We start from the raw sequence: 72,089 nt of genomic DNA, 5'->3' as shown, positions 1-72,089 counted from the left end.
TATCGAACATGTAAATCTCAATATCTGCAGTAACATTTACATGTTGAATTAAATGCGTGCACTCCGTAGTTTGTAACTAATTTATGTCTTTTTTCATATAGTTCAATAATTATTGAACTGTATGAAAAGAATTATAACTGCCACCCTGTATGTATCATCCACACCTCTTCCTAAACTGCCTTACGTATTTCAACTAAACTTGTTACACGTATCACTTACTGTCTGAAATCATTGCTGTGCTGGTAAGAACCACCTACCTGTCAAACAGGTGTGGGTGAAACAGCAGTGTAGGCCAAGACGTCCGAATACCCATACTTTATTTATCCATTACTTGAGAGGGAGAGTAATTAGTGACAAACTTTAGGCATAATTTTAAACTTGTACATTTTTTCAAGCTGACCACCCCCATGAAATGATGAAAGGAAAATAGTTCACCGCCGTTCATGCAGTAAAACTGCCGCATGAAGCATGACGTTTTAATTTATTATTATTTTACTACTAATTGTATTCGCGACACGTTTTTTGGATTGTTCACAAATACCACTACATACACCACCATAATTATGTCGTTTTGCTACTTATAGATCAAGAGACATGGCATCATAAACACTGACATGCTTGAATAACAAAGACGCTTTAAATTATCACTTATTTACTACTAACTGTATTTACAGAACATTTCTCAGAGGATAGCCACATAGACCATTGGATGTATCTGCAGAATTATGTCATTGTACAACACACAGTTCAGGAGTTCGACGTGGTCAGTATTAAGGTGCGTGAAAATGAAATTGCTTGGCGGAATACGCTAGAGATGCCACTGAATAATGTGTTCAATTACGTGTGAAATATATTTAACATATATTAATGACAGTGACATGTGCGTACTCGAATAAAAGCATGGGTAAAATGCCCATAATAAAGCTTTGGAATGATTTCAACCGAAATTAGTACATATATAAGTTACGACCTGAAAACAAATACTGTGAGAGTAAGAACCAACAGCGTTTTCTTGGGGTGAGAGAGATAACGTGGAGAGAGGAGAGGGGATGAGATAATGGACAGACTGCGACGGGGAAGGGGAGATGGCGCAGATAGATGGGTGGAGGAGGTAGACAGAGAGAGAGAGACGGAGGAGACCACCAGAGAGTTAAACGGAGGGAGCGAATAGAGAAATGAAAGAGGGAAACTGGCCACAGACGTGGTGAGAAAGAGATAGTAGTGAGGACGCGATGAACAGAGAGCTGAGGGAGCAAATGGACAGAGAAAGGAAAGAAGACGGACAAAGAGAGGGGTGAGAAGGAGATAGACAGAGAAAGAAAACAGAAACAGGGAGAGGGGGCAGAATGAAATAGACAAGAGGGAGGAAGGAGGAGATGGAGTAACAGAAGACCGGATTAAATACACATCGTGGCAACGCCGGGTACTCGGCTAGTAAATAAGTGTATGTTACCAGTAGCTTATCGTAAAATGATCTTTTTAAAAAGAGCTGTAGGCGCCACCTGCAGGAAATTTGGTTCTCTTCTGTGAGAGAGCGCGCTTCTTTTCGACCTTACTGCCAAGCATCCAGTGAAGTTGGGTAACTGTAGCGACTGAAACCCAGAGCAAGCTTCGACTTTGCGTCCCACGCTCTGTTTCTTTATCGTCCTCTTTCCCATTTGTCGTTAAATTCTCATCGTTACTTAGCATAAATTACTTATTTATTCTAATAAATGCGTCATTGCAACGAATCAAATGCTCTCACATCCATAATCTGCGTCTTCATTTGTCTTAATCCCTCGCTAGCCTCCTTACGGTATACTGTGAAGAGTACTTCTGGTAGCATTATCTGTTCCCTCTTTCCCTGTTCCACTCGAAAATTAGTCGCGAGAATAACGATTATACTCAAATCACTGAATTAGTTGTAGTTTCTCGATCTTTTGTTGTATCATTTCAGAAGCCGTAAATGGGGAGAAGCAAATGTTGTCAACAATTACGTGAATGTACTTTCTCGGAATTTCAACTGCGAACCCCTCCGTGATGCACACCGAGTCTGTTGCACCGGCTGCCACTGCAGTTTGTTGAACATCTCCTTAATACCTATTCGACGACTAAACGATCTCGTAGCCACACTCGCCCTCTTCGCTCAATTTTTGTCTTCCGTGAATCCAACCTGGTACGGATCACAGAATGATGAGTGATACCCATGAATCAGCAGAACAACTGTTCAGCATGCGATTTCCTTCGCGGACGAATTTCGTGTTGCTAAGATTCTTCCCATGAATCTTAACCCGGCCTCTGTTTTTCCCATTATTTGTTTTATGTGGTCTTTCCACTCTAGATCGCTGTAGATATTTTACGGCTGCGACTGTTTCTAGTAATTTGTTACGCCTGTTAAGGCGCGCTGTTTTATGTTTATTGCCGTTTACGTTCAACTGACAGACTCCATAACTGTCACAAATTCTCTGTAAGTCTTCTTGCAATTCGCTACAGTCTTCGGGCGTTGCTACCTGCTTATAGAGAAACACATCATCTATGTAAACCCTGAAGTAACTTCCGACATTTTCCGTTAGACTAGAGTCTTTGTGTATATTGCTAAAGGTAACGCTTCTACCTCACTTTCCTCGTGTATTCGTGATTTTAACTTCACAGTTGTTGATTTTGTTCCAACCCTCCAGGTTAGCCGAGAGAGCTAACGCGCTGCTTCCTGAACTCGGGTAGGCGCGCCAGCCCCGGATCGAATACGCCTGGCGGATTAACGACGAGGGCCGGTGTGCCGGCCAACCTGGATGTGGTTTCTAGGCGGATTTCCACATCCCCCTAGGTGAATACCGGGCTGGTCCCCACGTTCCGCCTTAGTTCCACGGTTCGCAAACATCTGAACACTTTCGCACTATTCCATGGATTATACTAGTCGCAGACAGTTGGGGTACACTAATTCCTTCCCGGGGGGTGCGGGGAGGCGGCAGGAAGGGCATCCGGCCACCCCTTAAACTAACATTGCCACATCCGATTCACCATGCCGACCCTGTGTATCAGCGGGAAAATAGGCACAAGCAGAGGAAAGAAAGAAAAGAAAAGTTGTTGATTTTGTTCCGTTAAGAGTAATTTACACTTCTCGATTTTGTTCCGCTAATAGTAACGTGTAGAACTCTAACTGCAAGGAAGTCCTGAATCCAGGCGCAAGTGGTACAGTTAAGGGTAAGCTCGTATTTTTTCGATAAACTCAACTGAGTAACCGAAGACATCTGTTTGCGAAAAACTTCAATTTCGAATAGTGGCTACCATTGGCTGTAGAATGGAATGACAATAATGAAAATTTGTGGCGGACCGGGACTCGGAACCGGATTTCATGCTTATCAAAAAAAAAAAAAAAAATGGTTCAAATGGATCTAAGCACTATGGGACTTAACATCTGTGGTCATCAGTCCCCTAGAACTTAGAACTACTTAAACCTAACTAACCTAAGGACATCACACACATCCATGCCCGAGGCAGGATTCGACCCTGCGACCGTAGCAGTCGCGCGATTCCGGACTGAGCGCCTAGAACCGCGAGACCACCGTGGTCGGCTTTCATGCTTATCGCTCGCGGTCGCCTTACCATTTTTTTAATCTCATTTTGTTCGTTATTGGTAGCTGTATTAGTTCGGAGCGGACGTCTCATGACGTTGTGAAAGTTCGTTGTTGATCCATTAACTCATTATTTTTATTACAGAGGGCAGCTAACCCTTGACCGAATACGCTGAGCTACCGTGCCGGCTATCTTTCGCCTATCCGTGCACGACTCACGGCTAGACCCAGACGATGGTAGGCATTATTCGCAATTGCGAATTCATCTGATGTAAAGCTATAAAATCTGTAAAGTGAAATACAGAGGTCCAATATGTATGTAGTAGGAGAGTGTAAAGTGAAATGCAAAGAAGACAAGGTTTTCTGGTCGGATGAATATAGGGTAATATCAACAGCAGCAAAAAAATGGAAACCCGGAGTAGGATTTGTTATGAATAGGACAGCAAAAGACAACGCCGAAAACGATTGATCATGCATAGATGCCAACGGCGCAAATAGCATATTAAGAGGTAGAGCAGGTATATGATGATACTGAATAGGTAATTCAGTATGTAAAAGGCGATAAAAATCGAATGGTGATATAGGATTTTAACGCGGTTGTAGGGAACGGATGGAAGGAAAGGTTACGAGAGGATGTGTTCTTGGCAGTAGGAATGAATGAGGCAGAAGTCCTGTTTCCTATGGTAATAGCGAACACTGTGTTCAGGAATCATAAGATGGGGAGGTATACTTGGAAGAGATCCGAAGATCCGGGAGGGTTCCAGCTTTTTCTAGATCGACAAATACTATTACCGGATCTTGATTTTTCTTCCTTGTAGCTTCCTTTATCAAACATTATGTCAGGACCGCCTCTCTGGTGTCTTTGCCTTTCCTAAAGCCAAAGTGATCGTCGTTAAAGAGATCCTCAAGTTTATTTCCCATTGTTCTGTACGTTATTCTGGTCAGCAACTAGTATCGATGAACTTTTGAGCTGATTGTGAGGTAATTCTCGCAATTGCCAGCTCTTACTATCTCCGGAATTGGGTGAATGGCATTCTTCCGAAAGTCAGTGTTCTATTTTCACGTATCCGCTCCGTTGTCTACGGTTAACACTGAAATTTGCATTGCACTCTTAATGTTGCCACCCTTGCTTTTAATTTCACCGAAGGCTGTTTTTAGATTACGGTCAATGGTCGAGATCTAAATAATATTTCTTTAGTTACCGGTTTCGGCTCATGTTAAAGCCATCTTCAGACTTTTTGGTCCCCTATGGCTGGTGCTTGCGGCTAGTCGGTTTTCTCCTGATACCACTATCCTACGCTGGCCGTGTGGGGACAAAAATTCTGAAGCCTAAACCGATAAATAAATAAATATCATTGAGATATCGACTGTTGATTGTAACCTAAATATTGCAGCAGATCGCTGCACTCCATAGACAATGTTTCTAAATTTAGAAGCTGTTTTGACATTTCTATATGCTGAATCAGTCCTGATGACAATTTAGTTTTAAATTTCTTCACATTTTTCCTGCAGCCATTTTGTTCTTGGCTTCGCTTCACTTCCTATTTATTTCACTGCTGAGCGATTAACAATGCTGTATTCTTGTATTTTCCTGAATATTTTTGTACAGCCTTCTTTCGCCAATCAATTGACCCCTTTTCCTGCTCTAAGTGGCACATACCTAACAAAATATAAAACATGGAACAATACAACTATTTCTCACGTACCTAAAATAATGTTAGTAACCTTAGATGGAAACTAGAGGCTGGAAGAAAAAATACAACATGCAATACTTCCAAATACCTGGTCGTGCTATGGACAAGTTCCGTCTTCAACACATGTGAATTGTTGGAACAAAGTCATTCATCAACAGGGCAACTCTCAAGCAAGTAAGTTCGTGGAAATAACTTTTACAGTGATCCTATATTCTCAAATTATGTCTGTATGACAGCAACGATGCAAATACGATGCAAGAGGGATATGTAAATTCAAATTACAGTCGAATTACGGTAATAGATAAACAACTCTCCACATTTTCTTTTTCACGAAATCACATTTACCGCGAGTTTGTATTAAATTACACAACAACCACAGAATCAGTAAATAGATACTCCAAGTACCTATAGGCAGCCTGTCTCCAAAATTTCAGGTGTTACATACGAACGGGTGAAGAAAAAATCCAGCAGTCCTCAGGAATAGTCATTCGAACTATCCAGAGATTATCTTAAAACAACTATCAGTTCCTACACATTCCAGAAGAACATCCGTATTACATCGAGGTTACACTTTTTTACGTTTCATTACACACAAGCTGACGTGACTAGTCTATCAGCCATTAAAGTCATTAAGGTAGTCTTGAATGACCACGAGGTGCGCAATCTACACTGCTCAAAATAATTTAAGGATTACATTTTTGAAACCCCGTCGTTTCTCGCCGTTGTGACGCAGGCAGCCTACAATCTTCTTGCGTAACGGAGCAAAAGCTTGACGCGTTCCGCCCTCAAATTCGAGATCGCAAGCCAAACCTCAAAAGTTCGTGTGAGTTCTAAGGAGAGTTAATGATGTTACATTGGCACCAAATTTCACCAAAATTATGCTCGCTGCCACTGTGGATGTGTCTCGTGGTGGGAAGGTTCTCACACGTCCCATTACCAAAATTTACCCCATGTCTTGACGCCTCTGCAGTGGAGGACATAACAGAGACTCCTAGTGTTGACACCCCGCCGTTTTCTTATTGACGGACGAGAGAAGCATTTGAGACACACTAACGCTCAGGATCAACAACAAAGGACTCAGGGGATGGCATTAAGGGCATTAGTGAAACCACCCCTTCCCTCGAAGCATTGATTTACACACATTTCGCGGTCGGAACCGAGAGTTTTCAGTTCGATGCGCGACGCAACTACGTTCTTGGCCAGTTTTCATTCTACTGACTTCCCCAGGACGATACAGCATTTTTATATCATAGGGATGCAACCACCTTGAACATGATCTCATCCCTTTGGATTGTAGCAAATTTTGCTTTCCTTTACATCTACATCTTCATCTACATATACATATACATATACATGACTACTCTGCAATTCACATTTAAGTGCTTGGCAGAGGGTTCATCGAACCACAATCATACTATCTCTCTACCATTCCACTCCCGAACAGCGCGCGGGAAAAACGAACACCTAAACCTTTCTGTTCGAGCTCTAATTTCTCTTATTTTATTTTGATGATCATTCCTACCTACGTAGGTTGGGCTCAACAAAGTATTTTCGCATTCGGAAGAGAAAGTTGGTGACTGAAATTTCGTAAATAGATCTCGCCGCGACGAAAAACGTCTTTGTTTTAATGACTTCCATCCCAATTCGCATATCATATCTGCCACACTCTCTCCCCTATTACGTGATAATACAAAACGAGCTGCCCTTTTTTGCACTCTTTCGATCTCCTCCGTCAATCCCACCTGGTAAGGATCCCACTCCGCGCAGCAATATTCTAACAGAGGACGAACGTGTGCAGTGTAAGCTGTCTCTTTAGTGGACTTTTTGCACCTTCTAAGTGTCCTGCCAATGAAGCGCAACCTTTGGCTCGCCTTCCCCACAATATTATCTATGTGGTCTTTCCAACTGAAGTTGTTCGTAATTTTAACACCCAGGTATTTAGTTCAATTGACAGCCTTGAGAATTGTACTATTTATCGAGTAATCGAATTCCAACGGATTTCCTTTGGAACTCATGTGGATCACCTCACACTTTTCGTTATTTAGCGTCAACTGCCACCTGCCACACCATACAGCAATCTTTTCTAAATCACTTTGCAACTGATACTGGTCTTCGGATGACCTTACTAGACGATAAATTACAGCATCATCTGCGAACAACCTAAGAGAACTGCTGAGATTGTCACCCAGGTCATTTATATAGATGAGGAACAGCAGAGGTCCCAGAACGCTTCCCTGGGGAACACCTGATATCACTTCAGTTTTACTCGATGATTTGCCGTCTATTACTACGAACTGTGACCTTCCTGACAGGAAAACACGAATCCAGTTGCACAACTGAGACGATACCCCATTGGCCCGCAGCTTGATTAGAAGTCGCTTGTGAGGAACGGTGTCAAAAGCTTTCCGGAAATCTAGAAATACGGAATCAACTTGAGATCCCCTGTCGATAGCGGCCATTACTTCGTGCGAATAAAGAGCTAGCTGCGTTGCACAAGAACGATGTTTTCTGAAACCATGCTGATTACGTATCAATAGATGGTTCCCTTCGAGGTGATTCATAATGTTTGAATACAGTATATGCTCCAAAACTCTACAGCAAACCGACGTCAATGATATGGGTCTGTAGTTCGATGGATTACTCCTACTACCCTTCTTAAACACTGGTGCGACCTGCGCAATTTTCCAATCTGTAGGTACCGATCTATCGGTGTGCGAGCGGTTGTATATGATTGCTAGGTAGGGAGCTATTGTATCAGCGTAATCTGAAAGGAACCTAATCGGTATACAATCTGGACCTGAAGACTTGCCCGTATCAAGCGATTTGAGTTGCTTCTCAACCCCTAAGGTATCTACTTCTAAGAAACTCATGGTGGCAGCTGTTCGTGTTTCAAATTCTGGAATATTCCATTCGTCTTCCCTGGTGAAGGAATTTCGGAAAACTGCGTTCAATAACTCCGCTTTAGCGGCACAGTCGTCGGTAACAGTACCATCGGCACTGCGCAGCGAAGGTATTGACTGCGTCTTGCCGCTTGTGTACTTTACATACGACCAGAATTTCTTCGGATTTTCTACCAAATTTCGAGACAATGTTTCGTTGTGGAACCTATTAAAGGCATCTCGCATTGAAGTCCGTGCCAAATTTCGCGCGTCTGTAAATTTTAACCAATCTTCGGGATTTCGCGATCTTCTGAACTTCGCATGCTTTCTCCGTTGCCTCTGCAACAGCGTTCGGACCGGTTTTGTGTACCACGGGGAATCAGTTCCATCTCTTACCAATTTATGAGGTATGAATTTCTAAATTGTTGTTGCTACTATATCTTTGAATTTGAGCCACATCTCGTCTACATTTCCATAGTCAGTTCGGAAGGAATGGAGGATGGGTTCGCTAATCTTCTATCAAAACCATTCGAGTATACCTGAAAATAATCTGAAGCAGCAAAGGGTGTTTACCACTGTTCAACACTCTCGTTTTATGCGGTGGGTGTGGAGTGTTCCCATCGGTCACTCGTAATAAAAGCACCTAATCCCGAAACTGGGCGTCACGGTTCTGCTCTCCATGACAGAGGAGTCAAATGAGGGGATGAGATGTGGCTGAGGGGAGCTGTGACGTCCTTCGCATCTTGTAACGCGTCTACGATTGAACAGGCCAGAATTGTGTGGAATTTTGGTGCCGACGTGACGTCATCAGCTCATGCTGCGCCTCACTTGATCTTCACCTTTTATTCGCTTGAGATGACACCTTGGTGTCTGAAGCGTCACAAAGCCCGAAATACTAAATGTCTTTTTCCAACGCTGTTTCACAGAGGAAGACTGCACTGTAGATTGTCGCACATGTGACAAAATGGCAGATATCGAAATAGATGGCAGAGGGATAGAATAACATTTTAATCGCTCAAAAGAGGATAGGCCGCTGGATCTGATGGGATACTAGTTCGATTTTACACAGAGTACGCGAAAGAACTTCCCCCCTTCTTGTAGCGGTGTACCGTAGGTCTCTAGAAGAGCGTAGCGATCCAAAGGATTGGAAAAGGGCACAGACAATCCCCGTTCTCAAGAATGGACGTCGAACAGATGTGCAGAACTGTAGACCTATATCTCTAACGTCAATCAGTTGTAGAATTTTGGAACACGTATTATGTTCGAGTATAATGACTTTTCTGGAGACTAGAAATCTACTCTGTAGGAATCAGCATGGGTTTCGAAAAAGACGATGGTGTGAAACTCTGCTCGCGCTATTCGTCCACGAGACTCAGAGGGCCATAGACACGGGTTCTCAGACAGATGCCGTGTTTCTTGAGTTCCGCAAGGCGTTCGATACAGTTCCCCACAGTCGTTTAATGAACAAAGTAAGAGCATATGGACTATCAGACCAATTGTGTGATTGGATTGAAGAGTTCCTAGATAACAGAACGCTGCATGTCATTCTCAATAGAGAGAAGTCTTTCGAAGTGATTTCAGGTGTGCCGCAGGGGAGTGTCGTAGGACCGTTGCTATTCACAATATACATAAATGACCTTGTGGATAACATCGGAAGTTCACTGAGGCTTTTTGCGGTTGATGCTATAGTATATCGAGAGGTTGTAACAATGGAAAATTGTCCTGAAATGCAGGAGGATCTGCAACGAATTGACGGATTGTGCAAGGAATGGCAATTGAATCTCAATGTAAGTAAGTGTAATGTGCTGCGAATATATAGAAAGAAAGATCCTTTATCATTTAGCTACAATATAGCAGGTCAGCAACTGGAAGCAGTTAATTTTATAAATTATCTGGGAGTAGGCATTAGGAGTGATTTAAAATGGAATGACCACTTAAAATTAATCGTCGGTAAAGCAGATGCCACACTGAGATTCATTGGACGAATTCTAAGGAAATGCAATCCGAAAACAAAGGCAGTAGTTTACAGTACATTTGTTCTCCCACTGCTTGAATACTGCTCACCGTTGTGGGATCCGTACCAGATAGGGTTGACAGAAGAGATATAAAAGATCCAACGGAGAGCAGCGTGCTTCGTTACAGGATCATTTAATAATCGCGAAAGCGTTACAGAGATGATAGATAAACTACAGTGGAAGACCCTGCAGGAGAGACGCTCAGTAGCTCGGTACGGGCTTTTGTTGAAGTTTCGAGAACATACGTTCACTGAGGAGTCAAGCAGTATATTGCTCCCTCCTACGTATATCTCGCGAAGAGACCATGAGGATAAAATCAGAGCCCACACAGAGGCATACTGACAATCTTTCGTTCCACAAACGAGACTGGAATAGGAGGGAGAACCGATGAGGTACGCAAGGTACCCTCCGCCACACACCGTCAGGTGGCTTGCGGAGTATGCATGTAGATGTAGATGTAGGTGGCATCGCAAGGTGTCATTCTTTTGCACCATCACAGAAGGCACATTTGAACCAAATTTCTGTCTGCGTCACAATGGGGGGAAATGTTAAAGTTTAAAGAGTCACCTTTTAATTGATTTGGGCAGTGTACCGTCCGAAATGATGCAGATGTAGACAATATTTCGGCAAAATCATTATGTAGTTAACGCAACGTTTGGCAGTGATAAAGACTCTGTAAATGCATGTGGCCTCACTCTACTCCTGACACAAATGAAAGAGGAAGTAATTCCAGTCATTGACATGATCCATTTATTTACAAGATATTTTATTTTTAAAACTTATTATTATAATAATTCTGTGATGTAAACCATTAACAAAAGAATGTTAAACGAGTAACCAGGTTGTAGGCGACTTGGGCTCAGGAACAGTGCAAGGAATAGAAGTAAACGATTTACATTTTGTAAGTCTTCAGGCAAGGATTACTAGAAAAATTTAGCTTAGAGAAGCCCGCTATTTGGAAAACGTGAAATAGAAATTTAATTCTTCTCTGTCGCACAAGCGCCGAAAACAAAGAGCCGATACCACAAAAATGTGGCGGGCAGACGACGTCCGCAGGCTGACGCAATCCCAGAATAAGTGTGAGTGATGTTTTCCTCTACTTCCACTCACTACCTACCTAACTTTCTTAAGACGATCCTGTGGTCATTGATGATTGCACCACTTTTTGTTTCGATATGCGGCTGTACTCTGATAGAGTGACATTATCACTGAACAAAACAACAACTAGTATAAAAATACGAGAACTCAATTGTCAGTGCAAGTCATTTCTGTTTACAATGTCAATATGACACGAAACTTATGACAGTAGTCACGAATGGTGATACAAATTCTGAAAATAAAGTGATTTTATGCAGCAGTTAAACAAGTTTCTCAACGTAAGCAAATTTCTCTATATCTGCATCTGTCATATTATGTACTGATATGTACTGTGCTAATACACTCTAAGAAAAGCACGTAATGTACGTATAAAAACAAATGATACCAATTTCAGTAAACTGCATGAAATTTTCAAGAGAAAGAGCTTCACATATTGAGGAAGTCAATAACACGTTGGTCCATCTTTGGATCTTACGCAGGCAGTTAATCAACTCGGCACTGACTGATAGAATTGTTGGATGCTGTGTTGAGGGGTATCGAGCCAAATTTTATCTTACTGGCGCATTTGATATCCAGAATCGTAAGTTGGTTGGAGACCCCTAATCATTTTGTTGTTGTTGTGGTCTTCAGTCCTGAGACTGGTTTGATGCAGCTCTCCATGCTACTCTATCCTGTGCAAGCTTTTTCATCTTACAGTACCTACTGCAACCTACATCCTTCTGATTCTGCTTAGTGTATTAATCTCTTGGTCTCCCTCTACGATTTTTACCCTCCACGCTGCCCTCCAATACTAAATTGGTGATCCCTTGATGCCTCAGAACATGCCCTACCAACCGATCCCTTCTTCTGGTCAGGTTGTGCCACAAACTTCTCTTCTCCCCAATCCTATTCAATACTTCCTCATTAGTTATGTGATCTACCCATCTACCCCTAATCATAATACTCCAAATGTTTCATTAAGTTTCTCTCTATATGTAGATCACTTCTGCCTATATCCGTCCCATTCAGACAATTCTTCGCAGTGTGTCACTTTTTTTTCTTTTTCTATGATAGTGTATATCTGTTGAATGAGTGAAGAAATGCAATGTGTGGGATATCTGAAATTAATGTGAATATGTAAAATTTAATATTCACTACATGTGATTATATTAAAAAGGCATTCATCGCGAAAATTTATGTTCTGGAGGCAGTATCTGCAGTGCCATCAAAAACATTGATATATTCGTAAAGACAAAGAGAGCTATATCATGATCATTGCGAAATTTTCTTTAATAACATTCACTGTCAAATTTTAGTAAAATATACATTTCTAAATTACAAAAAATTCTGGTACTGAGAATATTTGTAGATATTTATCCTCATTTAATTCTTCAATTTTGATATATCATCTTCAATCTTTATAACTGAATTTCAATATGTTTCCCAAATAGTTTTCGCCTATTCGGAGGTCTGTTACTTAATTACACATTTTTTGATATGAGAACTGTTGTGATTTCCTGCAGCTCATTCAAGTCTAATTCTATTTACAAATTTATGGTTGTGTATTTTTTTTTGACTTACATTAATTTTATGTCCTGTTCATGTATCCGTTTGTTGTCCTGTATGTACTAGACGCACGTGGTGCAAGTTTCTATGAATTGATATGCCACATTCAAACATTTCACTGCACAGAACCAACTCGTATACTGTAGCAGAATATATAAGTTCTTCCTCAGATGCTTCAGGGATGACTGATGGAATATGGGAGCTGCAGACTAGGATGTTAGGATGTAGACGGAGGGCGGCTGTGTGATGGAGTATAAGAATATTTCACACAGAAGGTCACAAATAAAATATTAAAATGTTCTCAAAGAACTAATTACAGTTTACCATAAAAAATTTACCCACAACACACAAACACACACAAGCCCACGCACACACTGTGCCTCACCTCCTACCCTCCGTACATTCCCACCCCACCACTCTGCGTCACTCTCTACTGCTGCAGCCTCATGATTCCTCAGGCAGCCCTGAAGTATGTGAGTAGGAAAATTTGTTTGCAGTCTGAAACAGTACAGGTCATATGCAGGAAAATGTCTAGATATGACATATCAGTTCGAAGAAAGCTATGCTGTGTGCATTTAGAACATACAAAACAACAAACGGATACATGAATAGGAAAAAAAGGAATGGTAAGCGTGAAATGAAGACACACCCACGCAGTCGTGAATAGAATAAGCTGCTAAAATCATTACAGATTTCATTACTGATATCAATAAATGTATAGTTAAATCTACCAGATCAGGAGTGTACAAGATCCAATGTAGAGACTGTGAGAAAATATATATCGGCCAAACAGGTCGAAATTTTGCAGTAAGGTACAAAGAACATACGTCAGGTACCTCACGAACAAAGTCTGTTTTTGGTCATCATATAACATTCAATAATCATGCTGAGGGGACAGTACAACAGAATTTACAAGTTATTCATTATGCAAATAAAGGCTTACTTATGAATATCCTAGAAGAAATCGAGATATATGCTCATTTGAAAACCAAATCATCAATGCTGCTCAATGAACAATTAGATTTTCGCGAAAAATATTATTACGACCTTTTTGACGAAATTTTATAATAAAAGCATCTACTCTTTTGTTTTTTAAAAATATAAGATTAGTTATACCCATGGCAAAAGCAATGTATGTAAAATATGCTGCATCAGCAGTCTCATCAGTTATCCAGATATACATAATGTGGAACGTACTATTGGCTGCTAACTTAATGCTATAAAGAACATTGCCATAAAAACTACAGTTAAAACAAGACGATTCTGCAGCATCCAACAAAGATGCAATTGTGATGTAGGCAACTTGGTATAATCGATATATACCACAACGCCAAGGATTTTACATCTTTGATGTAACAGGCACTGTAATAGTATTAAGGTTGTCCATAGAGGGCACAGCTATCACACATCGTAATTCACTGTTTTTATCCAAAATATAAATAAGTTATAGACACAACTACTATCTGTTAATCAGATATTTGAATGAATCAATTTTATGTTATTAGTGTATTTCCTACTTTTATACATTGACGATGGCGTCATATTACGAACGCTGATTGGCAGTTATGAAGTAGTGTGACAGGAAGTAGGCGGAGCCTCTGCATATTTAAGCTCGTGCTCAGCACTCATAACCATTAGTTGACTGCACAGCAGCAAGAAGAGCTCCACCTACCAACCCAAGGGAGCCAATGGGTATAACTAATTTTATTTTATTTTGTTAAAAATTTTAACATCATTAGACTTTTTCATTCATTTAAAGATTGGTATCTAGTATTTCTTAAAGTTTATTCACAGGTCTGATGATGGTTTTATAGAAAAAACCGAAACCGGTTACTCATTAAAACAGACATAACGTGATCAAGACTGAACTTTAATCTAAATATTAATTAATTAGATTACTAAAGAGCCCAGGGTGTACAGGTGAAAACTATTACGTACACACAAACATTTACAGTTGCAAAAGACGAAAATTTTCCTTGTCTGTGTGAAAAAGCGTAGAAAACGTGATTGCGCCCCTTGCTAGCAGTACCACGTGAAGGTCTAAGTTGATTTAAACGTCGATGAAGGACTGAAAATTATCATTCATTGTTCCCGGCGACTATCGTCTACAGTACATAAGCAACTGACTACACCAGGCTATATCTCAGATAAGTAAAGTTAAAAGGAAATTAGACATTGGAGTCACTGAAGGAAACAAAGAGAACAAACAGTTAGATGGTAACTCGCTAAGGTTTTGTTTGCCCAAAAATAGTGTAAGAGTTCCGAGCAGATGTAATTTCGATGTATTTCTCACGCGCTGCCTGCGGTATGTAAGGCATAAGAGAATCTGAGACCAGAGAGCAGTGTTGACTGCAGTAGGAACTGTGTAGCTGTAGCAGTAAGTAGTTGCTAGCGAGCAGTCTGGTCTGGTGTATCGTGTTGGCTGGGCCGGTCGTGGTGCAGCGATGCCGGAGCCTGAGCATTATTGTATAAGGTAAAAAAGCAGCCTCGCGCATATGTAGTACTGGTATCTCAAGTCCCATGTAAATGTTTTAAAAAATCTCCTAATAATAATCTTTGTCATAAAAAGTAACTTTTAATAACCATTCATTTCAATTTAAAGAATTTACTAATTTCTCCAATCCATGATCATCCCGATTATTGCAGAAGAAAAATCAATTGTTCCTTCCATAAATGACAAATCTATCGGCCAGCATTGCACAGGGCTGTGCCAGAAAAATTTATTGTAAGAGCAGATATATATGCGTTATCCGGCGACTTCATTGAGGTAAGAATTTTTCTTTTTTATTCAGAATGATCTTTCAGGGCCATGACGCAACACTGCTGACGTCCAAAATTTACCGGGTTATATTCGCAGTCAATTATTGAAAAGTTATAAGTGAGCGACAATTTAATTGAGAGGTTAGTTACATTGTATTATTACCAGGTTACTGAATTTATTTTTTGTTGGGACGTTACACTGAATGTGAACGACATAATTATAATTTTTACCGTTGAGAGGTTAAGGAATTTTTCTGTTTTGAGGTTACACTAAATGTGAATGAATTATGTGGGGAGGTTACAATAGTTATAATAATATCAACTCTAAGAGTAGCATATCTTTTGTCCTTTGCTGATAAGGCTCACATCCTGCTCAGACTGTACCTAGGTGTAGCTGTCTTTTCACGACCATTGTGCAAAGTGGTTACGGTTGAGTACTTCACATCAAAAATGAATGTTAATTTTCAGGAAGTAATGAGCGACTGAACGAACCTCCGAAAATGAGTGTTGTATTTCTCGCTGTAACTTGAACTAGAAATTCAAGATTTATTAATGAAACTGTTCTAGTATTCTATCCTGAGAAATCTGCTCTGACGAAATTCGCAGTAACAGTCAAATAGCCATAAGAGACAAGTTAAAATAGTGACATTTCAAGTAACACAAACTTAGCCAGTTTTACTTTAGCGAACGCGTATCCGTACCAGCTGACTACAGACTGAGCAACGAAGTTCGGTCGTAATTTCATATTGCTGGCTAGCACTGTCGAATATTAATTATTTCGTTCAGCTGCTGCCAGAAACATGAAGGTCTTGTCCCACGAAATTTCCGCCTCGATTTTAGCTTCATTTCAGTTAATCTCACTATTTCACTGGTATATTTCGGCATAAAGAAATTCTCTCGGATATCAGTTCTACGGATTCATGTATCTCTTGCACGTATGAGGCTGTACTTCTGAAATAACATTTGACACCGCATAGAAAAACCAATCGTCCTTAGCCAGGGATTTTAATGAAATTGGTAACTCTATGAGAATTGTCTCTCTTGTATTTATGTACTTGAGAAAATGGTTATAAGAGGGCACGCCGAATGCTTTCCTGCAGTCTGAAAGTTGTAGTATTAGCCGCACGTGTGGGGATTAACAACAATATGATATTATCTAGAAATTACCACCAATCTGAGTACTTAGTATATTATTCTCTTTTATTCTATATATTAATCTATAGTGCCAGGATTGGAATGCGGTTGTATTGGAAGGAATATACGAAAGGGTTATGGTAAAATATGGGCAACTCAGTAGGAATGAGAGAGGAGAAATACTGATTGAGGTCTACAATAAATTTCAAACTGTCATAGCAAATACTCTGTCCACTGCTCACAAGAGGAGGAAGTGTAGTTGGAAAAGACCCAGAGATATGGGAACGTTCCGCCTGGATTCAGTTATGGTCACACAGACATTCCGAAATTAGATATTGGACTACAAGGCACACCCAGACATAGCTATGGCCTCGGATCACAATGTAATGTAGGCGAAGAAAAAATATAAACTGAAGACAATCGTGCTGGAGAATCAGTGTTGAAGGAAATGAGATGATGATGAACTGAAGAATGATGTGACACGTTTGAGGGCGGTAAAGACGTGGTTACTGCAATAAGGAGTACCTGAATAGGCAGTTTTGTTGAAGAAGAGTGGACATATATAAAGAGGGCAGTCACAGTTTTTGGACAGTCAAATACGAGTAAAAGTAAAGCAATGTGATTGAACCTTGGCTTACAGAAGAAATACTTCAACTGATCGACGAAAGGAGGAAATTAAAAATGTTCAAGGAAAGACAGAATCACGACGATATAAATAAATTAGGAATGAAATAAATAAGAATTGTAGGGCAGACAAGGCTAAATGGCTGCAGGAAAAATGTGAAGAAATCGAAAAAGAAATGATCGTCGGAAACATTGACTCAGCACATAAAATCTTCGAAACAGCGTTCAGTGAAATTAAAAGCGTGGGTGCTAAAATTAAAAGTGCAAGGCAAAACGTTGAGGGAGGAGCGGATACGTTTAAAGAATACGCTGAACGACTGTGTAAGGGGAAGGACGTGGGTGACGACATGGTAGAAGAAGAAATTAGAGTGGGTAGTTTGCAGTGCTGGGCCACCAACAAGTGCCAGCGTGGGAACCATTCGACGAAACACCATCGATATGGGATTTCGTAGCCAAAGGCCCACTCGTGTACCCTTGATTACTGCCCAACACAAAGCTCTACGCCTCGCCTAGGCCCGTCAGTACCGGCGTCGTATTGTTGATGACTGAAAACATGTTGCCTAGTCGGACGAGTCTCGCTTAAAATTGTATCGAGCGGATGGACATTTTCGGGTGTGGATACAATCTCATGAATCCAAGGACCGTTCTTGTAGCAGGGAACTATTCATGTTGATGGAGGCTCTGTAATGGTGTTGGACATGTGCAGTTGTAGTGATATGAGAGTCTCGATACGTCTAGATACGACTATGAAAGGTGAGACGTACGTAAGCATCCATGTCAATTGTGCGTTCCGACGGACTTGGTCAATTCCAGCAGGACAACGCGGCGCCCCACACGTTCAGGATTGGTACAGAGTGGCTCCAGGAACACTCTTCTGATTTGAAACCCTTCCGCAGGCCACCAAACTCCAAAGACTTGAACATTATTGAGCATATCTGGGATGTGTTATAACGGGCTGTTCAGGAGAGATCTCCAGCCTCTAGTACTAATACGGATTTATGGATAGCCCAGCAGGATTGACGGTGTCAGTTCCCTCCAGCACTACTTCAGACAGTAGTAGAGTGCAAGCCACGTAGTGGTGCGGCACTTCTACGTGCTCGCGGAGCCCTATACGATGTTAGGCAGGACTACCAGTTTCTTTGACTCTTCGGTGTATGTCCGAAACGAGGGCAGCGGCCACTTCTGTTAAGTTGCAAGCTTTTGCTACTTTGTTAATTAGTCTTACTAATGGAGCGAAACCATTTTGGTCAGTGGTCTAATGTTGTTTTCTTCTGCAAACTGTTCAAATTTTTGGCAGTTAGTGGAAGTTTTGTGGTAGGTCTACGTTAGGGATGATTTTGGGTTTTCCAGTTTTCGGAATCATTGTAATATGTGCTTGTGACCACTAGGATGGTACAGTTTCTTGATTTATGGCTGCATTAAATAGAGGTCTTAGTATATGAGTTAATATCTGTAGCAGAAATAGTCTGAGATTAAATCGTCCAGTGCCTTCATTTCCAGGAGCTGTACTTTTGCCGTTTGGTTTATCAGAAGCTATCTCACGTTGTGTTATTTCTTTCAGAAGCGGTTGATCTGTTGATGTGTTATTTTGCATAGTAGTGAATGAAGTTCCCTAATAATAATTTCCTCGTGGTCGTCGTAAGATTTGGGATGCTGTGGATGATCCTGGACTTTTTGGAGTAAATCGCGGAATGCGAGTATTTCAGCCTTCTCCATTTCGTCCAATGTAATGTGATCGTTCATTTCAAAAGCCGGTTCTTCAGTGCCGGTTTTGCCCAGTATTCTGATGGATCTATTGCGAAAGAGAATGGGGCTACGCTCGTCAAGTCCTTGCGACTCACGTTCTCATCTATTTGTTTTGAATTGGCGAATCTCGATTATTTAGACCGTTTCAGTTAGTTTTAGCCCTTTAGTTAGGTTGTCGTTTAGTTTGCCTATTTAGTTTTCTTGTTTCTTTGATTAAGTTGAGAATATGAGCGGGATATGTGTCCTTAACGTTCTGTGGTGGTTTTCTTGGGTGCATTGTTAATGATAGCTTGTTGTATCGTTTTAATGGTTAGCTGGCTATACTTGCGAGGTCTTCTGCAGTATTAATGACTGTCGTGGTGGGCTTTTTGTTTCAAAATTATGTTATGAAATTTTCTATATTACAGCTTTTGGAATCGATGAAAGCTTTCGTACTGTAACTGTCGTAGGTAGTGGCCGTTGTTTTTATCGTGATTGGGGGGGTGGTCGCTGGAAATGCTGTTATCTAATTGCACTTCACTGCAGTGACTAGCAATTTGCGGTGTGGAAAGCGGGTGATTATTTTGTGGGTGGATTATGTTGTCGTTTAGAGCTGCAATGAGAAGATCGCCGTTTTTGTTGTTGGTTTTATGGTTAAAAACAGAGTATCTGTCATTAAGGTCTCCTGCGATGATTAGTGGGCCAGGTTCAGAGACGTATTCAAAGCGATCTATCGGTAGATCCTCAGTGGGAGGTACATACACAGTTGCGAAGCAGATTGTTTTTATGCCAATATCTTGGTGGGTATTCAATTTTTCTGGTAAATGAAGTCTTATAGCGGCCGCTTGTTTTGTATGAAAGATGGTGACCCCTCCTTGTGAGCAGCTTTCTTTTTCGTTTTGTGTTTGTCGTATATGCAGCATACATAGTCGAGAAAACCAATGTCTTTCCCGAAGCAATTGTTTTCGGCAATTCCAGTAATTGTAAGGTTTCGTCCTCTAGTTTTTCTAAAAGTTCTTCTTTAGTACAGAAACCATTTGCGTCGACCAAACATATGGTTGTATTATTTTGCCCGGACACGAATGTGAAAAAATTATCAATAATTGTAGAACATAGCAATAGACTAGACTTGGGCTGATCCATCTCCTGGCTTGCTGGTAGTGAGGTAACGGGCGAGTTGTGGCGCCCTGAAAATATTTTAAGTTCGGAGTTGGCGTGGCCATACGGGCCTCTCGGCAAGCCAGGGCTCGTCAGCAACCATGTGGTGCCGTACGTTGGCCGGAGCAAAACGGGTAGCCCCAGCGCTTGGTGCAGGCCGACCACACGGCTGGCAGTTCCATGATAACGCTGTGTCATGGAGTGCCAAATATGGCGGACTTTGTGAAACCATAATGGCAGACACTGAACAGCTCATGTAGATTTTACAATAGCCAGAGGAATCATAATACCTTAAAAAGAAACATGTACGTTACCATTATTTTCGATACGATTCTTATGGTGTAATCATATCTGCAATATCTTGATTAGTTGAAAGTTTAGTATCTGAATATAAAATATATAAGTGACACCCAGCAACGAATTTCCAAAATGTAAACGGTTCATTCGATTTTGTCGCTCGATGTGTCTTTAGAAAGGTATTAGTGTAAACCTAAATTGGTATAAATTACAGGCATGTAACTTGAATAGTACAGGGTGTCCAGAAAAAGGACTCCCTGATTTCAAAATTAAATATCTCGAAAACAATGATCGATAGAGGAATGCAGTAAACGGTATGTTTATTGTGAAAGCTGTAAGAAGTTTGTGCAGCAGTTTGAAATAATAGTTGCAAAAGCTGCTAACAGATGGCGCTGTAATCGCCATACGTAATGCCTAGTGTAAATAGTGATCCGAAGCCCAGAGCGATCAGTTCCACTATTGAAACGTGAAAGGAGGTTAACGTACCGAAGGAAGAGATTAAAACCATGTACTCCGTTGAACAAAGCGTTTTTCTGGTGCTAGAGTACCACAGGTTAGAAGAGAGTCCTACAGCAACAAGGCGAAGTTTTCAAGCACGATTTAATGTTCCAAAAGGACCCGATGCGAAAGCCATTCGTACGATCTTCGCAAAATTTCAACGAACAGGCAGCGTAACTGATGATCTAGTGGGGCATGTTGGCCGCAAGCAAACCGCAGTTAAGCCTGAAAATATCGCCCCAGTTTCTGGAATTATTCAGCGAAATCCAATGTCATGCGTCCGTAGAATTGCATCTGAGACTGGTTTGAAGCGTTCCAGCACGCAGGAAATACTGAGAGAGCCTGCACATGTTTCCATTCAAAATTCAGACGCACCAGGCCATATCCGTACGAGCTGTGCAACAAAGGGTTGCCTTTGCTATTCAGATGCTCACAATGATTGAAAGTGAAGGATTTGATGTTGGCTGCATCTGGTTTACAGATGAAGCACACTTCCACCTGAATGGATATGTGAATAAGCAGAACTGGCGATTTTGGGGCTCCGAAAAGCCGTATTGGTGTGAAGCGAAACCCCTGTATTCTCCTGTGTGGGCTGCAGTATGCAGCAGAGGCATTATTGGCCCTTTTTTCATTCGAGAAACGGTCACTGGTGCACGTTACGTTGCAATTTTGGAACAATTTGTCGCCACACAGCAAGCGTTAGAGGATCGACCAGGTAGTGAATGGTTTATGCAAGATGGAGTCCGACCACATCGGACCGAACAAATGTTTCGCTTTCTTGAGGAATACTTCGGGAATCGAGTCATTGCTTTGGAATTTACTGGTGCAGGCATGGATTGGCCTCCATATTCGCCGGATTTGACTCCCTGTGACTTTTTTTTGTGGGGCACAGTGAAAGACATGGTCTACCCGAAGCCTCCCGCCACGCTGGACGAGCTTGAATCGGCGATCTCTGTGGCATGTGAATCCATTTCGGTTGAGACACTACGAAATGTGATGGCGAATTTCATTCTTCGTTTGCGCCACCTCTGTAGTGCCAATGGTGAACATTTTGAAAACATCGTGATGTGATTGTTTGCAAAGATTGTTTTCATATGATTATTTCACTTGTGTATGCTGATATGAGCTGTAGAGCGTACAGCGCCATCTGTTGGCAGCTTTTGTAACTATTATTTCGAACTGCTGTATAAACTACTTACATCTTTCACAATAAACATACCGCTTACTGCATTCCTCTATGGATCTTTGTTTTCGAGATATTTAATTTTGGAATCAGGGAGCCCTTTTCTGGACACCCTGTACATGAGTTATTGGAGGTCAAAGTGGCCGATTACTATCGATCGCATCAGGCCGTAAGTACTCCATAGTTACACGCAAAAACGGTAGCAGCATGCTTATGAATATACTTATCCATCTATGTCTTTGTTTATATCCGATATATACTATTCATGAAGAAATTGGTTAAATATTTACTGTGTTTAGAAAGCACAGACACATTAGGCTACTGGCCTACCTTTTGTTTCTATTCCTTTGAGATATGTTTATTTGATTTGTTTATGTATTTAATAACGTGTGTTAGAGCGTGTTTATGGTCCAGCCATAGGAATGTTTATTCAAATTCAAGTTATTTAAATTAAATCCAGTATTTGGTATGTGTTTCAATGTGTTTGTGAGTATGCATTGGCCTGACGACATGGCGGGAGCGCTCTAGCCAATCACAGCGCTCGTTAATATGGAGACTGTAATTAAGTGGAGGAGTACGGGAGAGGACAGGAGAGACTCCTGGACAGTACGGCGTGACGGACGCACAGTCGTGGGAAAGGCAGGATGTGGAGCAGCGATGTACAGTCGCGGTAAAGACTTGGAGAGTGGAGCAGTTTGCGAATGGTCGTGGGAGATAGAAATATTTCGTAGTGCCGACTTGTGTACTTGCGAGACTCCCGTGACTTCTGCAGTGAAGACGTAGTATGCGTTTAGAAGTGAATATCTCGCGATCTATGTTGTTGTTCGTTAGTAATTATGTGAAGTAGGAATGTATTGTTTCCCTGTTATTCAACTGCTGGACCATCGGCACCAACAAGTGTTTTACCGTAATAAAGGGCATTCTTCAAGGCACTTCTGCTATCGTACTCGTCATTTAACGTCGTTAAAACAGTACCTGCAGAATTTATTAAATTGCAATCTTTCATGTAGAATGGCCAATGTTACGTTCAAAATTCGCAATTGCCGAGCGATAGGAACCTTCGCCCATTCTATTCATGTGTATATTCATATTGTGTACAGTAGACTCAGCAGTATTTGGCTTGTAACGCGGCAACTAGGTATCCCAGCCCATAGAAACGAAACCAGCCCAAACCTTTTAATATTTAACTCTGAGTCTGTGGGTACGTAGTTGAGGGCCACCACCACATAACTTCATTCTTATTTGAAAGCCCGCATGATGTAGATATGTACTCTGTTCCAGGCGAACGCAAATTCCGTATCCCACCGGAGGAACTCTCTGGAAACCTTTTTCATCGCTTCAGTAAGGAGGGATCTGCGTTCCGGAAGAGTGTTGAGTAATGCAGCGGTGAATGCATACCGGAAGTTTTCAGTTTATGAACATTCCAGTCCGTAGTAGGTTGGTGCATTCATACATTTCATTTTCTTTATTCTGTCGGCGGATATGGGTTTCTTTGGCCTTCCGGAGCGTTTTAGATCGGAAGCGAGGTGAGTACGATTGCAATTTCTGCGTTTAGTTTTTTCGTTTTTGAAGTAAGTTTTCAGTTGAAAATGAGGCGTCGTCCGCTACATTTCCCGCATTTGGGTTGTTGTGACGATTTCCGTAGGTGTGCTGAAAACGGTTGCCCGTCTTGCACTGTGTGGGTTGCGGTGGTGGCGGGTTCGATTGCTCAAATTTATTTGGTACGCAATGCCTCCAGAAGTGGTGTGGAAGATGTTTGTGTGTGATTTCCTTGTGATCAGAGAGGACAGTTGGTCGTTTTGTGATACACGGGTAGATGCGGATTGCTTTTTTTAAGTTGGTGGCATCCCTACACCTTGAATTAGACTCCTTCATAGGTGAAATCGTGATCTGCACTAGCGATGACTACACTTACGGAGGCTCCATGTGGTTTCCAATCTGGTTGTGGTTTACTGCGTGAGCTTAATGTCTTGATACTTTCTGGCAGTCTGTAAGTGGTGCCAATTGTTTTTCTGCGTTTAGTTTCAAGGTCAGTTTGGTAAGTGGTAACTCTGAGACACTTTCTTCTGACTTTCAGCTCACTCACAAACAGTACAAGGCTGAATTGTTTCAGCGCTGCATGAAAGGATTTAGCAGTTTCTTTTTGTCGAGGTTTTCGATGGTAACAATTCTTGGTGGGAATGTTCAGGTCAAGCTTTCCTGATTTCTCACTGCATTCAGCGCAATTTCGTCTCGAGTTCGCCCAGAGTGTACCTTATGAAAATCTTCTTCGTGATGTAGCTGAAGAGATTCCGTTTCGCGAGGAAATTCGTTGGTTTGACAATGGTTTTCCCAATTCAACGTTTGCTGAAACTCGGCAAATGGGCGAAGTAAATTCGCTGCATTAAGCAGTGCTGTAATATTGTTAACATGCCAAAGGAGTACGAAGGGCTTACTACGTAAGAAAGAGATTTAGGCTGAGCCCCAGTGTCACCTGGCGGTGATACTAGGTACTGGAAGCTTGTTCACATTAGTCGACAATGGGACGTAAGCGGAACTTGTTTTATTTGATAGTCGTCTTTACCATGCTTTCGGATGTTATTAACTTTGTGAGAGGAATCGTTTAATGATACTAAACTATTACTGTTTTACCGTGTTTGTAAATAAATGCTTCATAATGGCATCCGGGACATATCATATAAATTGGTTACCCGCACTACCAATTAAAATCACGATATGTCGCTTGCTTGGATCTTCTGAAGAATCCATGGTGCTGCAAGAGCCGCTTTGAGAAAGCATAGCTACGAGAGCTTCACAGAAAACAGGTAGCAGGAAATCCTGCGCGCCGTTTCACTAAAATAATCCGTCAAAGGGTCATTTTAATTACCATTTTCTCCAGTGGGAAAGCATAAGTAGTTCATTGCACGTTTTTACGGAATCGCGGCTGTAATGTTAAGTTTGTATAGAGATTTGGGACTGCGAGGGTTTGCTTATGGCATCCCTATGCCGGCGATAGCCTCACATTAGAAAAATCTGTGTTGTGGATAGCAAAACATACGGTGAAAGCGGCACATTTATTTAGTTGAAAAATATGTGTGAAAGACAGAAGATGCAATTTGAAATAAAGTGCATCGAAAGGAAAATCGGCAAGTGAGCTGTGAACTTACAAAGACTGAAATTAGAAGCTTGTGGGTAGCAAAGTCGATTTAAAATTCAACTCTTCACGGAATGCGGAAAGTGTGTTCATAACGTAATAAGTTGGCATTTTCAAAAGGTAAGCTTATGGGTTACAAACATTTCGTGAGTCAGTCATAACGATCGATCATTAAGAAAAAATCGCAAGGAAGAAAGACAGCGGCAGTAGACTTTCTCAGACCAGTCACGTATCAGTAAACGTTGTCGCACGCAGAGAGGGTGCCAGAATCAATCCGCCATCGCGGCAGTGTGGGGGTTGGGGGAAGACGCACAAACGGAGGTCCTGAGTTCGAGATACGGGTGCACCATCAACACATAGCTACGTTATCAGAAGAACAGAGAAACTTACCTGCAGACATTCGAATTTAGCACAAGCTATAAGAAGGTGTATAAAATATGCATATCGTAGTTGGGAGTTGCAGGATAAAAGAAGAAATCAGGAGTACTTTAGAAAGAAAGTGTGGTGTCACCGCCAGACACCACACTTGCTAGGTGGTAGCTTAAATCGGCCGCGGTCCATTTAGTACATGTCGGACCCGCGTGTCGCCACTGTGTGATTGCAGACCTAGCGCCACCACAAGGGAGGTCTCGAGATACGGACGAGCACTCGCCCAGTTGTACGGACGACATTGCTAGCGACAATACGGACGAAGCCTTCCTCTCATTTGCCGAGAGACAGTTAGAATAGCCTTCTGCTAAGTCCATGGCTACGACCTAGCAAGGTGCCAATTGTAACAGTGCATGTATCTTACGAGTCTCATTTGTATAGTCAAGAGAGATGTATCACAAGGAGTGATTAAAAGTTAAGTATATTCCAAAGCTACGAATTTTCTTTATAGCAGTCATAACGTATCCTGTTCCAGAATTGACGCCAGTCGGCGTGTGTACGCGTGCCTTTCTGCTCCCTTCTCAGTGTGGCGTAGCTAGCTTGTTACGCCACAACAGAAAGAACATAGACCTGAACATGGTTGAATCAACTACACACCAAGAGGAATACATGAATAACTTACATCCATTCGCTAAATATAAAAGAAATCTTCATTTGTGTGGGCATAGTGTCCGTGTTGCTTTATAATTCTTGAGGGTATTTTTGTTCTGTCGTTGCAACAACAAAAATGCGTGATATTTTCACCAGAAGCGTTTCGCTTTATTGAGGTAAAGCATCATCAGTGGTGTGTAAGTAAATTATTTACAATTTGATTTCTTTTAGGTCGAAAAACAGTTAGTAAAGAATAGGTTGATTTGCACTTACGGTGATTTTTCGGCTGATTTCTCGCTTACATCGGGGAATGCCGTCTGCTAGCACATCGTTGTTTTTCTGTGTTAGACATTGATAATTTTGGGTCTAATTTTTAGATGATCTGTAGCTATTCCTTCTCTAATGTTACGCAGTTCATAAATACACAGAAACTTAATGAAACAGAATTACACACATATAGTAATCTAATTTTAAGAAAATAAAAGAGAATGTTGTAGTTGAAAGACAAAGTAGTGGAAAGGTGATGTTGGCAACACTACTAAACACAAACAACAACACATACTTGAAGTACAAAAACAAACAGAATACAAAGATGTGCCTGAAAGTGTGTTGCGACAAACATAAAGAATCCATAGTGCTGCAGAACACCTAAAAACTAGATCAAAATTATAGGGTGTAACACAGAAAAACAGCTATGTGCCAGCAGACGGTATTTCCCGATGTAAGCGAGAAATCAGCCGAAAAATCACCGTAAGTACAAATCAAGTTATTCTTAACGAACTGTTTTTCGATCTAAAATCAAATAAAAAGGTAAATAACTTAATTACAGATGATGCTTTACCTCTATAAAGCGAAACGCATATGGTGAAAAAATCACGCATTTTTGTAGTTGCAACGACAAAACAAAAATACCCTCAAGAAATCTAAAGGAGGTTAGGGATGTAAATTGAATGAATTAACGGTAAATGAGGAGCAGATAATGGCCCAAAGGTTTGTGAGCCTTGCAAACAAAGTAGAGTCCCAAACTCAGTCGATTATTAACGAGAGAGTGTGACAAAAAGAAATGAAGATGTGATTATTGCGGGAAATACTAATGAAGTGCGTACTCTGGTTGCTAGTGACGGGGAAGGGGCTAATCAGATTCACAAAATATTCAAATGTGTGTGAAATCTTGTGGGACTTAACTGCTAAGGTCATCAGTCCGTAAGCTTACACACTACTTAACCTAAATTGTCCCAAGGACAAACACACCCACCCATGCCCGAGGGAGGACTCGAACCTCTGCCGGGACCAGCCACACAGTTTACGACTGCAGCGCCTAGACCGCTCGGCTAATCCCGTGCGTCTACTAAGGTTGAATTGAGGAATAATTTTCAAGGAACATTCTTGCAGGATCTAATGAAATTTATGAGGGATGAATTTGTTAAAATGAAAGATATCAGTGAACAAGTAGCAAATCTTCTAGCGAAACTAACCACATATTTAGGGATGAGTTTTATAAATGACAGAAATCAATGAAGCGATTAACAAAACTAAGGTAACCAACCTTAACTTAGAAAACACGGAAGAATGCTCTAGGGAGATTAACAATAAAATAGAAAACAGGAAAACCAACCAAAAATATCATGAAATAAGAAAAACATATGGTAAGGTCTAAATAACATATGAAAATCTTTGAAAATGCTCTGGGGAATAGATCAGCAAACAGAGAGGTTACGAGTGAAACCATTCAGATGAAATCCAGCAGAAATACTATTAATACTTTACAAGCTACGGCCAGCGATGAGACTAAAGAATGTAACATACAGTCTCAGATGTAAACAGTTTGTATCAGCTGAAGAGATACATTCAATAATAAATATTACGTCTGGATGTAACTAAGAACCTAGTAACAAATTAGCGCCGGCCGATGTGGCCGAGCGGTTCTAGGCGCTTCAGTCTGGAAACGCGCGACCGCTACGGTTTCAGGTTCGAATCCTGCCTCGGGATGGATGTGTGTGATGTCTTTAGGTTAGTTATGTCCAAGCAGTTCTAAATTCTAGAGGACTGATGACCTCAGAAATTAAGTTCCGTAGTGCTCAGAGCCATTTGAACCATTTGATTTGAAGAAGTTAGCAAATCCAAACCACACCATCACTTAACGTAGAAACTGTTACAAAATTTGATGTTACTGATTTTAAGTGGAGGGTTGTGAAAGCAGCTGGTATGCAGCATGTTGTCAGTCACACATGTACACTGAACTTTCTGCTAAAAGACTAAGAAGAAATTAAAGTCTAAATTGAGAAGCAGCGCTAAAGTAGGAATTCATAGTGGAAATTTTAAAGAAGAAGGCCGTTACGCGAAGGCAGTGTACTTTTCGCAAATTTGTCACTGAAAAGAAGCACAATAAAGCACAATATAGCGGAAACTATTGAGAGAAAATTGGGAACGATTGGAAGATGTCACGCGGGGTGGTTTCTTTGCCCAAAAAAGCAACGAATGGTAACGGTTGGAGTGGCGTAGCATGGAAATCAAAGAGTAACGGCAACAAAAGCAGTAACAAGGTAAACAAAGCTCCCACAAATGGAAATAAAAAAATATGGTAATTGTTTTCCTAGAAAAGGAATAAATCTGAAGCGAAGTGGCTCACATCCTCATCACGGTCAACAATATAATGATTTTTCAAATGACTTACGAGAATGCAACTGGGTAACGCCGTCGACAATCCCAGAAATTTTGACAGAACCACAGTTTGCCGTCTGGAAGGCATAACTATAGCAAACAACCATTTTGCAAGAAAATTTAAACCTCGATTTTCAGAGAATCTCCAGACAGATAACACTCGCACACACTGTATGCGCCAGCGCCGCCACAAACCAAAGATTAAATAACATCTGAAGTTATCAACTGAAAAATTAATAATTAACGATTGAGATAGCATCAACTTATCCCCTCTGATTTTGACAGAAAGAGCAGGATTTCGTGCGTATGGTAAACAAAAATTACTATCTGTATTTACGAGGGCACTTGCTAATGTGATTTCTACAAGTTGCTTAATAGCACTATCCCAGTAGCAAGATGTACATACCAGAATCTCCGTGTTCTTATATTCCATAGGATGACCGGAGACAAGACAATGTTCTGCTTTGGCGAATTCGCTCGGCTGTTGTAAGCGTATTTGTCGCTTATGCTCAGTACACCGGCCCTCAACGGTCCTGACAGTCTGACCAATATATGACATGACACAACTGCTAGGAATATGGCCGACGCAAGCAAAGATCATCCTTTACAGAATCTAATAGAACCCTGATATTAGATGGTTGTTCAAAAACACACTTCACATCATTTTCCCACTAAATTCGACCAACCCTGTTCGAAACGCTCCTTGAAATGCTCCTTGCGTATGGCAAAAATGCCGTAGATTTCCGTGCCACAACTTAATTGTCGTCACTAACCCGGTGCATAGTTGGTCGACAGAGCAACACACGTCTGATCTCTCTTTTACTATAACCATACTGACGAAAAGTGACTTGGAGATTGGTTTTCTCAACTGACAAACTCTTAGCGTCAGGGATGACATGGACCGAGGTACGAAGTACTCCCTCACGTTGAGCTGGGTGCAGATAGAAGTCAGTAAGCTTCCTATAAGCGGCATGACCTGACGCATCATCTACCGTCTTCCTACCCAACATATCAAGAAAGGGAAGGCAGCCATCCTTCTCCACTTCCATCCTGAAAGAATCGTTAGGGTGGAGTGAATTCAGGTGTTCTAAAATATCGTTCAGATTCTCAATGCCGTGCAGCCGAACAACAAAAGTATCTAATTCTATCCATATTTTGCAGCTTCAAACGTGACTGTACTCAATACACTCGAGGCAGGAATTAAAGCAGTGGCCACACAGCCAAAGCAATTGACAATTTAGACTGACTAATACACAAAAGCAAGACAACGAATGACAACACTATGAAAGAAGAGAAAATATTCGCCAGTATCCAATACCTGGGCTCCATATCACTAAAAATAGCTAATCTATTTGAAAAAAAAAACGAATGCAACAGTTTCATTCTCAAATAGTAATAAATTAGGAATCTTACTAACCCATAACATAAAAACAAATACGCAAACATACAACAAGAATAGAGTGTACAAAGTATCATGCCCCAGTTCTCCTGCCTACTATGGAGGGATAACAGGGAGAAACTTCTAAACCCGTTTACAAAAACATGTAAATACTTCGTCTCAACCCCTTGAAAAATCAGTCATTGCATAACATATGTTGGAAACGAAACATGTAATCTACAATCTAGAAATCAATTTGGTAATGAAGAGAATGGTAAGACACTAACTCTGTTAGAACAACTGGAGATATACCTCCACAAAATCAAAAAACCAGAATCAGTGTTAAATGAACAAACAGATTTCGCAAGACACAGCTATTTCAGTAGTTTTAAAGATCTGTTCTAAAAGTTATTTCCTGTATATGTCAATTGTTTCCTGCATATGTCAATTGTTTCTTGCAAATGTCAACTGTTTAATAATTATATATTTAGCATTATGAAAAACTTATCTTTGACCACACCATGTACTAAAACATCGATGTTTGCGAAAGTGCCTCTTGAATGAAGTAATATGCTTGCAAACAACGGAGGAAGAAACTTATGCTCTTATTATAACGTTAAAAACGCTTTTCTTGGTTTATTTGGTAAGTTGACACTACTCATCTTTTCCACTGTTTCGCACATATTTTCCGCGTCTGACTTACGAAATTCATAACCTAACATCAAACCTTTGCGTGACAGGAATATGCATTTCATCTCATTCAAGAGAACAAATGAAGCATGTATTAAGACGAATTACATCTGAAGATGGACCCAACAGGGTGCGAAATGCATCGTGTTCTGAATAAAACACAAAAATTGTGACTGAATGCATTTTTTAATTCATATCTCGAGTGAACAAAAATATCGTCTACCTAATAAAAACAAAACAGGTTTCGAAGTCACCGATACCAAAGCACTTTCCTCGAACTCTTACATAAGAAAAATTGCCAATAATAAGTGACAACGGGCTTCCCATCGCGTCTCTGTCAGTCTGTGCCTAGTACTGGTCACTGCATAAAAAGTAAGTGGAAGTCAACACATGTCGAAATTTTTCCTCAATTCAGCACCAAACCTAACATCAGTCAACCGTAACAGATCTGACAGAGGAACACGAGTGAAGAGATAGACCACCTGAAAACTTACTAGAATATCAGAGTCATTCAAACAAATATTCTTTAAATCGACGTAAGAAATTCGCTGAGTTTTTTAACGTGGTGCTCACACCGACCTACTATACGGCTCAGCAGACTAAAGATGTTTTGCTACGTGGTATGTCGGAGCACCAGTGTTACAATCGGACGTAGAGCAGCCACTTTCTAGTGGGCTTTAGGAAAGCCATATAAAGTAGGAGGAACATGCACAATAATAATTAAGACTCTTGATAGTCTCTAGCGATGAGGAACTTTCCTTAAGGCTTTCACTTAACACTTTTTGTGGGGTGAACATTTATACTGCGATACGCTTGTCCATAAAACGGTAGCATGGCCTTTGTCCGCAGGTATAATAACAATATACGGATCAACTGTAAGTGAACGTGAAGCAGTCCTCTCGGCTGCTGTTATATTATTCTTGGGTGGACGTGCTCCAGTCAATTCAAAGTAATGGTTGTGATTGAGAAAACACTGACGAGAATTTATATTTTCAAAGTTGTAGACAAAATGATGATTTTGACAGAGAGAAACTTGGCGGGAGTTTTCCCAATAATAGATGATGTAATAATGATGTCAAAGAAAATGTGGATAAGAGGAAAGAGTCAAGCAATGATAATAAGAGAATTGTCAGTTTAGAGTGACATTTCAATTTGATACTACTGAACCAGTAGCGATCATTGGGATCCGTGGAAACTTATGTTCCACTGCAGAAAGAGGAGCTTAAGAGCGAGCAATGGGTGGAGACAGCGTACCAGTGTTTTTTCAGTGCAGAAATTTGAGGTCGTAGATGCCAGAAGAGTGAAGAAATGGATGTTAGTGGGTTACAAGGAGGGTCCAGATCAAGGTATCAGTTTTTTTATAAAAAGAATCTGTGCATACACCATGGTGATTATTGAGGACAGTGTGACCCTGAAGGCCAGTATCAATGGTTCTTGCAGCACTATAGTGATGACGATGAGAGCGAATGTGCTTCTTCTTTTTTTTAAAAAAAAAAAAGAAAGGAAAGCTTGGTTTGATACGGCCCGTCACGAATTCATCTCCTGTGCCACCATACCATCTCCTTCTCTCCTTCATCTCATTTGAAACGTACGCCCTCAATGATTTCTCTACAGTTTTTATCATCTACAGGTCACTCTAGTATCACGGAAATTAGCGGATGTAGATCATCCTGTCCCTTTTTGGTCTCAGTAGGCCGCAGCAGAGGATTGTACTTGTACTCTCTTGTGCGCAATTATATCATCTTCTGTTTTGCATTTTGAGCAGGGACGTCGAAAACTGGGAAATGAGAAACATCAGAGGTGTAAACTTCGCCAGTCCCTCCAACGTTTACACCCCCTGTTATATGAAATCTATGTGGACGCGTTATCCATGCCAGAACCGGTCTGATAGGCCATGAAAGGCATGTCCACAACTGAAATGCAGCAGTATAATGGAAATGCATGAGAAAAATAAAAAGGTGTTACGAGTATCTGTCGGTGGCCTGTTTTTTATTGAAGAGTTGTTTACGTGTTTAGCAAAAGAATAGTGTTCGAACAACTCAATTCCTCGTGTTTACTCACTCAATGTGTTTCTTCTTGGTTGCATCGAATCTCACCCACTCTCTCTGCGTGTGGTGTGCAATAAAAGCTCCAATAGAGTCACCTTAGTATCCCTTAGCGATGCTGTACGGTATCAAGTATGGTCATCGTTTCAAAAGAACTAAAATTGCATCACAGGAGAAATTTTACAGATAGCATGTCCTGTATGGTGAGTATATGGCTGTCAGCACGAAACCGAATTTGATATTGCAGAGGTAGGACTAATTATTAATAATGCAGGAGAGAATACGCCCTATTAGGGCTGAACGTCCGATCGATAGCGAATTCATTAGAGATGGATGGCACTGCTGGTGAACGAGTACAAGCACAAACAACATAGTGAAGGCATTATCGTTGGTTGAGAGTACACACGCAAAAAGAAAAAACAAAACAAAACAAAAACGACGACCACACGAGGGACTTGCCGGAATGGGACGGAAATCGGTAGATACGATAGATGTGAGGTACATAAACAAGCAAATAAGTGATTTCATTTTAAAAAACTAGTTAATTTGTCCAAAAGAAGAGCTTCACAAGTTGAGCACGTCAGTGATGCGCTAGTCCGACTCTGACTCTCGTGCAAGCTGCTATTCGGCTTGCCATTCATTGATAGTGTAGGATGTCCTGCTGGAGGATAACGTGCCAAATTCTGTCCACTTGGCGCGTTAGATCGTCAAAATCCCCAGATGGTTGGAGGGCCCTGCCCATAATGCTCCAAACGTTTTCAATTGTGGTGAGATCCGGCTACCTTGCTGGTCAACGCTTAACACGCAGGAGGACACCATATGCGGAAAGGCAATATCTTGCTGAAATATAAGCCCATGACGGCTTCCCATGAAGGGCAAGAAAATGAGGTGTAGAAACTTATGGACGCACCACTGTGCTGTAAGGGTGCCACGAATGACATCCAAAAGGATCCTGCTGTGAAATGAAATCGTGCAGCATACCATACCTGTGTGGCAGATGACAGTCAGGTTGGTATCCCACGGCTGCCTGGGGCGTCTCCAGACACGTCTTCGGCCAGAAATCGCTATGACTGGAGTGGAACTGTCTTCAGTGACGGGTCCTGCTTCCAACCGACGCCCGACGAAAATGAAGGCGTGTCTTAAGGCACCTGGGACAGTGCAACCAGTGTGCTATCCATGTGCAGTTAATAAAAGTAAGGTGGAGCTTAGGGGGCTGGTTTCCCAAGTAATCAAATGTCATGACGGTACATAAAATATGCCAAAGAAGACACTTTTTACTGAAAGCTGGCGTTTAGAATTGGCTTATTTTACTGTAACCTGTCACACGTTACACAAATAATCTGATAAGTAAAGTTTGGCATAATCTCAAGACAGCCCACAGATGCACCTGTATTAATGATAATTAATTGAATCCCTCACTTGTCGACAGTTGTTGCTGATATACCTCGATGTAGACAGGTGAAAATGTGTGCCCCTACCGGGACTCGAACCTGGGATCTCCTGTTTATATGGCAGACGCTCTACCCATCCGAGCCACCGAGTACACACAGCAACAGGGCGACTGCAGGGACTTATCCCTAGCACGCTTCCCGTGAGACCCACATTCCCAACTGTCCACAATCTACATACTTAAAGTACCTAATAGATATTTACCCATCCATTCATTACTCGAGCACAATTAGGTGACATTTCCCGTAAGAGTTCGGGCAACTTGAGGGCATTCGCACAGACGAAGGCCAATGTATGCTAGCCTTTAACTGTTAAAGGCTAGCCAGCTATTGACCTTCGTCTGTGCGAATGCCCTCAAGTTGCCCGAACTCTTACGGGAATTGTCACCTAAGTGTGAGCGAGTAATGAGTGGATGGGCAAATATCTATTAGGTACATTACGTACGTAGATTGCGGAGATTTGGGAATGTGGGTCTCACGGAAAGCGTGCAAGGGATAAGTTCCTGCAGTGGCGCTGTTCATCTGTGTCCCCAGTGGCTCGGCTGGACGTCAGCACGGTAGCTCAGCGTGTTCGGTTGGTTGGTTGGTTGGTTGTTTTGGGGAAGGAGACCAGACAGCGTGGTCATCGGTCTCATCGGATTAGGGAAGGATGGGGAAGGAAGTCGGCCGCGCCCTTTCAGAGGAACCATCCCGGCATTTGCCTGGAGTGATTTAGGGAAATCACGGAAAACCTAAATCAGGATGGCCGGACGCGGGATTGAACCGTCGTCCTCCCGAATGCGAGTCCAGTGTCTAACCACTGCGCCACCTCGCTCGGTGGTCAGCGTGTTCGGTCAGAGGGTTAGTTGCCCACTGTAATAAAAAACAGTGAGTTAATCGATCAACAACGAACTTAGACAGATGTCTTACGACGTCCGCAACGAGCACATGCAACGAAAAAAAGCGAAGAAAAGGAGAATAAAAAAAAAAAGATGGATAGAGCGTCTGCCATGTAAGCAGGAGATCTCGGATCCGAGTCCCGGTCGGGGCACACATTTTCACCTGTCTCCATCGAGGTATATCAACAACACCTGTCGGCTACTGAGTATTTCAATTAACTATCATTTATTCTAGAGAAGTTGCACGGTCATTAATGGTATCTGTCTTTCGAGAACAGTTACTATCTTTGCACCTGTAATTTAAAGTATATTTTTAATTAAATTTATATTTTATCCATCCTTGCACTTACCAGTCATCAATCAAATCGAGTGCGCTATTATGTTTCCTTCACTGCCAGCTTACGCTGTTTGTGTAGCCGCCAGTATGCACCTACACCTCTAATAAATATGTACTATTTGACGACATACAGTCAATGTTTAAAAGTATTAGGTTCGCGCTACTTATGTACACTTCTGTATTTACACCCTATTTATTATGAGTAATTTTCATTCTGCGACTTAAAGAAATGACTTGCACCTCATGGGGATTTTGTCTTCTTGCGAAAATACTTTATAGTTTGCAATAAACTGTATATCTCCTATTTCTACCTCTTGCCTCATGACACATCTGATAATGGCAGCTGGCTAAAACATGTAATCAAAATAATAAATAATGAAGTGTGGCCAAGACAGAAAAAGAAAAATTGTGTGTGTGTGTGTGCATGATTATGGCCGCTGATGCATACAAAGGCTGTTTTCAAAGAAAAATGCTTAGCTCTATTCTTCTTCACGTTATTCACGAAATGTGTGGAATAATCTAAACATAAGTGCACGTTTGAGCTTCACTACTTCATACTGTGAAGGAATAATTTGATGTGAAAGTAAAATCTGTTTATGTATCATCTGCAGCGTGGTGTAATTTTTTTGGGGTACCGCTACTGCTGTGTGCAATCACGGTGCTTTTTGTCTCCATTGCTTTCACAAAATTTAACTGTTACTAACCGGTGCTCGGGGAAAAAACGCGCGAAGAATAAACAGTAATGATTAAAACAATGGAAAAAGAAACAAGGGTGATGGAAAAACAAGCAGTTATTAAAGTCTGAGGACTTTCGTGGGCAACAATTTCATCTGAAATAAATGAACTTGTGCCACGTGTATCACACACACACACACACACACACACAAAATCACGCTTGACATAGCCCAGCCGATACGGACATGGAGGGAAGCAAGAATCGTCGGTAGGTTGCTGTTTTAATTGAATTCTGTGTGACTTGAGTGTCACAAACCGCTATAAACGGTGCGCAGCATCAAAATGGTTCTAATATTGCATTCCGGTGCTCAGTTGAATAACTATGCGCAAATAGAGACCAAATAATCATTACTTAACCGTTGAATAGTAATTTAGAGGATAGTACCCTAAGTTCGTTGAACTTTGGTCACCCAAGTTCAACCTGGCATGAACAATATAACCGTTTTTAGTAAGTCTCACATATTTATATTTCTTCCGCGAAACTTCAGGTGGGGAGTAACTACTTGTAACTTCTTGATATTTTAAATTTAATTAAAGGCAGTTATCAGTCAAATAATTTATTTCACAGTTCAGTAATTTCCAAGGCGTAGTTTACTAAGTAATTGTGGCATTATCTGCTTATGATCTGAAATGTTTGTATATGGGTGTGGGGTGCCTTTGCAGTCGCTGTCTAGTATTTACTCTGCACTTCCCTGTAGAGTTCTAATGAAGTTAATCACTGCACATACTACGCAGGTCACGATTCAACTTCTCGCTTTTACATATTTTTTTAATTCCTCTCTGAGGACTTGCAACGTACTTACTTTGAAAAGTTTAGTTTAGTTCGGTTACATCTCGACTAGTGTAACACTGCCTTTTCTGCTGCGTGCGGTTATGGTATGTCTACTACGAATAACAGTAGCACTGGCCAGTCCTTGTTCAGTATGACCGAGGGCACAAATCTCGACAGAAGTGTAAACAAAGTACTTACATACAGGGGGTAGGAGATAAACTTTAACAACGTACCGAGATAGTGAATGGTATTTCGAAACAAATAACTAGACGCAAGAGATTTTCAGTTTGTCAAGTTGGCAAATAACCTGAAAATAGACAACAAAATTCACGTAAACTAAAGCGCATGCAGCAGGAGTTTCTTGCTCTCTTAAATCCGTCTCCTTAGTCGGATATTTCGTTAAGGTTATTAACTTAAACTTTCCCCTGAGGGTAATGAAAGATAAAAAAGACTTCTGTAATTTCTACTACAGAGACTTGGTACTCGATTCCTACCACATATATTTATAGACGGTGATGGTAATAATACGAGAACTTTACCAGGGAGATACCGACCTGACACTCCAGGATTGAAAGGCCTTGAGATTGTAATGATTAAAATTTTGTCCTTATGCGAGTTTATTTTCAGCACAGTAAATGCCATTCCTTCAGATGGATAGTGTGTTGATTCATTATGGCTACACTGAGATGACAGAAGTCATGTGATATCGTGCCGGACCTCCTTCCATGTGGTGTGTAGCAGAAGCTCGACATGGCAATGACTCAAAAAGTCATTGGAAGTCCTCTGCAGAAATATCGAACCATGTTCTCGTTATAGCTGTCCATATTTGCGAAAGTGTTGCCTGTGCAGGATTTTGTGCACGACCTGACCTCTCGATTTCATGTCGCTCGATCAGGGTGGCCAATTCATTCCCTCGAATTGTCCAGAACATTTTTCAAAGCAATCGTGAACAGTTGTGGCCCAGTGACATGGTGTTTCGTCATCCATAAAAATTCCATCGTTGTTTGGCATATTAAGTCCACAGAAGGCTGCAAATGGTCTACAAGTAGCCGAACATAACCATTTCCAGTCAATGATCAGTTAGGTAGGACCAGAAGACCCAGTCCATTCTATGCCATCACAACCCACAAGTTTATGGAGACATCACCGCTTTGTACAATTTCTTGTTACAACTTGAGTCCGTGGCTTCGTGGTATCTGCGCCACACTCGAATACTATCATCACCTTAGCAACTGAAGGTGGGAGCTGTTCTGCGTCGGCCACAGTTTACCAGTCGTCTGCGGTCAAACCCATATACTCACGAGTCCAGGAGATGTGCTGTGATTGAAGTAATGTTTTTAGCGAAGGCACTCAAGTCGGTCGTTTGCTGCCACAGCCCACTAACGCAAAATTTCGCTGCACTGTCCTAACGTATACGTTCGTCGTACGTCCCACATGGATTTCTGGGGTTATTTCATTCAGTGTCCCTTGTCTGTTAGCACTGACATCTCAGTGCAAACACTGCTGCTCTCCGTCGTTAATAAAACGCCACTGGCCACTGTGTTGTCCGTGGGTTGGGAGCTAACGACTGAAATTTGGCATTCTCGGCAAACTCTTGACCCTGTGGATCTCGGAATACAGAATTCCCTAACGATTTCCGAAATGAAATGTTCCATGCGTCTAGCTCCAACTGTAGTGTCACCGCCAGACACCACACTTGCTAGGTGGTAGCCTTTAAATCGGCCGCGGTCCGTTAGTATACGTCGGACCCGCGTGTCGCCACTGTCAGTGATTGCAGACCGAGCGCCGCTACACGGCAGGTCTAGAGACGTCCTAGCACTCGCCCCAGTGGTACAGCCGACTTTGCTAGCGATTGTTCACTGACAAATTACGCTCTCATTTGCCGAGACGATAGTTAGCATAGCCTTCAGCTACGTCATTTGCTACGACCTAGCAAGGCGCCATTATCATTTGCTATTTATCTTGTGATTCATGTACCGTCAGACCGATTTTCACTAATTATGGATTAAAGTTAAGTATTCCCGCAGCTACGTACGTTCTTTGCTACTATAACTTCCTTAACCTGTTCCAGACCTCACGCCAGCCTGCGTGAGCTTATCGCGTGCCTTTCTGCTACCCGTCACTGTGGATTGGCTGTGTTGCCAGTCCACAACACCAACCACTATTTTACCTTCAAAGTCTGTTAATTTCCATCGTGCGGCCATAATCACGTCGGAAACCGTTTCACTTGAGTCGCCCGAGTACAAATGAAAGCCCCGCTAACACACTGCCCCATTACACTTCTTGAACGCGATACTACGGCCATCTTATATGTGCATATCACTATAAAATGACTTGCATCGCATTAGTGTATTGCCATTACAGGTGAGGATTACAGTATAGCATGTCGATCGGACGATAATGTGCTGAACATAGCCTTCTTTCAAACTTGAAGACAGGTTGAATTAAGTCAATGGCATGAGGCACTTGGCATTATTATACAGACAAATTGCACGCATAGCTGGCTGTAGTGAAAAGCCTCCAGGTCGACTCAGAACAACAGTGCGGTTGGTGGAAGAGGTACTTGTTCTTGCCGAAGGACTGCTCTGCGAGGATATCTTAGGGTTGTCTGACTGTTCTGGTGAACAGACGGATGCCAACTGGAATCCAAGCAGGGGGTGCACACAGAGCGTCAACGTGAGCCGTTGACATTAGAGTACTAGAAACAGGGCTGCGATCTCGATTTGCCATGCGTTGTTTAGCGCTGACACCAGACCACACACAACTGAGACTTACGTGGCATAGAGCAGGGGTGTACGCACTCAGTAGCACTGTGGATCTCTAATCCCTCACTGTGACTGATTAAAGGACGCCAGTACAAAAATAATTGGGTGAGACGACTTGTTTTTCCGTATTAGAATGCCGCTGCCAGAGTGCTAGCTAAATTGGGCACAAAAGAAATGACAAAATGAGACAAATTCGTCTTGATGAAGTTCCGTGTTCAAATTCAGTCACCGAATTGCTTCCATTCATTTCCACACTATCTGTTTCGGGACAGCTGTCCATCGTCTAATCATTTGTTACGGCTACAGAGTAACCTGTCAATTGTGACAGTGAACTCTCAGTTCCACATTTTACAGGTTACCCTGTAACTATAACAAACGATCTGATGATGGGCACCTGGTTCGAAACGGGTCATATGGAAACAAAGGGAAGTCATCTGGAGGCTGATTTTTGATAATGTTTTTCCTAAAGAACTAAGTCCTACAAGGGCCTGCTATCCATTAGAACGAAAGATGAGCAGAAAAAAAGGACAAAAACGAGCGCTGAGGGGTGGGTCGCATCACATCGATGGCTGGCAGCACAGCAGGCCACGCCGCGTGCGTCCCTGGTGCAGAGTCCAAACATGACAGTGAGTAGCAGATTCCTGTTGAGCAATAAGTCTCTCTCCTGTCTGTGGCAATCAAATCTACGTCAACGCTCCAGTACATAACGTGATATAATGTCCTAATCCTGAAATCATGGTGTAATTGATTTGATAATTGTTAAAGGGAGGATGAGAGGCCCCATTACGTGGTAAGAATGTTAAATCCCGTTATCATGCTTAACATTATTGGGGCAACTAATGGCGTATTTCAGCATGATAATATGTGACCCCCCTGTGCCGCTGCAGTCCACAGAACAAACGACTTGAGTAATGGACATATCGCTCAATGCCCTGGTCTGCCCCCCACCATATGTCACCCAAATGGCAGGTCTGGAATGCGATGGGGAGACATGTACCTTCATACCTTCCAGGACTCTTCATTAACTGACAAAACATGGATCACTAACACGGAAACAAATTCTTTGAGATAACATGAGGATTCTGTATCCTTCCAGGCTATAACGAGGTAAAGCCTATATTCGTATCGGATGTTGATGAAGGAGATTTGTTCTAAATGGATAGAAAGTTTAATCATTTAATACCCGTTACTTGATGATCATCTCCACAACATATGACAAACATCAGACTGAATTTCAAAGTGTAACACTTCTAGTTTACGTCAGTGCACGTGTTTCGAACTATAGAAACTCTAGCACGACTTGGGTTTAGTTCACCTCACAGAGACGCAAGCTACTTTTTGGATAAGTTGAAAACCGTGACGAAAGGAATTCCTTATATGTTTCACATACAAAAAAGCCGAAATGTGAAGCTTTTGTGAGTCTTAAAAAGTCCGCAACTCTATCATATAAAACATAACTTCAACACTCAAGCTTACTTGAAAATCTCTGTGTATGGAACAGAACAATCGGATATAGCGTCACATGACTCCTTAGAATAACAGACGAAGACTACAGTTCTTAGATCATTTCACTTCCTGCTTATATACCATGGGTCTATTACCGCTATAACGAAGCCCTTTAGCGACATAACAATGCATGACAACAGTACAAATGAGTAACTAATAAAACTAATTCCGGTATTACTAACAACTCTTAAAGTAATTTATGTGTGGAACATCTGAAGAAACTACCTTTATGCCTAATCTCATTTGAAATAACATTTTAAACTTACCTGCAGCATCAAAATTCATGAAATCGTGGTTGTCAGTTTCGTCTATAGTAATGAATTGTCACAGCATACGATACATAATTCGCAACTGCGATCAAATACGAGCGGCACTCAACTGTACATTGCTTTTTCGCGCCATCTCTAGAGACGTGCCGGTCGCTGCTGCTACGGTCGCAAGTTCGAATCCTGCCTCGGGCATGAATTTTTGTGATGTACTTAGGTTAGTTAGGTTTAAGTAGTTCTAAGTTCTAGGGGACTGATGACCTCTGATGTACAGTCCCATAGCGCTTAGAGCCACTTTTTTCGGGTGGCGTACTCAAACCGAACCGGTAGGGAGCTAGCATCTGGGAGCAGTAATGTTCTCATCGAAAATAAAATAATGTTTTGAACGCAACTATTTAATTAGGTACCACATAAGCCAGCTTTTAATTTAGAAAGGCGAGTAATACTTGTTCGTTCATGAATTTTTTCAAAGTTTCTCAAGCAACATTTCCTCTAGCTCGCATCACCAGATAGAGGGCACTGAGAATAATGTACACGTCTGTCTTAACAGACATGCATCCAGAACAGATTGCAACATCAACAATTACCCAAACTACTAGAATTACCACTAAAAAAATGACATGCTCAGCAGCCGGAGGCAATCGTTGTCCCACAAGCTTCTAGAATTATGGAAAGTAGACAGTTCGAAAGATCCACGTCTGTGAAGCAGCATTTTGCATCTACGAATATCGATCACATAGATGAGAACATTAGTTTTAAAATCTAACTTCACGTACACGGCTGTGAAGAAGCCAGAAAGAATTAGCGTTCCGTTAATACGCTTAATCACAGGAAACAGAAAATTAAACATAATCTACATGTCTGTGAAGTAGACTGAGAGGGTTTACAGGAAATTTAACATAATTTACACGTCTGTGAGGCAGGCTGAGAGCATTACCAAACACTTTTATGAGCGAAAAAATACCAGCCAACCGATGGGGCAAGAGCACGTTAACGTCTCAGTCTCAGCCGGCCTCCCAGACAGTTGAAGAATTCTAAAACATGCACACAAAGAACACACTAAATTTAAACAGCAAGTGAATTTCGGGCAGTACGGGGACCCCAGACGACAACAGAACCAAGTTTAGGACAACTGAGTCCATTTTGCTCCCTAGGTACTTAAATACAGGAGGTGGCAGGCACTGAAATTTTAATTTAAGAAACACGTACGCCTTCTGAAACAGATAACCCTTTACAATCAAATAAGTGCTTGATTTATACGTGCTATCACATAATTCCTATCCACGTAAAGACATAGGCCAGACACGATAACTGGAGCGTTCCGAATCACTTTACCATCAAATAACAGACTTTACTCAGAAGTGACTGCAGAAAGGGGGTAGATGTTGTCTCGCCAATCATGGCTAATACTTAACGCCAATAAGAAATGATGCTTAGCGTCGTTCCTGTATGAACCCAGCTTAACGGTGTATCTGACCACGTCCACCAGCCAAGCCAACAGGAATACACCCACGTCCAACTGCAGAATATGACCCATGGCCGCACAGGCATGACAAAGTTGCATCTACGCAGCAGGGAGAGCCTGGAGCGCGACGTAAACATCAACCATAAATACACCATTCGCGACCACCCGGTTCTCTAGTACAAGCCGTATAAGAACGCGAGGCTCTGCCTAAAGAGCCATGCCCCAGCAAATAACGTGTGTTCAGAGCGTGTACTTAAATCCCTTGTCGAGTAACCTAGGCGACACAACCCGAGACGCCAAGGTCACTATGCAACGATAGGCAAAGAGTTTCAGTAAGTACAGAAACAGGTATAAATCGGCGCCCTGCTTAATTGGCCTCTCCCGCACATTAAAGGAAAAACACGGGTTTTGTGTGTGTATGGGGGGGGGGGGGGTGGGAAGTGGTGGGGGTGGATGGCGAACTCCACCCCTCGGAATTCGAGGGACAAGAGCTAATATGGAGCTGACCTAGAGGTTCGGTTCTGGAGCAGGACTTCAGCGTGTGTAAACAGGAAGACTCAACTCTTAAGTGTTTACCAGAAAATAGTTTTTGAAAATTTTTGGCGTGCTTATATACTTAGTATGGTAGCTAATACGCAAGTGGTCCCCAGCCGAGTGAGTGAGCGTTTAGTTTTCAATCATTCAAAACCAGTTTTAATTGCACTTATTATAATTATTATACCACCAACCGGTTTCAAACCGACGTAGGGGCCATCGTCTTGCCGTTTACACCATCGGTCGACTGCTGGTGGTGCCACTCCTGTCTACATAACAGCAGGAAACTAGTTTAGAACATTCTTTTTACAGTCATAAGGGATACTCAAATCGATGTCGTTCTCCGACGCAATTTTTCATAGAAAACAGCAGCTTGAGCGTTAAGCTGCACTTTCCATGCTTTTCGGTCAAGCTTACTCTTCCCAACTGTTATCCTACTCTCAATAATGTGCTGCGAATACACAGAGAGATATATCCCTTATCATTTAGCTACAAAGTAGCAGGTCAGCAACTGGAAGCAGTTAATTCCATAAATTATCTTTGAGTACGTATTAGGAGTGATTTAAAATGGAATGATCATATGAAGTTGATCGTTGGTAAAGCAGATGCCAGACTGGGATTCATTGGAAGAATCCTAAGGAAATGCAATCTGAAAACAAAGGAAGTAGTTTACAGTACGCTTGTTCGCCCACTGCTTGAATACTGCTCAGCAGTGTGGGATCCGTACCAGATAGGGTTGATAGAAGAGATAGAGAAGATCCGACGGAGAGCAGCGTGCTTCGTTACAGGATCATTTAGTAACCGCGAAAGCGTTACGGAGATGATAGATAAACTCCAGTGGAAGACTCTGCAGGAGAGACGCTCAGTAGCTCGGTACGGGCTTTTGTTGAAGTTTCGAGAACATACATTCACCGAAGAGTCAAGCAGTATATTGCTCCCTCCTACGTATGAGGATAAAATCAGAGAGATTAGAGCCCACACAGAAGCATACCGACAATCCTTCTTTCCACAAACAATACGAGACTGGAATAGAAGGGAGAACCAATAGAGGTACTCAACACACCGTTAGGTGGCTTGCGGAGTATGGATGTAGATGTACATGTAGAAGAGGACGACACGTTGAATATTTGTCAGCATAAAGGACACCGATCCCGATATTAAAATGTTAATAGGATATGGATCTGAAACAGTCATATTTTACAAGACGTTCTTCACGTCATTGTACATAGACCACATTTCTTGGATACTGAGGTTCCTACGTAAGTACCGGCGATGGATATCTTTGCCACGACAATAATCCGTTTGCAGAGGACTGAATGACTCGTATTTGATTTTTCACAGCTTTTCACCTCTGTTCGTATTTCTATTATCTTCTGTCACCACCACGAGTGTCAGGTGCATTGTGCCTCTGAGAAGAACCGTTTGACATAATCTATTCAGCCCTATGTATTTTTGGGATGTTAAGATATGCTGCCCTATCTTTCACTACATTTTCTCGTTTTTGAGGAAAGAAAATCTTGTGCTTACTTGACGTCTACTTAAGTTACGTGGAGTTATGCACTGTCTCTTTGCGGATCAAACAGAAACACTCCGAAGCATGAAATTATTCTGCCATTCTTTGGCTGGGTGCTGATAGAATGTACGATGAATTCTGTGGGAAAAGTGCCAGTTAGATGCATGTAAAATTGAGAATCAAGGCACAAGAGTAGACAGCATTAGCAAGATACGATGCATTTCGTAGTCAGTGATGTCCTCCATTATGCTCGGAAATGAATCATTCGTACGGGACAAAGCATGGATGAGTCTTTAATGTTGTATAAAACTGTTTCGGGCTTGGAATCATGAATCCTGCCAATTCGCAGAACTGTAAACAGCATTTAGACAAAATACAAAGCATTTCGTAGTCAGTGATGTCCTCCATCATGCTGGTATGAATCATTCTTACTGGACAAAGCTTGGATTAATATTTCATGCTGCATAGTACTGGTTCGGTCTTGGAATTGTGAATCTTGCCGTTTCGCAGGCTATATTGTATGAACTGAGTGATTCGAATACAGATCACGCATTGATCCAGAGCTTAACACGAACAGTACCTTCCAGTAATCACAGTAAGTGGGTGTAAATAACTTAATAGGTGTGATTTTCGTACAGGGAGTGATGTGTACGCTCTTCATTCCTCACTGTGAACAAAATGAGGAGCAGCCCATGAATTACTGTTTGATGTGTAGGATAAGCATAGTACAGAGCAGAAAACGTATTTTTATCACAGTGACATTCGTGGTGAAATGTTTATCGGTTCACAGGCTACGTTAGTTTTATTTATATACACTCCTGGAAATGGAAAAAAGAACACATTGACACCGGTGTGTCAGACCCACCATACTTGCTCCGGACACTGCGAGAGGGCTGTACAAGCAATGATCACACGCACGGCACAGCGGACACACCAGGAACCGCGGTGTTGGCCGTCGAATGGCGCTAGCTGCGCAGCATTTGTGCACCGCGGCCGTCAGTGTCAGCCAGTTTGCCGTGGCATACGGAGCTCCATCGAAGTCTTTAACACTGGTAGCATGCCGCGACAGCGTGGACGTGAACCGTATGTGCAGTTGACGGACTTTGAGCGAGGGCGTATAGTGGGCATGCGGGAGGCCGGGTGGACGTACCGCCTAATTGCTTAACACGTGGGGCGTGAGGTCTCCACAGTACATCGATGTTGTCGCCAGTGGTCGGCGGAAGGTGCACGTGCCCGTCGACATGGGACCGGACCGCAGCGACGCACGGATGCACGCCAAGACCGTAGGATCCTACGCAGTGCCGTAGGGGACCGCACCGCCACTTCCCAGCAAATTAGGGACACTGTTGCTCCTGGGGTATCGGCGAGGACCATTCGCAACCGTCTCCATGAAGCTGGGCTACGGTCCCGCACACCGTTAGGCCGTCTTCCGCTTACGCCCCAACATCGTGCAGCCCGCCTCCAGTGGTGTCGCGACAGGCGTGAATGGAGGGACGAATGGAGACGTGTCGTCTTCAGCGATGAGAGTCGCTTCTGCCTTGGTGCCAATGATGGTCGTATGCGTGTTTGGCGCCGTGCAGGTGAGCGCCACAATCAGGACTGCATACGACCGAGGCACACAGGGCCAACACCCGGCATCATGGTGTGGGGAGCGATCTCCTACACTGGCCGTACACCACTGGTGATCGTCGAGGGGACACTGAATAGTGCACGGTACATCCAAACCGTCATCGAACCCATCGTTCTACCATTCCTAGACCGGCAAGGGATCTTGCTGTTCCAACAGGACAATGGACGTCCGCATGTATCCCGTGCCACCCAACGTGCTCTAGAAGGTGTAAGTCAACTACCCTGGCCAGCAAGATCTCCGGATCTGTCCCCCATTGAGCATGTTTGGGACTGGATGAAGCGTCGTCTCACGCGGTCTGCACGTCCAGCACGAACGCTGGTCCAACTGAGGCGCCAGGTGGAAATGGCATGGCAAGCCGTTCCACAGGACTACATCCAGCATCTCTACGATCGTCTCCATGGGAGAATAGCAGCCTGCATTGCTGCGAAAGGTGGATATACACTGTACTAGTGCCGACATTGTGCATGCTCTGTTGCCTGTGTCTATGTGCCTGTGGTTCTGTCAGTGTGATCATGTGATGTATCTGACCCCAGGAATGTGTCAATAAAGTTTCCCCTCCCTGGGACAATGAATTCACGGTGTTCTTATTTCAATTTCCAGGAGTGTATATAAGGAAGCTTCCTACGACTTCTTCTGTTGTTGTCGACAGGAATTAACTATTCGGACTAACAGGCTGCAAGGTATTCTCAAAAGTGGTCGTCCGAATTATGGAAGCATGTTGAGGTCACAGAGATTCCACGTGCTTCCCTAGACGTAGTGAATGTCTGTGAGTGAGCAAAATTTAGTGGCGATTTTGAGTAGCTGAGCTACGCCCTCTTGTTATCGTCGTAGTTAATGTTCCTTTACCACAGACATTGACCTGCACGTCGGTAACATTAGATAGTTCTGTGACTTTGTGAAGTGTCCATGAGAAATTCCGACAAACTAGATACGAAAGTACCACACAGCCTAATACACACGTCAACAAAAGCTTTGCATCACCACGGTTCCCAGAATTCCTTAAGATAGATGTTGACTGCGGATATTGTATCACACACATGGTTCCTTTCACTGTTGAGATATGTGAGTAACCGCGCCCGAAGATGTGAACAACAATGCTTGAGCAGGGACTACTAGACGTAGGGGGTCCGACAGCCGATCAGTTCCAGACATTCCACCTGGAAGAAGGTACACAGCTCGTGTTGTCTGTAGTTCAACCATGTCTAGACGGTCAGTACCGCGGTTCGATCGCGTCCGCATTGTTACTTTGTGCCGGGAAAGGCTCTCAACAAGGGAAGTGCCCAGGCGTCTCGGAGTGAACCAAAGCGATGTTGTTCGGACATGGAGGAGATACAGGAAGACAGTAACTGTCAATAACATGCCTTGCTCAGGCCGTCCAAGGGCTACTACTAAAGTGGATGACCTCTACCTACGGATTATAGCTCAGAGGAACCCTGACAGCAACGCCACCGTGGTGAATAATACTTTTCGTGCAGCCGCAGGACGTCGTGGTACGACTCAAACTCTGCGCAATCGGCTACATGATGCGCAACTTCACTCCCGACGTCCATGGCGAAGTCCATCTTTGCAACCATGACACCATGCAGCGCGGTACAGATGGTCCCGACAACATGCCGAATGGACCGCTCAGGATTGGCATCACATTCTCTTCACTAATGACTATCGCAGATACCTTCAACAAGAAAAACGTCGGAGACGTATTTGGATGCAACCCGGTCAGTTTGAACGCCTTAGACACACTTTCCAGCGAGTGCAGTAAGGTGGAGGTTCCCTGCTGTATTGGGGTGGCATTATGTGGGGCCGTCGTTCGCCGCTGGTGGTCATGGAAGGCACCGTAATGACTCTACGATACGGAATGCCATGCTCCGACCGATAGTGCAACCATATGAGCAGCATATTGGAGAGGCATTCGGTTTCCAGGACGACAATTCGCGCCCTCATCGTGAACTTCTTGTGAATGACTTCCTGCAGGCTATCGACATCACTCAACTAGAGTGACCAACAAGTTTTCCAGAAATCAATCCTATCGAGTATACCTGGGAAAGATTGAAAAGGGCTGTTTATATACGACGTAATCCACCGACCACTCTGATGGTTCTACCCCGAATCGCCGTTGAGGAATGGGGCAATCTGGACCAACAGTGCCTTGATGAAGTTATGGATAGTATGCCAAGTCAAATACAGGCATGCATCAGTGCAAGAGGACGTGCTGCTGGGTATTAGAGGTACCGGTGTGTACGGCAATCTGGACCACCACCTCTGAAGGTCTCGGTGTATGGTAGTACAAGATGCAATGTGCGGTTTTAATGGCCAATAAAAAGGGCAAAAATGATGTGTCTGTTGATCTCTATCCCTATTTTCTGCACAAGTTCCACAACTCTAGGAGCCGAGGTGATGCAAAACTTATTTTGATGTGTGTAGTATCGTCAATTTCCATCGATCATGACAAAGGAGGTCTTTGAACGCTTGAGTATACTAAGAAAGCTGACACAGCAAGACAACCGATAAACTTTTATCCTAGAAACAGAGTTATAGAAAATTTTATTATTTCTCTAGCAATTTACTTTCAAATAGGCAGAGATGATTAAAATATCAATCGTAAACCTGGGATACACAGTGAAAATTGACACCAATAGTCCCTATGCTCCTCATATTCTTCTTTGAGTTGCAGTTTCATGTTTAAGTCCAGCTGACACAATATTTTGTCAGTCCACCTCACCGATATCTCCATGTGAGACCTTGCCGTTGGTGAGTCTCATCGAACTGATGGTACTTGGAGACGTTTCTCTAATGTACCTGTAAGCCAGCACAGAGAGCTTAGAACATGCAGCAAGTGAAGTGAGTGCTTTCCCACCGGGCTTATTAGCACTGAAAAGCAGCGTTCTTATACGACGAAAGAATCTGACAATTGCTTACCGTAGCTATGGATCGGTTTTCTTTGCCTCCGCCACCGGCAGGGCTACTACATGGAATATTATCAATCGGAAGACATGACAGCCAGTCAGTACAGAAAATAACATAACAAAGTTAATGTTAATTGTGTGAGGCATAATTCATAAGTTGAGAATAATTTTAACAAACATTTTCTAAATGTAGTCCAAAAATTAGGATTCAATGATTCAACCGAAGAAAAAAATGATATACTCGTATTAAAGAGCTACAAAATTTTGAGCGACTAGAAGTAGCACTAACATCCTTCACTGAATTTAATAAATTGTAACAATTAAAAGAAAGTAATCTCACATGGCACTAATGGAATTTTAAATAAAATTCTGAAAATTTTCTCTAGCGTAGTAAGTAATGTATTTGCTGATATATGTAATGCATCACTGGCGCAGGGAATTTTTCCATTTCTCGAGACAGATTAAACTACACATTTGTTAAACATATTTATTAGATAGATGACAGTAAATGTTAAACAATTGTCATCCACTATCTTTACAAAAATAATTTTCCAAAATATTCGATAAAGCAGTGTACTCAAGAGTAATCTCGTATTTAAGTACAAATAGTTTATTTGGCATATCGTAGCTTGGAACTCAGAAGGGCTGCACAACTGTGAATGGTGTTCGTACATTCTCAAAGAAAATAATACAAGCCATATTTTTTGAGTCATCAGTCTTCTGACTGGGTTGATGCGGCCCGCCACTAATTCCTTTCTTCTGCCAGTCTCTTTACTTCAGAGTCACACATGCAGCCTACATCTATAATTAATTGGTAGATGTATTCCAGTTCTGACTCTGGTTCTGATCTATCTTCCTACCACAGTTGCGCAACGATGCTCTGTGAGTGTATTAGGAATTTGCTGTTGAACCGACGGTCTGCAAAGTACGAAGATACCATCTCACGCATGCAGAGTTCAGAAGAGTGCAGCATTATGGAGAGTGGTGTAAAGTGACTCAACAATCTCGGCGTTGCGGCTGTATGTCAGTGACTCGATGCACAAACTGATAAAAAACTACAATGGAAAAAAAGGCTTGCAGTACACTTGGAAATAATGAGTGGTCCCTAAACCTGTAAGAACTAGATGCTTTCACTGAATTACTTTACACTCGTGTAGCATATGGTGCTGGACATATTTCATCCAAAGACACGAAGCGATATGTGGGGACCTCCATTTTTCTAAAGCACCATGTCAAGGAACAGATTTGCAGAAATATGCAGTCACCTTAGGTTTTATTTTATATCATCAAGGAGACAATGCAATGAAACTGATAAATTTTGCCTTGCTTCAGAAATATGAAATCTATTTATTGAAAACTGCATCGCCTGCTAAAAGCCAGGCGAGATCATGACTGTCGTTGAGGAGCTGTATTCTTGCAAGTGCAGGTGCCATATTATACAGTACATGCCAAGAAACCTTGATACATATGGCAAAAAATACTGGCTTTTTTGTGATGCTGACAAGAGCTACATCTTGAATGGATTCCCTTACCGGGAGAAACATGAAACTCGTGATCCAAGCAAGGGTCTCGGTCACCATGCCGTTATTAAGCTGGCACAGCCATTCCTCGGCTGTGGTCGTAGCATCACTAGTGACAACTTCTTCACTTCCGTCAAACTGGCGAAAGACCTGCAACAAAATGGAACAAGTGTAGTTGGCACTCTTCGGAGATCACTCAAAGAGGTCCGTCCTGCTGCAGGAAGTGGAGACGATGCATTGTATGAAACACACTTGTATAAGTCAGGTGACATCTTCTCACAGTGTAACAATAGAAAAACAAAAAAAATGTACTTATTCTGAGTAACATGCATACTGGATGTCTGGTCAGTGAAAATACTTTGCAGAAACTTCGAGAAGCTATGAAGTTTTAAAATGAAACCAACGGTGGAGTCGATGTTTTTGACCAAATGGTAAGACGTACAGTGTCCGAGCTGGCACCCACCGATGGGCTGTGCATGTCTTTTACAACATTCTTGGCCTTGCAATGATAAGTGCTTATACACGTACCTCTCAGAAGATTTCACGTCGGGAATTTATTCTCAGAGTGGCAGATCAGCCTGCTGCCCCCTACTAACTGCCAATTGGAGTCCGTCTCCCCTTTGAAGCACCCTCACCAGTGCTGGCCAATATGGAAACAGAAGGCGTTGTCAAATTCAAGTTTCCTACAGTCAGGTGACATCTTCTCACAGTGTAACAATAGAAAAACAAAAAAAAATGTACTTATTCTGAGTAACATGCATACTGGATGTCTGGTCAGTGAAAATACTTTGCAGAAACTTCGAGAAGCTATGAAGTTTTAAAATGAAACCAACGGTGGAGTCGATGTTTTTGACCAAATGGTAAGACGTACAGTGTCCGAGCTGGCACCCACCGATGGGCTGTGCATGTCTTTTACAACATTCTTGGCCTTGCAATGATAAGTGCTTATACACGTACCTCTCAGAAGATTTCACGTCGGGAATTTATTCTCAGAGTGGCAGATCAGCCTGCTGCCCCCTACTAACTGCCAATTGGAGTCCGTCTCCCCTTTGAAGCACCCTCACCAGTGCTGGCCAATATGGAAATAGAAGGCGTTGTCAAATTCAAGTTTCCTACAAGCAAAGAAAGGAAAATAGAACATCAAACGAGTCTTTCAAGTGCCACAAGTAAGTGTGCAAAACCTGCCAAGCAAAAACTGTGAGCCCACCCCAGTTTGGACAGTACTGTCAACTATTTGTGCCTAAATATATCCAAACACTTACAATTATAGACTGAAATTGTTTGATCTTATGTTTTTGTCCCTTTATTTCAGTACGAAAGAACACTTGTTGCATTTTAGAATGTTTTACAAATACTCCGTACTTACCTTCCATGTCTGTTAAGAAAAATTACTATGAACGGTCACGTACACTGAGTGTTTTGGCTCTGTTTCCATTTTTTTTTATAAAAGTAAACATTGCAGAATTCCTTTATTTGTTATAATGACGTTTGATGAAATACAGTGGAATTCCTTCTGTAAAATTTAAAATAAAAATAAAATTTAGTCCTAAAAATTTACTTTTGACCATGTATTACTCATTTTAAGAAATACATCATACGTTTTCTGCACGTTATAGTCTTCTTGAATGAAATGTCGACATGGCAAAATCCGAAATACCATCCAAAAACCAATAAAATGTTAGTTTCCTACTGTGGGTCAAAAATGACCCACATGATATCACTAGGGGTTCGGAAAGGTCTGATACTTCTTGCGTTAATGTTACCATCCTTGTTTTTAATGTCAACGGAGGTTAATTTGACGCCCTATATGCTGAGTCAGTCCTTCTGACAATCATTTCATTTTCGATTTCTTCACATTTCTCACTCAGCATTTCGTCTTAGCTTCCATGCATGTCCTATTTATTTCATTCCTCAGCGAGCTGTATTTCTGTATTCCTCAGTTTCCCTGAACATTTTTGTACTTTCTCTTTTCATCGATCTTCTGTTACCCATGGTTTAATCGCATTTACCTTCCTTATACCTTCGTTTTCCTTCCGAACTTCTGTGATGGCCCTTTTTAGAGATGTCCATTCCTCTTCAAGTGTACTGCCTACTGAGCTATTTCGTATTGCTGTATCTATTGCCTTAGAAAACTTCAACCGTATCTCATCATTCCTTACTACTTCCGTATCCCACTTCCTTGCGCATTCATTCTTCCTTGCCAATGTTTTAAACTTCAGCCTACTTTACACCACTACTATATTGCGATCTGAGCCTATATCTGCTCCTGCTTACGCCTTACAATCCAGTATCTGATTTCGGAATCTCTGTCTGACCATGATGTAATCTAAGTGAAATCTTCTGTATCGCCCGACCTTTACCAAGTATACCTCATCCTCTTGTGATTCTTGAACAGAATATTCGCTATTATCAGCTGAAACGTATTACAGAACTCAATTAGTCTTTCTCCTCTTCCTTCCTAGTCCCAAGCCCATATTCTCCTGTCACCTTTTGTTCTACTCATTTCCCTACAACTGCATTCTACTCTTCCATGAGTATTAGATTTTCATTTCCCTTTATGTACTGCATTACCTTTCAATATCTGTATATACTTTTTCTGCCCCTTCATCTTCAGCCTGAGACGTCGGCATATATACCTAAACCATGATTGTGGATGTTGGTTTGCTGTCGACCTTGATAAGAACAACCCTGTCGTTGAACGGTTCGCAGTATCACACTTTCTGCTCTACTTTCGTATTCATAACGAGTCCTACTCCAGTTACACCATTTTCTGCTGCAGTTGATTTTATGGTATACTCTTGTGACCAGATATCTTTGTCTTTTTTCCGTTTCACTTCATTGACCCCTACTTTATCTAGATTGAGCCTCTGTAATTTTCATTTCAGGTTTTATAGCTTCCCTATTACGTTCAAGCCCTGACCTTCTATGCCCCGACTCTAAGAACGTTATCCTTTTGTTGGTTATTCAGTATTTCTCTCATGGTCACCTCCCCATTGGCAGTCCCGTCCCGGAGATATGAATGGAGGACTGTTCCGGAATCTTTTACCAATGGGGAGATCATCATGACACTTTCTTAATCAGAGGCCACATGTCCTGTGGATACACGTTATGTGTCTTTAATGCAGTGGTTTCCATTGCCTTCTGCCTCCTAATGGCGTTGATTCTTCCACCTTTAGGGGCAGTTTATAATCCCAAGAACAAGAGAGTGTCCTGAACATCTGTCCGCTCCACCGCCCTCTTTGACAGGGCCGTTTGCAGAATTAGGTTAACTTCTTATGCCGCAAGTCTTCGGCCGCTGATTCTGATTACTAATCAAACTTCAAATGGTTGTGGGTTTCGAACCCGGGACTGAGGAGGTTTTGATTGCTAATCGTAGTCACTATCCCTAGACCAAGGGTGCAAAAAGCTCAAGCTGTAGATAATGAAATGTTGCCAGTTGGAATTTTTAGTGATGTTTCCTGGAAGTTCGGTTAGTAGTTACAGATTAAAAAACGCAACTTTAATGGAATTGTTGGTTTTTTCACAAAACTGGTTTCAATTATACTTAACGAACAGAATGCTACAAGTTGTGCAAAATATTTCAGACAGTATTAGAAATTTGTAGTGACTGGAGAAAAATCACAAATGGAGTCTCATAGGGATTCATTTCTGATCCATTCTTATTGCTTATAAATGGTAACGAAATTCCACTTAACATTCAACAAGCGGACAATACTAGTGTAGTAACACATCTCATTAGAGAGAAACTGAGTGATGGTACCATTAGTGATGTTTTACAAAGAATTAGTAGGTGGTTCGCTGAAGATGCACTACTCCTAAATTTTGCCAAAACACACTGTGTTTCTGTACAACAAATAGTCCTACCAACAAATGATGTAGCAAATGAACAGGAGCCAGTAAAAAGAGTGAAATGCTCCAAATTTTAGGATGTATGTATCGATGAAACCTGGAACTGGAAGAAGAATATTACTGAGTTTCTCAACAGTTAAGTTCAGCTACTTTCGCTTTTCTATAGCACCTAGTCTTGGAAACAAACGAATTAACTTCCTGAAGTATTTTTCGTCTTTCCACTGAATAATACCATATGCAATAGTTTTATGGGGTAATTCATCTCACAGAAAGTAAGTATTTGTTGCACAAAAAACAAGCAGTAAGAATAATATGTGATGTTCACCCACGGGCGTCATGTTGGTAGCCCTTCCAGGAGTTACGCAAGTTAATAGCGCCGTCAAATTACATAATGTTGTAATGAAATGGTTCAAATGGCTCTGAGCACTATGGGACTTAACATCTATGGTCATCAGTCCCCTAGAACTTAGAACTACTTAAACCTAACTAACCTAAGAACATCACACAACACCCAGTCATCACGAGGCAGAGAAAATCCCTGACCCCGCCGGGAATCGAACCCGGGAACCCGGGCGCGGGAAGCGAGAACGCCACCGCACGACCACGAGCTGCGGACAATGTTGTAATTAAATTCACCACAAGTAATGCATCACAATTAGAGAATAATAGCGATGAGCACACCTGCAGGCGTAAAGGAAAAATGATCGCTTTTACCCGTTATGAAAACTGTCAGTGGCTCAGAAAGGAGTTCGTTATGCAGCAACAAAAATACAGGGAGTGTGAAAAAAATACAGTAAGGCTACAAAGGAAATTGTGGATAAAATCCTACAGCGACACATTGTGTCATGTTGATTAAGTGTGCTATGCAACCGTTCCAGGTGGGACTAAGATATTCTATGACTTACAAAGAAAGGCAGCACGAATGGTAATACATTTACGTGATTAAAGGATTGTATCTCGCAAGTGCTGGAGAAACTGAATAGGTTGCAAATAGTTGCCGCCTCTCAACTGAATAGTTATTTGTAGATTTCAAAGGACGAAAAAGAAGCGAGAAATGTAGGAACATACTACATCTCCCTACCTAGCGTTACTATACTCGAATGGAACGGAAAAGGCCCTCCTCTGCTATGTATTTTACAGTGGTTTGAAGAGCATGAATGTGAATGTGGACGTTCATTTACCTTTAGCCTACTATTTGACTTCCGAACGAATACATTTTATTACTCTGGTGCATAAGTTAGTTGCGTCTTTGTTTTGCATGTTGATATTCCAGTTGCATTGGGTTTATTTATCGATTGTGGTTTTTTATTTGTAGTTTACCGTTGCTATTTGAGTTTACAAATGGTCATTTTGTCAACTCTAAATAGTGAGTGGAGCTGCGGACGCTAGGAAATGGAGTGCCAAATGGGGAAATCGGAACATTTCCGATACTCTTCCGTTCTCAATAGAGGAGTGGCAGCAGCGGAGGCACCCAGAAACTTTGGTGGCGCTTATGGGGATAACGCCGTTGGACAGATCACGGCTAATAATGGTTTTCTGGTTTTAAGGAGGATCGTTTTGACACTAGTGACTCTGCACGTTCAGGAAGACCTTCGGTGTTTGATGAAGATCGTTTTGAAGGCATTATTCCAAACGGACGCACGTCATTCCAAACGAGGACTGGCAAACGTGCTGAAATTTGATCATTCCTCCATCGTGCGACATTTGCATGCAATGGGGAAGATTCAAAAATCGATGTACGATCTAATGCAAAAATACAAAAATCATCTGGTGGCCACGTGCGCGTCTCTGATTGCTCCTCGTCAATTGGTTCGAGAACAACACCGAAAATTCCAATCTTGTATCGTTAATGGTGACGAGAATTGGTGGCTTCATGCTACCATGAGAAAATTACAAGAATCATGTGTGGTACCCATAAATGGAGTATAACCTTGTTCCTTATGGATTAGTCATCAGTAATTAATTACTCGTAAGATCGAAAGTGAGTTCTAATAAAAAGCGTGATGGACTAAACAAAATCCAAGAAAGAATATGTACAGTACCCTATCGTTGCCTATACCAGAAAACCGTGAAGAAGGTAAAAGAAAGGGGAATCAGGCAAATGCTTTGACTAGAACAGTTGATCTCAATGATTGGAAGACAAATCAAAGCAATATCAAACGATATGTTCCTTGCCATCAATTAACCATTACAATACTTAGCCATTTTCCATAATGCCCATCCTGCAAAAATGAAATTCGTTGATAGTAGTTGAATTATAGTTACAACATACTTTTTAAAGAAGTACTAATGTGAAATAAGAGTGTAGAACTTGAAAATACCATTCTTAGCAATATCACACAATTTGGATTACATGTACTACCAATTTAATGACTACTACAAAAAATATAGGAAATTTAAATTTAATTTATTGTTGTTGGCGTTTGCTCTAAATATACTTTTGGGTATGTAAGTAATGCTTTGAGGTGAGAAATATTTAATGTGACCTTCAATAGGGAACGTGACATACATTACTGTAATTTAAATTACATGGTAAAGTTTAACTGAAAAATTTGAAACGTATTTATGGAACAGGGTAGAAGAAGTCATTAAAAAAGTAAGCAAGTTTTTTAAAAATTTAAAAACATATAAAGAAACTGTCTTGATTACAATACTTTCCCAAGGTGGGCATAAAGTACCCGCCACCCTCCTTTGTATTCTGAGGGTTAACAGTTTCTCCTTCCTTTTTTTATTCTATCTGTCCTATGACAGATTTCAACTGGAGGCTCTCCACCGAGTACTGTTCTGAGTTTCTTCCTTCTTTGTTTGTTCGTCCATTTCTAATGTCATGCGTCATTCCAATTCTCTTCCTAATTCTTCCTGCCACTGATATCACACAAAGTACTAAGACACCTTAATACAACAGAAAAATACCCAATACGATTAAACACATTTGTTGATGAAACGTGGAAAAACTATGAAGGCTTGTGATGCAGTGAGGTCAAAAATCAGCAGTTAACGTTGATAGAGAATTAAATACAACATACCGCAACACTATGAGAATAGAGACAAACATTAAAGGAGTTTAAAAAAATATATAAAGAAACTCGTTGTCTAGGCACACAAATGAAGCAACATCTAATTAAGAAAGCTGAAAGGAGTCACTGCGAAAACTACATACGGATGAGCCTACTCAGCTCCATCTTTGAAGTATACTACAGCATAATAAAGACTGAGCTTAGGGTAATAACCGAGATAATATTAGAGACAGGCCAAGAGAGATTTAGCAAAAGTTGTTCATGCAGAAATAACATTTGCACTCTTAAACACATATTACAAAAACTCCAAAAGTTCGGTTTGGACACTCAGGCTGTATTTATCGATTTCACGAAAGCATTCAATAAAGCAAACAGAGCTGAACTATGGTAAATTGTGAGCCTCAGGGGATATCCCCTCAATTTGAAACTTCCCCTTAGAACAATTATACATGACTGTGTTTAAACTGACACACAATATTTTTAGCGCAACGCAATCTGACTTTCAAAACATCCCTACAAAAGAATGGCCCTCACTAACATTAACCTATACCTTTCACAAATCACTTACATCACCAAAAATCTTCGTTACTCTAACTGCTGCAATACAGCGAGCGCCACCAATGCCAGCTAAATAAAATATTCAAACTACTGAAGCACTAACTACTAATAGGCATAGTTAGCAAATGAAAGATTTTGATAGAGAACAAACAATGTACACTCCTGGAAATGGAAAAAAGAACACATTGACACCGGTGTGTCAGACCCACCATACTTGCTCCGGACACTGCGAGAGGGCTGTACAAGCAATGATCACACGCACGGCACAGCGGACACACCAGGAACCGCGGTGTTGGCCGTCGAATGGCGCTAGCTGCGCAGCATTTGTGCACCGCCGCCGTCAGTGTCAGCCAGTTTGCCGTGGCATACGGAGCTCCATCGCAGTCTTTAACACTGGTAGCATGCCGCGACAGCGTGGACGTGAACCGCATATGCAGTTGACGCACTTTGAGCGAGGGCGTATAGTGGGCATGAGGGAGGCTGGGTGGAGGTACCGCCGAATTGCTCAACACGTGGGGTGTGAGGTCTCCACAGTACATCGATGTTGTCGCCAGTGGTCGGCGGAAGGTGCACGTGCCCGTCGACCTGGGACCGGACCGCAGCGACGCACGGATGCACGCCAAGACCGTAGGATCCTACGCAGTGCCGTAGGGGACCGCACCGCCACTTCCCAGCAAATTAGGGACACTGTTGCTCCTGGGGTATCGGCGAGGACCATTCGCAACCGTCTCCATGAAGCTGGGCTACGGTCCCGCACACCGTTAGGCCGTCTTCCGCTCACGCCCCAACATCGTGCAGCCCGCCTCCAGTGGTGTCGCGACAGGCGTGAATGGAGGGACGAATGGAGACGTGTCGTCTTCAGCGATGAGAGTCGCTTCTGCCTTGGTGCCAATGATGGTCGTATGCGTGTTTGGCGCCGTGCAGGTGAGCGCCACAATCAGGACTGCATACGACCGAGGCACACAGGGCCAACACCCGGCATCATGGTGTGGGGAGCGATCTCCTACACTGGCCGTACACCACTGGTGATCGTCGAGGGGACACTGAATAGTGCACGGTACATCCAAACCGTCATCGAACCCATCGTTCTACCATTCCTAGACCGGCAAGGGAACTTGCTGTTCCAACAGGACAATGCACGTTCGCATGTATCCCGTGCCACCCAACGTGCTCTAGAAGGTGTAAGTCAACTACCCTGGCCAGCAAGATCTCCGGATCTGTCCCCCATTGAGCATGTTTGGGACAGGATGAAGCGTCGTCTCCCGCGGTCTGCACGTCCAGCACGAACGCTGGTCCAACTGAGGCGCCAGGTGGAAATGGCATGGCAAGCCGTTCCACAGGACCACATCCAGCATCTCTACGATCGTCTCCATGGGAGAATAGCAGCCTGCATTGCTGCGAAAGGTGGATATACACTGTACTAGTGCAGACATTGTGCATGCTCTATTGCCTGTGTCTATGTGCCTGTGGTTCTGTCAGTGTGATCATGTGATGTATCTGACCCCAGGAATGTGTCAATAAAGTTTCCCCTTCCTGGGACAATGAATTCACGGTGTTCTTATTTCAATTTCCAGGAGTATATTTACCTTAATAGTCATAATTTATATAGCAGTTCATGACATCCAGTGTTACAAATTTCAAAACTCCGCCGTCTCTCTCCCCACATCCACCACTGCTGGCGGCTCACCTCCAACTGCGCAAGGTTACGCGCTGTTGACAGCCATATGAAACGTCGCCTTTGAACAATTATACATGACTGTGCTTAAACTGACACACAATAATTTTAGCGCAACGCAATCTGACTTTCAAAAATCCCTACAAAAGAATGGCCCTGACTAACGTTAACCTATACCTATCACAAATCACTTACCTCACAAAAATCTTCGTTATTCGAACTACTGCAATACAGCGAGCACCACTACTGCCTGCTAAATAAAAGATTCAAACTACTGAAGGCACTAACTACTGATAGGCATAGTTAGCAAATGAAAGATTTTGATAGAGAACAAACAATGTATTTACCTAACTAGTGCTCAAAAGTCATAATATATATAGCAGTTCATGACATCCATTCTTACTAATGTACTGTTTCTGGTGGACACATGTCCAGATCATCCGCTCTCACAGATCCGCCATCTAACTTCCCCACATCCACCACTGCTGGCGGCTCACCTCTAACTGCACAACGCTACGCGCTGTTAACATCCAGCTGCCCAACACTACAATGGCAGACAACAATGCAAACTAGCCACAGACTGCACACAGGACAGCCAGTGATTTTCATACAGAGCGCTACGTGGCGTTCCCAATAAGAAAACCTAAACAGCCTACTTACATAGCCCCCATGTTCCCCACAAAAAACTTTAAAAATTGTTTTGGGCACTGGCCAATACATATTTGTTAAAAAAATTTCACAACTACAATAACAAAGAAATCAAATACACACACTTATTGATACAATGTTGGTCAAAAGCTAACATTTTCTCATAGTCCATAAAGACAGTCCTGATCATTCATCACAGTAAAATTGCAGGGTTTTCTCAAAGGCTGAGTAGTAAAAGAAAATGCACATGGAAGTGGTGGATTTCCATACAGTCTTGAAGAAGTAGTGTTGTCCTTCCAACGAAAAGACAGTGCTGACTCTCGACATGCAGACAGGTAATGGGCCACACCAGAGCAAACCCAGAGCAGAGTCATTCGACGTTTTGAAGAATATTGGTAGGTAGGTCATCACAGAGCAGACCCACTATAGTCTTGGTAGAGAGTATGGTATTGGTGGGCCACCAAAGGTGCAGACCCACTGCAGTCCTTGTAGAAATAATGGTATTGATAGATCATCAAAGGTGTAGACCCACTGTAGTCCTTGTAGAGATGGCCAGCAGCCATCTGCTGCGACTGTGCAGGTGCACAATCACCATCGAAGAGTCTTGCGGACAATATAGCAAGTCCATAACCACCACTTGTGCACTCACAAAGTTTTTGGAATTGTCCTTAGCACCAGCAATGCTGTTATCCAGTCCCATGCTGAATTATTAACACACGTGCAAACACTAACAGTCCCAACTTCTCACATATTGTCCATATACTATGACCAACAGAAACGTGTGCAGTGAAATGTAACTTACAAGTTACTTAATTTGATGAACTGGTGTCAATTACAATTTTATAACATAAGAATACAATAACAAAGGTAAAAAATACATTATTAAAGAACATAACAACACAGATATCATTTGTGGTAATGCAGGCTTTACAGAAGAATCAAAATAACATATATGAGTGTTACAGGAATTATGACATAAGTAAATACATAAAAGATCAGAATAACTTTTGAATCATCAACTTCACACATGAGCATTAAAACAAAACAGAATAAATAATGTCTAAACATCTTTACAAAGTAAATAAGATAGTATTAGAAAAATTCTACATAACTCTTATTAGCTAAACACATAAAGACAGGAAACACACAAATATACAAGAGTACACAAACACATAGGGGGATAACACAATGGAAAGGACAGGGTTCGTTTTCAGTGTAACATTTGGTACTGCAGTCCAACCCAAAACTTCGTTCCATAGATCTTTCGTCTTATTTCAACATCTGTTTTCACAAAAACATCCTATCCAAGCATGGATAAACGAAACATAATATACCAAACAATGGACGTTCTGATCAGTACCTCTAATACCAAGAAAAAATAACAACTACTCGATACCTAGACTAGGGGTCAACACTTTAAACACTTTATTTAACGTATATTTTGACCATATAGTTAAAGAATGAAACACACAGCTATGCACTGGGCTAGAAATAAATTAGGATAGAGTAATAACTGCTTTACTCTTTGCTGATGATTTTATAATCACACTAAAGATGTTCTCCGAACAGCTGTGCACATACTTGAACAAATAGTTAAAGTATGTAACAGAAATTTCGAGACCCAAAACTAGCGTAATTGCACTTGAGGGAAAACAGCCCGTTGAAAGATAACTCTCAAATGAAAACGCACAGAACAACTCTCTGATTTCAGCTGTCTAATAGCAGATACAAGCTACAGTAAAGATCGAGGTATAGTGCTCAATCTACAGTGGACACTAGATCTCAGCAGACGGGTCGTAACGTCGATTGTTTGAAGAAGTATCACGCAGCCTAACAACTCAGGAGATTTTAGCGGCCACAAAGGCTTGCAGAATTACATTATGAATATACTGTAAATGTAGGACTGTAAACAGAAACATGATCAAATGACAAGAAAGCACACCCAAATAAGATGGCAACACCACTTGTAGTCTATGGGAATCAGACTTGATAGCTTCTAAAGAAGGAAGTGAGGAAGATCGAAATGGCGGTAAAGATATCTTTAAGAAGGATTAAAGTATGTTCAGCATTAAACAGAATAACTAACAGAGATGTGATATCACACCTTAATGAACATAATGTTCACAACGTACAATGCTGTGCTGCCAACATACGTTCTAATAAATTTCTTTCTTAAACTAGCGACGATGTTTGACAGTTGTCGATTACTTTTCGCTTGGAATTCACTCTTTAACTGTGCTAGTCCCCTTTTCATGTCCTCCTTGCTTATGGATTATTTTTCTACCAAGGCAGCAGAATTCTTTATAACAAATTTTCGCGTTAAATGTCTCGCTTTATTCATTTCTGTACTATTTTTCGTATTCCTTTCGTCTTTCTTCCGTTTACCCTTTCCATATATGTTCATTAGGCTGTTCATTCCATTCATAATGTCTTGTAATTCTGCCTCGCCGTCACTGAGAATAGTAGTGTCTTCATCTTATCTTTAGTCTCAGTCCACTCTGATTTTAATCCCGCTCTTCTATGTTCTATTTATTTCTGTTATTGCTTCTAATAGGGGCGAAAGAATGCATTTCTGCCTTACACCCTGTTTTATCCGAGAAGTCCATTCTTGGTCTCCCAGTCTTTCCACAAATTCATTGAACATCTCTTGAATTTTCATTACTCTTGCATCCGTTATCAAGCGCAAAGGGTTTGACAAATTCAGTGGGGATGCAAGACCCTTAGATAAATGTTGAATCGTGCGGAGAGTGTCAGCAGATGTCAATCACGTCCTTCTGTTTCACATAGAACGGTAGATTGACGTTTTTGGCAGCGAAATCTGTGTAATTAACTGAAACCGCCAAGAGAAGAGGCAGTTTCATTGACGCCCTTTGTACTACCATCTGAGGCCTCTTGTTATTGATTGTGAGCAGTGGTATGGCTGAATCCTGTTACTCGGCCACCCACAAGAAAACCGCGTGGCTGCTACACTGGGTGTCGCGGCTCTGACCTCCATGGCAGAGACGCCGAAAGAAGGGCTGAAGTGTGGTTAAGAGTGTGTGTGACGACCTTCCCATCGTCAAATACGTACACGGTGGCATTGAGCAGAACTGAGGTGAAATTCGGTTCCAACTGACATCACTAACCCACTAAACACCTGACATGAGATTCTGAGCGCCGGTCTCTTATTTGAGTGTGTCGACACCAGGATGTTTGAAGAGTCGCCGAGACCAAGGTTGAAGTCGAAGAGTGCCGCACCTTTGCACCGTTATAGAGGAAGGTTGTAGGTGCCTTTCGGTCAGAACTGAAACTTCTGCTTCAAAATGGGGGAAATGAGTGGGTTTCACAGTAAATGAGCCTTCAATTCTTTCCCGCACTTTCCTTTTTTTTCTGCCTCTTCTGCTCTTCATGGTCTAGGCAAGGCGCCGATTTTGCATTCAGATTCAGAGCTGATCCCGTACCATCCTAGGTCTTCCAGGATCTCTTCTTCCAAGTGTCTTATAAAGCCTTATATGTTTTGGCAATCAATCTTCATTAATTCCGCTAATATGGTCTTTACATTTTCTTCTCTAAACAATCGAAGCGTTTAAGATGTGGTACTGCAGACGTGTGTCGAGAATTAGGTCTGATAAGGCATTTCCTCAGTGAGGACTCTTTCAGAACACTACTTTCTTTTCCTCTCACGGTTATTCTCGAGAAACATAATTTTCGGATGAACTGTTTTTCTTTTTCTAGTCTGGTCCACCAGCTTGTTGGTAGCATGTATCAGCTACCACAAACTCAGTCTCTCTTTTAGTTCTCACCCATGGTATTCCTAGGCCAGCCCTCTAAAACTTTCCAACGCCCCACTATGTATCCCCGTCATGCTGATTTCTTGTTCTCGAATGCTCAGACACCCCACAATACGACAATGGCCTCTTACAAAATGCACCTTTTAGCTTCTGTCTACAGGAGACGCCTCTGTACTGCGCAAGAGAGACGACCTTACTGGTTACAGAGCGAAAGATGGGGTGAAGTGCTTTGCGTACCTGCCGCCTGCGGCCTACAGTTGACCTTTAAGATTCTCAAACCCTAACTGTTGGACTGCTACGTCATTTCCTCCTCTTAGGAGATTTTAATGCACACTGTACAACGCCACTTGCCTCACGGGGTCGAGCACTTGAGGATCTCAAATAAAGAGATCATAGTGATGAACAAGGGCTCAGCAGTTTATTTCAGCATCTCTACAGGTTCGTCTACCACTATAGACATCCCCTGATTCTGATTTGTCTTCGCAGCGACCGCTCACTGCGAAATGGGTAACGACTTTCGTGGCAGCGACTATGCCCCATGTGGATCCACGTTCTAGATGGGGTGGATCCTGAAATGAGGCTACTCACGGAGGCTGTGTGATTTGCAGCCTGTTAGCTGTTTTTGAGGGGAGCACGGGGCGGATCACATTACAGCCGTGATTCGCCAAGCTGTTGATGCATACGGCCGCAAGTCTTTGGGAACGCCTAGGAGGCAGTCTGTTCCTTGGCGGAATTATCAGTGTCCCTCTGCAACCAGGGACAGGAAGGAGGCTACGAGAAGGTTCATTTAGTATGCTACGGCTGATACCCTTGAAACATTTCTGGCGGTGATGGCAAAGGAAGGGAGATAGTAAGAAGAGGTCTTGGCAAATGTTCCTAAACTCCATCAATAGATCCACATCCGCTCGTAAAATATAGAAAGGCATTAGGTAAGTATCCTGGGAGAGCTCACGATCGCCAATAACAGCTGTATGAGGGTACTGGTGCCTCCTAATATCGCCAATCGATTGTAGCCAGTATACAGCTTTCCCGAACAGTCGGGCGCCACAGGAAAAATTTGGTTGTGACTTCCGTTCAGCCAACATCTAGCAGTACAACCTACCTTTCTCACACTGGATGCTGGATTCTTCATTGTCAGTCGCAAGTAATACTGCGCCCGGTAACGAGCTGACAATGAACAACATGTTAAATCAGCTGAACCAGCAGTCGCAGGAGGTCCTACTTCAGCTTTTTAGCTAATTTTTAACAATTCCCCAACTCGTGAAAGGAAGTTATTTAATTTCTGATTTTAAAATCAAAGGTGGATCGTATAAACCTCAGTGGTTATCATAGCGTCAAACTCACTATGTGAGTAGGAAAGGTACGGGAGTGTATGGTTCATCGGAGCTTAGTGTGAGTGACCAGGTCACTACTAAGTCGTTATCAGTGCTCGTTTAGGACGTATCATTCCATACTCAATAGGCTGACCCTGTTAGAATCAATGATTCAAAAGGCTTTCCTGCGTAAATGACACCTGGTCCATGAGACAAAGGTATTTTAGGTGGAGGGTCGGTAATCTCGTCTCTGGCCATTTTAAGCAGGTGAACCGCTTACTTCGAGGGAGTGTTATAAGTATAACGGCTCTCGCTTTTTCTGTAAAAAGTGTCACGTCCACGATAAGAAGCCCCACATAGCTTCCATTATTCGTGAACGGCTTCACCATATTTCGTGCATCCCGTAACCTTGCAGCAGCTACTCGACAGTTATAACATTCGACACTCAGGCAGCTAGCGGGATGGGCCACTAAGGTTGGAAATTGCCTTTGAAGGACACTGTTGGTTCTGATTGTAATCGATCCCTATCACGTTTTAATTTTGCTGTTCTAAAACTGGGGGATACCGTCCTCACTTCTAAGGGGAGGTGTACTATGTTTTGGTTCAAAAAATTGATTTTTTTAAACTGCATTTTTGGATCCATAAAACTGTTGGGAATCCACCCCTGAAACGGTTTTTCCCAATACGAAATGGAAATGTTTGTTATTCGCGGTTGAACGAAAAAATGCACCTGCCTGAAATAAGCCTTTTTCACACACCAGTCATTGTACAGGTGCTTGGGGGGAAACACACATAATTTAGATGAAAGTATGAACGCGCGTGTTTGGAGTTTGCCCCCAAACATTTGCATTCTGTTGCGAAGGCTGTGGAGATTGCGACTTTCCTGGCAGTGGGAACGCCCTCTATGAGGAAGAGCAAGGGCTAGTTTATAGACCCGGAACAGCAGTTTGAACGTAAGTAGCAAAATATTGGATTTATATGTAGTCAAAACTTCAAACGAGTTTATCTCGAAATGACTTCGCACGGTATGGTAAATTCAAATCTACTGAACCGATTGGCATGATTCTGTGTTTCCGACGAAGCGAACTAAATTGTTTAGGAGCTGTACCACTTTTATTCCGATCCATCAAATATAAATATTTTTATTTGAGGACGAAGTCGAAAAATCGATAAAAAACCCTACTTTTTCAAATGGCCGCCATTTTGTTCCCTAGGGTCCAAATAACTTAAGCGAGGTACAACTCCTAAAGAATGTTATATACTTCGCTAACGTCAATTCAGTTTAGATTTTAGACGAGCTGGCTGACCTGTGAGATATCGCGCCTGGAGGTCTACATCGAAATTTTGTTTCTTTCCGACTGCACTTCCGCCTTTGCTCTTCGACATTTCCGGTCGAAAAAATTCGAGTTTGTAGACGAAATATAAATAAACATTTTGACCAAATTTTACGTTGATATCTATAACACACCCCGAGAAACAAATTGTCAAAGAACATGTTTTTTCGGGCCAAAGATAGTAAATCTCCCCTTAAGGGAAAGATGAAATATTCGATCCCCGCTTTCGATGTAGGACTAACATGGTAGCCTACCTTAAAGAATTGAAATTACGGTGCTCCAAGGCCTTGAACTACCTGAAACGCGTCAGTTATTGGTATTTGGGAGCCGACAGGGCACATCTGTTCCAGTCTTTTATAGCCTTATTGCGACGCAGGTTTGAATACGGATGCATCGGCAAGCCTTCAACATCTCAAAATGCTGGATGCTGTTCCCCACGAAGGTATCAGGCTGTCAGCAGTAGCTTTGCACGAGTCTAGTTTCTAGCTTTTCCTGGACCTGATGATCCTCCACTGTCTAACCGTCTTCTCTGTGAGCCAAGCGTACAGGGCTCTATCTGTTTCAAAATCGGCCACATACATCTCCGTTGCCCAGCCACCACTGCAACGACAGTTCCATAACCGTCCGCTGGCAACGAGGGCGTTTGGAATTCGCCTGAGGGAGAGCCTTGAGTTACTGCCGCTTCGGCATTCAGGTCCAAAGCCCTGGCTTACTTTTTCTATTGAAAACGTACAGGAAGAATTGTAGTACTAATACATTTTTAAAACTGAATTTTACGAAATTTTTTTGCCATTATACCTATAAGCAAGGAGACATTGTAAGTAGGCTGTTTAGGTTTTTATCTGGACGAGTGTCCGCCAGAGAAAGGAAATTTGTAAAGATGGATGTCATGAATTGATATATATATATAATGCCTTTTGAACATTGTTAAGGTAAATACATTGTTTGTTCTCCATCAAAATCTTTCATTTGCCAACTATGCCTACCAGTAGTTAGTGCCTTCAGTAGTTAGAATATTTTATTTAGCTGGCAGTACTGGTGCACGCTGTATTGCAGTAGTTTGTGTAACGAAGATTTTTGTGAGGTAACTGATTCCTGAAAGGTAATGATTATACTTAGTCAGGACCGTTGGGCCATTGTTTTTCTTTTGTAAGATTATTGAAAGTCAGATTGCGTTAAGCAAAAAATAAAATAAAATAAAATAAAGAAAGAAATAAATTGTGTCAGTTTACTGTTGGTAAGAATAAGTAAAGAGAAAACTGTCTGAGTACGTTGAGTTTTGCTCATCTGTTTGATAATCTAATAACGTAAGAGTTTTTCCAGCACTATCATTCTTTACATTAAAAGGTGAAGTTTCAACATTATCGGCTGCGCCATCATGTTGACCGAATATATCCTTACGATACGCCTCCCAGAGCGATATTCCAGTTGACTTTGTGAAACTATTTGCTACCGTGAGGACACTGGAGGAGCTGAGACGTCACGGTGGCAGGAAACTCCTCATCTGGTCACTTTTCCAAAGTACCCCTCTTGCTATTAATCAGTTGTATCCAGCGGATAACATAGCGAAAGAAATCGAAGACGTTCTGCTTCTCTTGCAATGGCAGGGAAAGGAAATAACATTCTGCGTAGTTCAAGCGGATGTAGAGATTCGGGCTAACTGAACTCGGTGACGCGGCTGCCACGGGCGCTGGCCTCCCTCCCACCTCCTGCTCGCTGTTCAGTTCCCCAGCAGGCTGTTACCACATTAAATTTCGGTTACACGATAAATCAGTCTAATATAAAAGCCGTAAATTCAACTAAATACACGGTGTCCAGAAAAGGACTCCCTGATTTCAAAATTAAATATCTCGAAAACAAAGATCGATAGAGGAATGCAGTAAACGGTATGTTTATTGTGAAAGCTGCAAGAAGTTTATACAGCAGTTTGAAATAATAGGTACAAAAGCTGCTAACAGATGGCGCTGTAATCGCCATACGTAACGCCTAGTATAAACAGTGATCCGAACCCCAGAGCGATCACTTCCACTATTGAAACGTGATAGGTGGTTAGCGTACCGAAGGAAGAGATTAAAACCATGTACTCCATTGAACAACTCGTTTTTCTGGTGCTAGAGTACCACAGGTTAGAAGAGAGTCCTACAGCAACAAGGCGAAGTTTTCAAGCACGATTTAATGTTCCAAAAGGACCCGATGCGAAAACCATTCGTAAGCTATACGCAAAATTTCAACGAACAGGCAGCGTAACTGATGATCTAGTGGGGCATGTTGGCCGCAAGCAAACCGCAGTTACGCCTGAAAATATCGCCACAGTTTCTGGAATTATTCAGCGAAACCCAATGTCATCCGTCCGTAGAATAGCATCTGAGACTGGTTTTAAGCGTTCCAGCACGCAGAAAATACTGAGAGAGCCTGCACATGTTTCCATTCAAAATTCAAACGCACCAGGCCATACCAGTACGAGCTGTGCAACAAAGGGTTGCCTTTGCTAATCAGATGCTCACAATGATTGATAGCGAAGGATTTGATGTTGGCTGCATCTGGTTTACAGATGAAGCACACTTCCACCTGAATGGATACGTGAATAAGCAGAACTGGCGATTTTGGGGCTCCGAAAAGCCATATTGGTGTGAAGCGAAATCCCTGTATTCTCCTGTGTGGGCTGCAGTATGCAGCAGAGGCATTATTGGACCTTTTTTCATTCGAGAAACGGTCAATGGTGCACGTTACGTTGCAATTTTGGAACAATTTGTCGCCACACAGCAAGCGTTAGAGGATCGACCAGGTAGTGAATGGTTTATGCAAGATGGAGCCCGACCACATCGGACCGAACAAGTGTTTCGCTTTCTTGAGGCATACTTCGGGAATCGAGTCATTGCTTCGGAATATCCCAAATTTTCTGGTGCAGGCATGGATTGGCCTCCATATTCACCGGATTTGACTCCCTGTGACTTTTGTTTGTGGGGCACAGTGAAAGACATGGTCTACCCAAAGCATCCCGCCACGCTGGACGAGCTTGAATCGGCGATCTCTGTGGCATGTGAATCCATTTCGCTTGAGACACTACGAAATGTGATGGCGAATTTCATTCTTCGTTTGCGGCACCTCTGTAGTGCCAATGGTGAACATTTTGAAAACATTGTGATGTGATTGTTTGCAGAGATTGTTTTCATACAATTATTTCACTTAAGTATGCTGATATGAGCTGTAGAGCGTACAGCGCCATCTGTTAGCGGCTTTTGTAACTATTATTTCAAACTGCTGTATAAACTTCTTACATCTTTCACAATAAACATACCGTTTACTGCATTCCTCTATGGAACTTTGTTTTCGAGATATTTAATTTTGAAATCAGGGAGCCCTTTTCTGGACACCCTGTACCTAGGTATTATAATTACTAACAACTTAAATTGGAAAGAACACATAGAAAATGTTGTGGGGAAGGCTAACCAAAGGCAGCGTTTTGTTGGCAGGACACTTAGAAAATGTAACAGACCTACTAAGGAGACTGCCTACACTACGCTTGTCTGTCCTCTTTCAGAATTCTGCTGCGCGGTGTGGGATCCTTACCAGATAGGACTGACGGAGTACATCGAAAAAGATCAAAGAAAGGCAGCACGTTTTGTATTATCGCGAAATATGGGAGAGAGTGTCACAGAAATGATACAGGATTTGGGCTGGAAATCATTAAAACAAAGGCGTTTTTCGTTGCGACGGAATATTCTCACGAAATTCCAATCACCAGCTTTCTCCTCCTAATGCGAAAATATTTTGTTGACACCGACCTACATATGGCGGGACGATCACCACGATAAAATAAGGGAAATCAGAGCTCGTACGGAAAGATATAGGTGCTCTTTCTTTCCGCGCACTATACGATATGTATAGAAAATTGTGAAGGTGGTTCGATGAACCCTCTGCCAAGCACTTAAATGTGATTTGCAGAGTATCCATACAGATGTAGATGTAGATGACCCAGCAGAAAATGTGCTGGTGGGTGTCCTAGTAGCTTGAAGTAATAAGCTGCGGTAGACTAAACCTCCTGTGTTACAGTGGCTTACCTCTTTCCGACCAGGCCAGCTGGAAAGTAGGTCTTACGAGACTCAGAGTAGGAAACTGCCAAGGAATCATCAGTGTGTCAATGAAGAGGAACACATCTGTCAATAAGATGAGCCGCGGGCAGACCAGAGTGTCCCACATGATCTGCCATTTTTTCAACTGATAATGAGGCGAGTGTGGTTCGTGTATTAAGGTTGTAGGTGATATCAAAACTCTACCTGAAAATATTGGTTTTGATATTTTAATGTGCTGTAGAGGGGCTTATATAGATATTTCTAAGTAGTCACTCAGCCATAATACTCTGGCCCCTTTTCAAAGTATCTGCCCTCGAATTTTATCGTTGATCTGTTGTTATTCTGCTGTATTTGTTCCACATTGTATCGTTGGTCTTTAATAAAGCTCGTAAGGTCAGGATTGTCTATCAAATACTTGTTTGATTTTAAAATTTAATGTTATTTGTCAATAGGTTTTCACCACCCTTGCGTCTGTCTATTTCATCCAAGGGG

The sequence above is a fragment of the Schistocerca piceifrons genome, chromosome 4, assembly GCF_021461385.2.
Source record: "Schistocerca piceifrons isolate TAMUIC-IGC-003096 chromosome 4, iqSchPice1.1, whole genome shotgun sequence".
NCBI classification, from domain to species: domain Eukaryota; kingdom Metazoa; phylum Arthropoda; class Insecta; order Orthoptera; family Acrididae; genus Schistocerca; species Schistocerca piceifrons.
Note: the sequence above shows the minus strand (reverse complement) of the source record.